This window comes from Vicia villosa, linkage group LG1, assembly GCF_029867415.1.
Source record: "Vicia villosa cultivar HV-30 ecotype Madison, WI linkage group LG1, Vvil1.0, whole genome shotgun sequence".
Classification (NCBI taxonomy): domain Eukaryota; kingdom Viridiplantae; phylum Streptophyta; class Magnoliopsida; order Fabales; family Fabaceae; genus Vicia; species Vicia villosa.
In genome coordinates, this window is record NC_081180.1 from 40,396,801 (window position 1) to 40,468,889 (window position 72,089).

At 32.3% G+C, this 72,089-nt stretch overlaps 4 protein-coding genes and 1 non-coding gene across 5 annotated transcripts; 1 reads left to right on the forward strand and 4 right to left on the reverse strand.

Moving 5' to 3' along the window:
* Positions 1 to 22,342: 22,342 nt before the first annotated feature.
* On the forward strand, positions 22,343 to 24,553 carry LOC131635066 (uncharacterized). Its single transcript, XM_058905670.1, has 3 exons — positions 22,343 to 23,026; positions 23,610 to 23,709; positions 23,816 to 24,553. Exons 1-2 carry the CDS (start codon positions 22,553 to 22,555, stop codon positions 23,694 to 23,696), a joined length of 561 nt encoding a protein of 186 aa, XP_058761653.1. The 5' UTR covers positions 22,343 to 22,552; the 3' UTR covers positions 23,697 to 23,709; positions 23,816 to 24,553.
* Positions 24,554 to 24,964: 411 nt separating this feature from the next.
* Positions 24,965 to 26,821, reverse strand: LOC131635056 (probable xyloglucan 6-xylosyltransferase 5). The gene has a single exon (XM_058905661.1). The coding sequence runs from the start codon at positions 26,561 to 26,563 to the stop codon at positions 25,226 to 25,228; it is 1,338 nt and encodes a 445-aa protein (XP_058761644.1). The 5' UTR covers positions 26,564 to 26,821; the 3' UTR covers positions 24,965 to 25,225.
* Positions 26,822 to 40,325: 13,504 nt separating this feature from the next.
* On the reverse strand, positions 40,326 to 40,432 carry LOC131645385 (small nucleolar RNA R71). Its single transcript, XR_009297010.1, has one exon. It is a non-coding gene; the product is annotated as a small nucleolar RNA R71 (small nucleolar RNA).
* Positions 40,433 to 45,956: 5,524 nt separating this feature from the next.
* On the reverse strand, positions 45,957 to 48,345 carry LOC131619423 (uncharacterized). Its single transcript, XM_058890541.1, has 3 exons — positions 48,093 to 48,345; positions 46,574 to 47,903; positions 45,957 to 46,362 (listed from the first exon to the last, which is right to left on the reverse strand). Exons 1-3 carry the CDS (start codon positions 48,343 to 48,345, stop codon positions 45,957 to 45,959), a joined length of 1,989 nt encoding a protein of 662 aa, XP_058746524.1.
* An 11,929-nt stretch (positions 48,346 to 60,274) lies between these two features.
* Positions 60,275 to 63,058, reverse strand: LOC131635076 (pentatricopeptide repeat-containing protein At5g61370, mitochondrial). The gene has a single exon (XM_058905678.1). It carries the CDS (start codon positions 62,717 to 62,719, stop codon positions 61,226 to 61,228), a length of 1,494 nt encoding a protein of 497 aa, XP_058761661.1. The 5' UTR covers positions 62,720 to 63,058; the 3' UTR covers positions 60,275 to 61,225.
* Between the last annotated feature and the right edge of the window lie 9,031 nt (positions 63,059 to 72,089).

The following is a 72,089-nucleotide window of genomic DNA, read 5'->3' on the forward strand; positions in this document are numbered from 1 at the left end:
ATGGCTACTCCATTAATAGGCATACGATTTCCACTAATAACTTTAACCCAGAGTTTCTCTGTTGGTGCTTTAGGCATTGTTGCTGTTAGGGTTTCTAGGGTTTGTGTTTTCTTCTTCTCTTCAACTTGTTATTCCGAACTATCCTCCTTGTCATTAGTAGATCCCTTTTCACCACCACCATCCACCTTCCTAGCACTCTGTTGCTTAATCATGTTTGGAAATCTTTTTCAAACATGTATTTTTTAGACAAAATCTTTTTTGGTCCCTTAAGTTTACCTTGGGGTCTATTCTGGTTCCTTATATTTAAAAAGATCTAAATTGGTCCTTTAATAGTTCAAAAATATCCACGTTAGTCCTTTCCGTCCAATTTTTACTAACGGCGTCAACTTTTTTATGCTGACATTTGACGTGTGACACATGGTTATACACGTGGAATTTGATATGGCATATGTTTATTAAGGTCATTAAAATTCTAAAAAAACATTCCAAAATTTTGGTTTTAGCCAAGATTCAAACCCAAGCCAACTTACCACTACACTACTTCACAATTAATGTTTATTATATCATTCAAGACAATATTAACATTTGATTTGCAGATCTTCTAAAAACATTTCACATATCTATAGTTGATTTTCTAAATTTTTCTCCTTGTAACTCCAAGACAATATCAGCAATGCATGTAGCATATAAACAAAAAGAAAATACAATGACCGTTACTCATATGATTAAAGAAGAAAAAAATATGTATTGAAAGTTTAGTAAAATTTTAATGACCTTGAATCATCATCAAAAATTTTAAATGAAATATTTACTAAAAAAAATATGTGACCCATTAATTTACTTAAAAAGACATTTTAATTTTATAAATAACATTAATTATTTATGCTTTGATCATGTGGATTTCCTTAATTCTTGTTGTAACCCGTCATAGTAAGCTTTTTTTTCACATACAATTTAATATTTTTTCTTTATCATATTTAAAAAATTTCACCTCTTTTAATGTTTATTTATACTTATTTACGTATAGGTTTTCTTCCTTGTGTAACTAATGAAGATGGTAGAGATGATATTTGTCGTTATCCTCTAAAGCCAATGTGCTACTTTGATATATGACATTGTGCACAACCAGTAGGCTACAATCCATGTGATAAGGGTTGTTGTATTACTTACTAACATGTGACATAATCCCATTGAGATTTTAAGGTGAAAATCCTATTTTATTTTCAATCTGGGTTCAGAACTTAAATCCTCCTTTTCCTTTCAAATTGCACAGCAGTAAAAGGAAGAAAGCGGTGCAATTTTTGGGGTTTCATTTGGATTGATTTTCCCAAATTTTAAGATTGAAAAAGAATCGTTGTTGTTGTTGATTTTTCTCAGGTTTTTAATTGAAGAAGGACAAGTACAGAATAATTTATTTATTAGACCCATTATTGAAACTTTTAGTGTGTACGTACTTCTAGTAGTTCAATTTGATTCCTATGAATAAATAGCGGATCCTCTCATAATATGACCGTTATCGCCTCTTTTCACCGGTAACGACTATTTTTCCACCGGTAACGGCCATCTTGCGGTGGATCCGGACCTGTGCTAATCTCCTCTCCTCTATCCTCTCCTATTCCCATGGATGTCTCCTTCCTTTTCCCTGAAGCTTTAGATGCTTTGAAGAACAAGGACAAAGTTGACAACACAGTGCCTGTTCCAAAAAACCCGATTGATCATCACCGTCCTAAATCCTTCGCTGATGTGGTTTCTAACAATGTCTGCGACATACCTTTAAGTCAATTTCCAACCCCCTGTCTTAAAGGGGACCGGCTTGCTATCACCATTCCGGAAGAGGAATATAAGTTAGGGGTTGATGCTTGTAAGCACAATCTCCATGGAAGAATCATATGGACCAAAGGATCTGCTCCTCTAACGGTCACAAATTTAAGAACCAAGCTTTTGGAAATTTGGCCTTCTATTGGAAAGTGGGGGATAACGTCTCTGGGGAAAGGATTCTTTGAATTCTCCTTCTCTTCTTTGGAAGATGTTCAGCGGGTTAGGTCTGTTGGAGCTTGGTCCATCCCAAATGGAGTGTTAAAACTTTTTCCATGGACCAAGGATTTCGTCCCCTCAACATTAAAGCAAACATCAGCACAAGTTTGGATCAGAATCCACGGGCTAGCTCAAGAGTATTGGAGACCAAGAATTGTCTTCGCCATTGCTAGCAGCATAGGCACGCCAATATGCATTGATTCTGCATCGAGCAAATCTGCTTTTGAACGACCGTTTGGCCACTTTGTCAGGGTCCTGGTAGATTTAGACTTAACAAAAGAGTTTGTCTATAAGCTGCTGGTTGAAAGGGTGGGTTTTGCTTTTTTCGTTGACATTGAATATGAAAAGGTTCCTGAATTTTGCTCCTTTTGTTCGTGCATTGGGCATAATGTCTCAACTTGTAAACGAAAGGAGGTGAATTTGAAAGGAATGGAAGGAGAAAGAAGACAACAGAAGAATACGGAACAAAAAGGAAAAAAAGTAGTTGATAGCGTAGTCTCTGATGCTGCTACTGAAGGAACTCAAGGACAAGACAAGGACATGGCACAGGCAAATGTTGAAACCATCATTGCGGGAGAACCGTCGAATACTAAAGCTGTTGTTAATTTTGTTACAAGACCTTCTCCTGAGGAAGAAGGGCACTCGGATAGTGAGTACATTGATGCTACTCAAGTGGATGAAATTATACCTGAAACGCCAATTGATCCAATTCTTCAAAAGCAGGTTACTACATTCCTAATGGACTCCTGGGCCAACATGGCGGAGAATGATAAGGATGATGATAACGGTGTGGATCTATTTCCTGAAAAGGACTTCAAGATGGTGACCTCCAAAAGAAGAAAAGGCAAAAAAGCCTTGACTAAAGTTCATACTAGGCAGGTGTCTAGTCAACCTAATCCTCATCAATGAACTGCATCTTTTGGAACATTAGAGGAATAGCAAATAATTCTTCTCGAGTTGCTCTCAAGAAGCTGATTTCTACCAATCACCCGGATTTTGTCTTCATAGCTGAACCGTGGATGAATTTTGATTCTTTCCCTAAAAGCTGGCTTTCCAGGTTTGATCTAAAATTATTTGCATGTAATAATAGAATTAATCAACTGCCAAATCTTTGGTGTTTTTGCAAAATGAACTTAGACCCCATTGTGCTTGACACTGATGACCAACAGGTTACGTTTAGCATATCTTTGAATAACATTGAGCTTGGTTTCTCTATAGTTTATGCTTCTACTAACTACATTAACAGAAGGAATCTTTGGACTAAGTTAAGTAACATAACGGATCCTAATGTTCCCTGGTCCTTCTTAGGGGATTTTAACTCTATTGTCTCTGCTGATGAGTATAGAGGGAGCCATACTCCTTCTAGGACTCCCATAACTGATTTTTTCAACTGGACTGATAATAATAATCTCATACATCTCCCAACCCTTGGAAATCCTTTTACTTGGTGCAATGGTAGACGTGGCAGGAATAGGACTGAGAAAAGATTGGATAGAGTTATAGGTAACTTAAGTCTCTTAGAGCATTGTAAGCATGCTGTCTGTCACACACTCCCTAAGCATAAATCAGATCACTACCCTTTGCTTTATTCTTTAAACTTTGAGAAGATAGCTTTCAAATCCCAATTTAAATTTATGTCTATGTGGACTCTTCACGAGGATTGTTCTAAAGTCATTGAGGATGTTTGGAAAACCAACGTGTATGGCTGCCCCATGTATGTTTTAGATAAGAAACTCAAGCTCCTAAAGATAAGACTTAAGGATTGGAATAAAAACTACTTTGGCAATATTGGCAAGAATGTTAATTGTGCTGAGGAAAAGTTAATCAATATTAAAAAAGACATTGGTAATAATGGCTACACTGATAGTTTACAGGATTTAGAATCCAAGGCTCAGCATGAGTTAGAGTTAGCTTTAAATATGGAAGAGGAATTCTGGAAAGAAAAATCCCGAATCAAGTGGCAGGTCAATGGTGATAGGAACACCTCTTTCTTCCACAATTATGCCAAAATTAGGAGGAAGACCAATATCATTTCTGCTTTGGTTATTGATGATGAGGTGGTTTATGACCATGTTAGGCTTGAAAACCACATTGTGACTCATTTTAAAAAGCTCTTTAACAGTGAAGCTACTCTCCAGGATAATAATCTGATTAGCTCTGTCATACCTAATCTTGTAACTGACCAAATTAACAACCTTCTAACTGTGACTCCGAGCCATGAAGAGATATACCAAGCTGTTAAAAATCTTAAGGCTGACTCTGCTCCAGGCCCTGATGGTTTTGGAGGAGTCTTTTACCATACTTATTGGAGTATTATTAAAACTGAGGTCATTAATGCGGTGTTACAATTCTTCAATCATGGTTGGATAATGCCTAATTTTAATGCTAATACTCTGGTATTAATTCCTAAAATTAAGGGTGCTAGCAGCATTGGTCACTACAGACCTATTGCATTAGCAAACTTTAAGTTTAAAATAATAACTAAAATTATTGCTGACAGACTTTCTACTATCCTCCCTAATCTTATCTCCCCTGAGCAGAAAGGTTTTGTTATTGGTAGAAATATTAGGGATGGTATATGCCTAACCTCTGAAGCTATTAACATTCTTAACAATAAGTGCTTTAGTGGGAATGTGGCTTTAAAAATTGATATTGCAAAGGCTTTTGATACTCTTAGTTGGAAATTTATCATAAATACTCTTAAGTGCTATGGTTTCAATGAAAAATTCTGTCAATGGATCAATGTCATTCTTTGTTCTGCTACTTTGTCCATCAGTTTTAATGGCAAGCAGGTGGGTTACTTCTCTTGCTCTAATGGTGTGAGACAAGGTGACCCCCTTTCTCCCTTACTTTTCTGCCTTGCAGAAGATGTTCTAAGCAGAGGGATTACTAACCTTGTAAACACTAATTGTATTAACCTTATCAAAGCTAACAAAAATAGTATGGTTCCTTCTCACACTCTTTTTGCAGATGATGTCATGATTTTTTGTAGAGGGGATGTCAAATCTCTAACTGCCATTGGTGATCTCCTAAAGGATTATGGTCAATGCTCGGGGCAGTTCTGTAATCTCACTAAATCCCTTATATATGCTGGAGGGATGTCTGCTGCTAGGCATAATAGTTTGGCCACCATCATTGGCTTCACTATTGCTCACCCTCCATTCATGTATTTAGGGGTTCCTATATTTGTTGGGAAACCTAAAGCTTGCTATTTTTTATGCATTGCAGATAACATAAGGCTTAGGCTGGCTGCTTGGAAAGCTAAAGTCCTTTCAATGGCTGGTAGAACTCAATTGGTCAAATCTGTTATCACCAGCATGTTGGTCCATAGCATGACAATCTACAATTGGCCTGGTAGTCTAATTAAAAGGATAGAAACTTGGACAAGAAACTTTATCTGGAGTGGCAGTTTGGAGAAAAAGAAATTGGTTACAGTTGCTTGGAAAACCTGCTGTACAAAGGTTCAAGAAGGAGGCCTTGGCATTCTCTCAATCAAAGATTTTAATAAGGCTACTAATCTCCATCTCTGCTGGAAGTTCCTTAATGAGAATCAAGCTTGGTCCATTCTGCTTAAAGGTAGAGTCAAAAGAAATGGTAGGATCATTAAGTATGCCATAAAATCCTCCATTTGGAATGGAATTAAAGAGGCTCACTCAACTGTGGTGGATAACTGTGTCTGGAGCATCGGCAATGGTAAAAGTATAAACTTTTGGTTAGACAATTGGACGGGAGAAATTCTGGCCAGCAAGCTAAAAATTCCCTATCCTTTTCATCCTAACCTTACTTCTAAAGTCAGTGATTGGTGGCAAGGTTCTTGGCAGATCCATAGAAACGTTCAGGCTGCTTTTCCTCTTCTTCTTGAAACGGTTTCTGAGTTTCATATTCCTGCAGCAGAGGCCCAGGACCTTTATGCTTGGAAAAATTCCAGAACTGGTAATCTTACTTTGAAAGAAGCTTATGCTTTGGTTACTCATTCTAGCTCTAGCACGGCTTGGAAACACTTTCCTTGGGATATAGACTCGCCTCCGTCTCATTCTATGACTGTTTGGCGTTTAATGCACAACAAGATCCCGACGGATGATAACTTGCATATTCGTGGATTTTCGTTTCCTTCAATGTGCTCCCTATGTTCCTCTTGCTGCGAATCGTCGAGTCACCTGTTCTTTACTTGCAGTTTTGCTTGTAGTATTTGGAATTGGTTTGTTGGTCACATAAATGTTAATTGCCGCATTATGAGTATGGAGGACTGTAAAAATATTCTTTCTTTCAGCTGGTCTCCTCAAGCTAAGGCGGTTATCCACTACTGCATTGTTGCCATTTTACATCAAATCTGGCAGGCTAGAAATCAAATCAGATTTGAAGATAAAAGAATGTTGTGGCAGTCTGTTTCTTCCCGGATTTTGGCTAGTGCTAAAGCTGTTGGCAATTTCACTAAGAGGGCCTCTACTGTTTCTATGGCTAGCTTCTCGGTTCTCAAAAATTTTGACATTACCATCAAGGCTGGGAACCAGGTTAGAATGGTAGACGTTTTTTGGTCTCCTCCTCTTTTAGGTTGGGTCAAAGGGAATGTGGATGGGGCTGCCAAAGGCTCTCCTAGTTTGGCTGCGTGCGGTGGGATATTTCGCGACCATAATGCTATTCATATCGTCAGCTTTAGCTCCTTCCTTGCTGAACAATCTTCAGATGTTGCTGAGTTCCTTGCTTTGATCATGAGTCTTGAATTGGCAAAGAATAGAAATTTTGATAAAGTTTGGATTGAAACGGACAGTAGTTTTGTTGTTAAGGCTTGTAATAACCATGCTCTTGTTCCTTGGCGGCTCCGATCTCGTTGGCTCTCGTGTTGGGATTATATTCTTAGCATAGAGTTTAGGATAACCCACAATTTTAGAGAGGCCAATTTTTGTGCGGACTCTTTGGCTAGCATTGGTTTTAAAACCAAAACTACTACCTATTATAATTTCGTTCATAATGATATCATTAGAGAATATTTGCTTGACAAGGTTGGTACCCCTAGGCTTAGGCTTTGTCATTAAGGGGTCTTGGTTTGGTCCCCCCTTGTGTTGTATGGTTCTCTTTTTATTCAATGATATCTTTTTCTTTTGATTAAAAAAAAAAAAAAATTGAAGAAGAATTGTAGCTGTTGTTGATTTTCCTAAATTTTCCCATATCTTGTAATTGTTGATCTTATAGTTTTTTATTGTTGTTGCTCTTCACAAATAATCATAGGATTAATTATAGATTACCACTATAAATTGCTCTGCCATTTTAAATTTACAAACCAATAATCAAATTGCAGAACCTAGTTGTTGAAACCCAAATTCAGAAATATGATGAGGAATTTTGAAGAAACTCAAAAAATAAAAAAGAATTAATAAATTTAGTTAGTATATTTAATCACAAAAAAAATGGCTATAGTGACCACCATGAACTTGGTTCAAATCAAAGTCTAAGACAAAAAATTTGACGTTTTATTGAATTTTAATTAATAGTTATAATTATCATACGCCACATCAGCGCCATGTCAGATGCCACACAAATAAAAGTTGACGTCGTTAGTAAAAATTGGACCGAAAAAACTAACATAATTTTTTTGAACACTTTAAAACTTTTAATCAGACCCTGAGGTAAATTAACCGATAATTTTCATGATTCAATAATATCTCATATTTGTTTTTTTTTTCTAGTTTTTTTTTTCTGTATGGGTATGGTCATTACATATGTTCTTCAACAAACATTGTGTTTTGCTTTTATATAATTAATCAATTAGATTAAAACGAATGGAAGATAACAAGTGGTTGTACTCAATTCATATTTTTTTCATTTGGAAATCTTTTTCAAACATGTATTTTTATATTTTTAGTAACTAATAGTGATTTTTATGATTCAATAATATTTGATGTTTGTTTTATTTCTTTTTCTAAAATTATTTATGTGTGAGTATGGTCATTATATATGTTCTTCAACAAACATTTGCTTTTGCTATTATATAAGAAGATTATGTTGTATAAGCCAATTTTTTTAATCAATTAGATAAAAACAAATGGAAGATAATAAGTGTGGTTGTACTCAATTCATATTTTTCGTTTGGAAATCTTTTTTAAACATGTATTTTTCATGATGTTTTAAGTACCAAACAGTGATTTTCATGATTCAATAATATCTCAAGTTTGTTTTATTTTATTTTCTAAAAACTATTTCAGTGTGAGTATCATCATTATATTTGTTCTTCAACAAACATTTGGTTTTGCTTTTATATAAGTTATATTTCAATGATGTTGGTTTCTCATCAACTACTTAACTTTTTGTTCCATCGAGTGATTTAATGTCTAGTTTTTTTTTTTTTTATTAACAACTATAATTTCAATCTTTTTTATATATACTTTACTTAATATTTCTAAAAATTGTACCTTTTTTAAAATAAAATCTCTATTTTAAATAACATTATTCTCAAAATATAATTTTATTATAAATTACCTGGTATATTTATTATAAATTTTATATTTTAAATTAATAATATGAAAAAATTTGAGAAATAAAAACAACATCTAAGGACTAATTTCTTGAATTTTATTAGACCTTTTAAATATTTTTTATCTTATAAAATCGATCCACATTCCTTCTAATAAACATATTGTATTTTTTAAAAATACGTTACTAGTATCTAATGGACTATCATTTATTTTATTATCAATTATATGTTATTTTAATTAAAAAGTTTTAAAAAAACTTAATTCGTATTGTTAATAAATTATAAAAATAATTTAAACAAAACTTATATTATTTTATTAAAATTTTATTCTTATAGAATTCAATTCATATTCATATTATATATATATATATATATATATATATATATATATATATATATATATATATATATATATATATATATATATATATATATATATATATATATATTCTTTCAAAAGAAATCTTTAAAGGTAGTGCCGGCCACAACAATAAATATGCTACTTTTATGTCAGAGTCGGACAATGTTTTTATTTATTTTATTTTATTTTTTAGTAAGATTTCAATAACAAATTTATTATGACCGCCTTAAAAAAGATATTTATGTGTGAGTGTGGTCATTACATATATTCTTCAACAAATAAATCAAAAACGTAAATATATTTTTAGATGATTATTTTCTTTTTCTAATAATAATTTACGTATTTAAAAAACGTGAATATATTTTTATTTTTCTCATTGGTTTTTCATTTCTTTATTTACAAAAATTTTTAAGGTTAAATATGTTTTCGTTCCCTATAAAATAATTAAATTTTATTTTTGATCTTATTACAAAATTATTATGCATGTAGTTTTAGTCTAGGTTGTTAAACTGATGTGTATTTTTAAATAATTATTTTACATACGTGTTTAGAATGTTATAAAACGTTGCTTGAAAAAAAATTAAAATTTGATTTCTAAGTCGAAATTTTCATTACTTTTATCATTATTTTTTGAAATTTAAAAAATTCATATTTAACTTTTATCATTTTAAAAAAATTCAAAACTTGATAAATAAACTTTTTACAAGTGTTTTAAATCATTTGTGAGAGAAAATTATCCAAAAATTTAAAAGTTAAAGACTAATTAAACAATTTTGAAATTCCAGCAAATAGAAACAATTTTATTTACTTCTCACCTCACAACCCTTTTTCTTGAAATTCGAGATAAAGTATAGAATTTCGTGGCTAATTCCAAACCAAAAAGTTATAGAATTCAAAACTAATCATGAAAATCAAACAGAGACATTGATCCTTATCTAAGAACAGAAGTAAAATAAGACCAAAAAAAACCATCTTTTGGAATACTTTAAAATACATAGAATATCTTAATAATTGGGTAAGTAAATTAAATATAGTTACGTATCATGATAGAAATCTTGAATACACAAGAAAATGAAAATACCGCTAATAGAGAATGTATAAAAATTATATAAAAATTGTCAAATATAAGAGAATGATAATTGCTATTTTTTATTTAAATTTTATTTTTCTTTGTTAAAATATATTCCTCTAAATATTTTTTTGAAAAATATTATTTACATATCTAATAACTTATTTCTATTTTGTTGTTTGGATTTTTTTTTAAACTATTATTTACCTATCTAATAACTTAATTGTTATGGCCAACAAATTAAGAATAAACTATAAGAAAACTATAAGAAATGGTGAAAGGATGAGTTATATTTTATATTACTCTCTCCGTTCCTTTTTAAGTGTCGTTTTAGCAAAAAGTTATTCAACCAAGATAGTGGATTATTAGAGTTATTTTTCTCGATATACTCTTATTTATTTTTCTCTTTCTAAATAAATTCAATCATAAACTCTCTTTTTTCAATAACTAATTGAAAAATTTGAGGTGGAGTTAATGAGAAAATAAGGATATAAATGATAAATTATAACATTAAATTATAAAACGACACTTAAATATCAATAAAAAAATTCTTCTAAAACGACACTTAAAAGGAAACGGAGGGAGTAACACTTATTAAAATTTTCATTATAACAAACTAAATGAAAGTTAAGGGAGCTGATTTTTTTCTGCTAAGGTAGTAAGCTAGCTTTCTACCTAGATAACTTTCTACATAGGTGGGAAACTCGAGAAGCATTGACAGATCTTACCGGATGCTTGCTTTACTAGAATGTGTTTGTAGGAGGGATATAAATTAGTTGATGGTCTGTAGTTTTTATATGTAATAATGATTTAAAGCCTAAAGTTGTTTATGCAGTAAATTGAGTTAATTAGTCTACATAAAGATAATTCAGTTTTAATTTTCAAACCCAGTTTCTGAAATTGAATTCAATCTAGAGGATAATAATCAATAGAGTGTAAGCGGATCAAAAAAATCCAATTAAATCGATAATCCAAACCAAATCAAACCGAAATTAAAACGATTATTATTGGTTTGATTTCAAAAATCGAACCAAACCAATAAAAATCGATGTGGTTTGGTTCGGTTCTCGATTTTAGTTTTTAGGAACCGTCAATCCGTTGAACCAAACCAATGGAAATAATGACGCTCTAAATATTTTATTCTACCCATCATTAAACTCACATTTTTTTATTGGTCCAACCATTATCCATCTTTGTAAGCAAAACATGCATCTAGAACCAAACTCTAAAGCATAGAAAATAGAAACCATAAGTCACAAAAAATATGCTTTCACAGAACTCCTGCTCTTGCTGCCCACAACTATTGTTCCTTTCACTACCGTCATTCTGATATGTTATGGTCGTCTTCTTCGTGTTCAAGTTCTCTTTGTTAATTTTCATATATTTTTTGTACTTTTTTTCTTCTTTTTCTTCATCAAAATTCATTCAGGTCTTGTTACAAAATAGTTTTGATGCGTGTTTGAGGTGTGAAACATGTTAATGAATGTGCGTTTTGTTATATTCTATATGTTAAGCTTTGAAATCCCTTTTCAACTTTTTGATGCTAAGTGTTAACTTTTATATTTGATAGTGAACTTATTTCATGATCAATGGAAATCATGTCACTATTTCGTATGAAATAAGAGCACCTTGTAATTTGTTTGAACAAATATAGCATGAAATAAATACCATGAAATGTATTATCTTAAAAAATAATAGTATAAAATACACCAAAAAACACGATAATGGAGAATATACGGATGAATATAATGTTTTTAAAAAATAGTATAAAATACACCAAAAAACACGATAATGGAGAATATATGGATGAATATAATGTTTTAAAAAATAAACATTGTAAACCGATCAACCAAACAAAACCGAATCAAACCGGTTAGTTTGGTTCGGTTCCATTTTTGAAAAATGTTGAAAATCAAACCAAACCGATGGAAATATCATTGGTTCGGACCTTTTTTTTAACCAAAAACCGATTCAAACCGATATGATTACACCCCTAATAATCAAAGCATCACTAGAACAAACCCACAAAAAGACTCAAAGTGAGTGCCCAATCGTACTTTGTGATAGCGATAGCCACAGTTTCCTACTAATTTATTTAGATCTTGCAGCACCAGCTACTATAAAGCAGGGGTGACCCCTGAGTACGGGCTCGCAAGACGGAAGCCCAGAATATCATAATTTAAGGGGTACCAAATTTTGTTTTATATATATATATATATATATATATATATATATATATATATATATATATATATATTAAAAGAGAATTTTCTATTATAAAATTATTTGTTATTTTTTTTTTGAAAAATACTTGCTAACAAATATATAGGGGAACTACAAAATCAAAATTAATAAAAGAATATAGAGAATTTGGATTTGTAAATGCTAAGGCTAGTGCTGAAAATATTGCGAATGAAATGAAAATTGAATGTGTGTTTATTCAAAAATGTTAAATTCGTAGAAAACAACACTATGATGAAAATTCATCTCAACCCACATAACTAAATCTTGAGTCTGTTGAAGAGTCTTTTCGAAATCACTATTTCTTATATATTGTAGATCAAACAATCGACTCGCTTGATAGAAGATTTGAGTAGTATAGCACATATGAAACTGTTTTTGGATTCTTGTTTAGTATTGAAAGGTTTAGATCATTATCTGATACGGACTTGAAAGCATGTTGTAAACATCTTAAAACTTGTTTAAAATATGACAATTCTATTGATCTTGATGGTGAAATTATGTTTGAAGAATTGAAAGTTATTAGAGAAGTTTTAATTGTTTAATCAAAATCAAGCTATATGATATTGAGTTTTTTAAAGATCTTTAATTGCTTTCTTAATCCATGCATAGCTTATAGAATAATATTGACTATTCTTATCAGTGTTGCATTTGCTGAGAGAAGTTTTTCTAAATTAAAATTATTAAAATCTTATTTGAGATCTACTATGTCACAAGATAGATTAAATAGTCTTACTTTGATTTCAATTGAAAATATTTTTTTTGAAGAACCTTGATTATGAATAAATTATTAATGATTTTTCATCTAAAAAGAAAAAGAAGAAGTCTCTTTTTAGTAATTTATGTTTTGATGTAGTATAAACATTGATTTAAAGATCCATATTTGTATTCTTTTTGCACAAATGTCAAATGAAAATATTTTTTTATCCAATTATTTCTTTTATCCTTATGTATTTATTGTTAAAAAAATTATAGGGGCACCACTCTTTTGATTCGCCCAAACTTCCAAATTCAAAAGACCGACCCTGACTATAAGAGAGTTGGGGAAGGAATTTTGTGAACATGCGGGGGTATATTAAGGGGACACCATAAATAAAACTATCTAATTTTTTAGAATTTATTTCGGAAGATCTTAATTTCAAGGTTCTTAAATATTGGTATCTGATTATACTAATTATTATATCCACTTGTTGTCGGGGCGAGAGCTATCTTATTTTATATATATATATATATATATATATATATATATATATATATATATATATATATATATATATATATATATATATATATATATATATATATATATATATATATATATATATATATATATATATATATATACACACTAGTAACATACCCGTGCGTCCGCACGGGTATACAAAAATTAGTGTAGCATTATTTGAATAATATGAATAACATGAATAAAAGTAAATAATAAAAATATTTGAAAGTATTAAGAAGGCAAAAATAAATTTTGACATACAAAAATTGAAGTGGAAGAACCTACAAGAAAATAAAATGGTGTTAGGATGAACAAATAATAAAAGAGATAATATTATGAAATTGAATTTAGATATTTAAGTAATGTATACCTTTTCGATATTTTGATATTATATATATAATTTATTGAAATATTTATAAATATTGAATGATAAATATAATTGTATAAAGAATACTGATATTCATATATTTGTATAGGTTAAAATAATTTTGTATGATGAATTTGAACTCAAATACATATTAAAAATAATATTTATCAATATTTTTTTGCATGAATTTAATTGATTGTGTCCCGTTACAAATTTTAAAATGTTATTTGGTAATTTTTATAATAATAGAAAGAATTGTTTAATACATGATAATAATAATAAAAGTATAATTGTATTCAAATATACATTAAAAATAATATTTATATATGATTTTTTTGCTTGAATCTAATTGGAACAAATATATATATATATATATATATATATATATATATATATATATATATATATATATATATATATATATATATATATATATATATATATATATATATATATATATGACTGAATTACTTGGGTCATTAGGAAAAATGGCACTCCCTCATTAAGATTGCACCCTCATTGTTGGCACCGATGTATTTCTTGGAATTATGGGTATAAAGTTGTTTCCGATAGCTCGAATTCTAATGGAAAGAAGTGAGAAATGAAAATTAAACAACTCCAAGTTCTCAAACGGATTATCAATGCCTAAAGCAATAGCTTCTTTCATTGTTGAACACCACAATGTGAAGCTTTGAAAGGTATATAATACAACATCCATCTACAATTATCACATCATATATATATATATATGTATTCTCAAATTCTACCTTTGCATCTGGCATTGGATAATTAGCCCTTTACACACCTTTAAATCTACTCAAACATTAATAGAAGGCCTAAATCAGTTAAAAACAAGAACACATCTATATTTCCTCAAAGAATTCCTGTTGTGCCTTGTGAAGGGCCTAACAAGGATCATGAGGCGGGTGTCTGAAGTATTTTCTGGTTCTGCCTCATCCACAAGGAAGGTGGGCAGAGGTGCCTGGGTGGCCATTGGATCAGGTGCGAGGTGCCTATGCCACATAGATGTCTCATTTTTCAAACCATATATAAGTTTTCATTTTCAATCTTTTGTTGTTAATCTTAAGAGAGTAAAAGAGAGAAGTCCCATGGAATAAGGCCAAGGGTTGAATGCTTTTAAGGAGAGATTAACTGGTTTGGGAAACATATTACATAGTCAGGAGTAGAAATTAGATATTGTTCTTGGAGAACATGAGAAACTTATTTTTTCTCTTACAATCTTCTTGTAGGTTGAGTTTAAATAGTCAGGAGTAGAAATTAGATATTGTTCTTGGAGAACATGAGAAACTTATTTTTTGTAACTCATTTGTAACTCTTGTAACATATTACTCATAATGGATTGAAACGATTAGCTCTCCTACAGACGTAGATCAATTTTTAGTCGAACATGGTAAATAAATATTTGTGTGCATGTTCCTCTTCTTCATTTATATTGTGCATTAGTTTATTGTGTGAATACTCTACATGAAGGTTGTTACTATTTCTTGAAATTGTTTATTTTTTTGGTTGCCTTTATTATTTGCTCTAGTGTTTTGTTTTTGTTGGTTTGAACAAGTTCCGTGAATCCCCCAACAAATGGTGCCCACAATGGGGAAATTGGAACAAGTGTTTCAAGTAAGAACCAAGAAAACTAAATGGTACATCGAGGATTTTTTTGGACACGACTGCTTCCGGTTGTGGAATGTAAAGACTCAAAAAGTTTTATTTCAACAAAAGTATGGATATGTTGAAGGGTGAGGCATTGATGTCGTCAAACCTAACACAAGTAGGGAAGACCAACACGATGGATAGGGCAGGATTTTCTTTAGTCAAGTGTTCTTAGAAATAAATTATCATTGAAAATCGTTAGGGAGAAGACTGTAGTGAAAATGTGGTTAAGCTCGGAGCAGCTTATATGACCAAGTTATTGACTCATTGATTATGCTTGAAATAAAAAATTTATTCATTTAATATGATATATTTAAATTCCATTGTGGAGCAACTAATTTCAATAAAATCATTGATGACTTGCAAAACATTAAGGTGAAGCTTGATGATGAGGACAATGTTATACTCTTGTTGAGTTCATTACCTATATCCTTTGAACATTTCAAAGATATTATTCTTAATAGTAAAGAAGACATTATTACTTGAAGGATGATGAGTGTGTTGAAGGCTTTAATGTTTCCAGGAGAAGAATGAGAGTGGAAGAAACCATAAGAAGAAGAAATATACCTCAAAGTTCAAGTCAGGTGATGTTAAAAGTCAAAGTATAAGTGATTTAATCATTACAAGAGTGCTCACTTCAAGAAGGGTTATCTAGACAAGTGTGGCGATGAGAGCTTTGTTCATATTGCAGTTTCTTCGTTTGAAGGTTATGAAAGTGCAGATGCACTACTAGGGACTAGTTGGAAAACTAAAAAAAAGTTAGCTTATGAACTTTTTATGCTTTTATCCCATGTCTAAAGAATGCATATTTTGTGACTCTGGAGTTGAAAGAAGGTGGAGTATTTGCCTTGAAAATGATATAGCTTGTAGTGCCTAAGTTATGAATTATATTTGTATCAATATGTTTGAAACTGTGATCTTCTTTTACACTATGTGAGGTATGTTCCTGAACTAATAAAAAAAATTCTTTATAAGCATGTTTTATGGATTATTGTATTGTGCTAGAATTAAACAATACGTGTTAAGAACTACACGTGGTGCGTTGATTATTGCTAAAGGGTCCAAAATGCATGGTTTGTAAATTTTGGATAGTTATACTATTATAGGTCATGCATCATTATCTAGTAAATAATTTTATAATAAAAACAAACTATGATATTTAACATTAAGATATGTTAGTGATATGGGTTTAGTTGAGCTAGATAAACAAAGTTTGCTATGAGGTGAACAAATGGATAGACTAGACTTTTGTGATAATTGCATACTTGGAAAATAATATATGGTCAATTTTAGAAGTGGCATGTAGAATTTTAGTAAATCTTTTGAGTACATTCAATTGAATATTTAGGGTTTGGTAAGAATGATTGCTCATGGGAATGAATAATATTTTCTTCCCATGATCGATGATTTCTAAAGAACAATATGTGTTTATATTTTGAAAAATAAAAGTGACATCTTTAAAAAGTTTAAGGAATTACACGCTCTTTAGAAAATCAACTAAGAACTAAATTGAAAGTTTTAAGGATTGGAAACGACCTAGAGTCTCTGTAAGAGAAGTTTATTGAATTTTGTAGAAAGAGAGATGTAGAGAGGCATTAGATCGTGGCTTATACACATAGAAAAATAGATTTGGTAGAAAGAGAGTTTAATGAATTATTGGGAGTTATGTTACACAAGAGTTTTTGGAGGGAAGTTTTGAGCACATCGTATTCGATCAACAATTATTTTTTTAGTTTGAATTAACCTCAAGACACCGATAAAGGTATCTATTAGGATATTGTCAACTTAATTGAATTTGAAGGCTTTATAACTTTAATGTTTGTCTAAATCAATCAAGACAAATTTGATGTTATAGTTATGAAATGTGTATTCATTGATTATCCAACGAGTGTGAAGAGTTACAAGTTATGAAAGATGGAATCTAAAATAAAATCAATACTCATGATAAGTATATGTGTTACTTTTGATGAGACCTATGTATGGGTGATCTGCAAAGACATGGGGAATCTATAATCAAAAATAAATGTGGAGAAGACACATATTAAGGTGGATGCTTCCACTAGTGTAACTAGAGATGATGAGGAAGAGCATACTCCAACTTTGAGTGCTAGAAGAAGAAAAAATACATTGCTTCTTTACTATCAATTGGATAGAGATAGGATGGAGAAGGATATTGCTCCATCCCAAAAAATATGGTCATGGTGACCTTATTTATTATTATCTGAATGCAACAGGAGAAATGAAAAACTCAGAATAAGAGAACTTCAAAAAGGTATTTGAGAGCAAAGAAAGGAAGAAATTGTTATAGGCACTAAAAGAGGAAATTCACTCATATGAGAAGAACAATACTTGTAAACTTGTGGAACTAAAATATTCATGTTCCAATTCGAGTCATACATCCAGTCATGATTCATCAAGTCATGAAAAATCTTAACTTGGATCACGTTAGCAGAATTGAAACAAAATATAAAAACTTCAGCCATGAATCGATTCATGACAAGCTCTAAATCAAATCACATTTTCCGAAAGTAATTGCAAATTGCAAAAACCTCATTTGAATCGATTCAAAAAAAAAACATGAATCAATTAAAGTTTCTAAAAATAACTGGTATCTTGAAAATAAATAAAATTAAGAATCTCACATTTATCTTGGAGTTCCTATGATACATATTGAAATTACAAAGAATCATTTTTTCTACATTTCTCATATAATGAAGAAAAAATAATCAACAGAAAAACTAACTAACTCTCTTTCTTTTGCATGTAGTATTATTTCTTTTTCTATAAAAGAAACAAATAATTGTGTTTCATTTACTTGCTCAATAAGAGCATGATGCTCCTTTTAATTTTTTTTAATGTAGATTAGGTTTCTCCTTATTTACATTATCTTGTAATGATAAATGTTTGAGTATTCTAACCCTCGTGTTTTTAGTTAATATTCTTTCAGTTCTAAATTATAAGATGTTTTAGACATTTCACATAAATTAATAAACATAATTAATTTTGTATTGAAAATAGAAATTATGTATAATTTTATAATATTATTATTCATTAATTGCAAATAAATGAGAAATTAATAGAATTAAAAGAAGGAAGATTAATAAATAATAGAGTATATTAGAAAAAATTCATTAATGTTGTATTGAAATTGTAAAAAAATGTATGACACTTTTTTTTTACGAAATGACTTATAATTTGAGACATATAGAGTGTTAAATAAATAAACAACATTATTTATAATTTTTTATTCAATAAATTAACTATTTCTTACTATGATTTTTTTGTTTTGCTTTTAATTACGTTGAGTAGAGGGCGACTCATGTGAGAAACATTTGGTTATTATCAAAAATAAGGATAATCAATTATAGTCATTAGATTAGATTGTTGTTAAGAGTTTCATATTGGACAATATATGACGTGAACATGTCTTTATAAGTGGGAACCAGGGCCGGTCCTTTGAATTTGGGTGTCTTGGGCGAATCAAAAGAGTGGTGCCCCTATAATTTTCTTAACAATAAATACACATATAAAAGAAATAGGATAAAAAACACATTTTCATTTGACTTTGTACAAAAAGAATACAGATATGGATCTTTGAATCAATGTATACTAACTACATCAAAACATAAACCACTATAAAGAGACTTCTTCTTCTTCTTCTTCTTCTTCTTCTTCTTCTTGATTCGATCTTTTTTCCTATAAAGAAAATGAACAAACCTTTAAAATTATTTAAATAACATCCTCTTAACATTTTTTATTGCAAAATCATTAATAATTCGTTCATAATCAAGGTACTTCAAAAAAATTATTTTTAATTGAAATCAACGCAAGACTATTTAATCTATCTTGTGACATAGTAGATCTCAAATAAGATTTTAATAATTTAAACTTAGAAAAATTTCTTTCAGCAGATGCAACACTGATACGAATAGTCAATATTATTCTATAAGTTATGCATGCATTAGGAAAACAATTAAAAGTCTTTAAAGAACTCAGTATCATATAGCTTGATTTTGATTCAACAATTAAAACTTCTCTGATAACATTCAATTCTTCAAACAAAATTTTACCATCAAGATCAAGAGAACCGTCGTGTTTTAAACAAGTTTTAAGATATTTACAACATGTTTTCAAGTAGGGGTGGCAAAAGGGGCCGCCAACCCCGCCCGCCGCCCGCCCCGCCTTATGTCCGCCAAAAAACGAACGGGGCGGGCATGCCCGCCAAGTAAAATGGGCATAAAAGTCATGCCCGCCCCGCCAAGATAGCGGGTTGGCGGGCGGCGGGCTTACTCGCCTATTTTTATTTATATTTTTTTAATAAATTAATAGGCTTTTTTTACTTTTTAATTAAACTTTTCACTTATTTTTTAAAACAATTTTTTATAAAAGCAACTTTTTAACAAATTTACTTAAAAAAATATTATATACATTTATAAATAAATGTATAAAATAAGCCATCAAGAATTGCAATTACTAGAATTAACTAAAAAAAGAGTGAGTTTTGGAGGAGGGGCGGACTTTGGCGGGCGGCGGGCTTTGGCGGGGCGGGTATGGCGGGCGGCGTGTTTTGACGGGGCGGGCTTTGGCGAGCGGCGGGCCTAAACTCCCAACCCAACCCGTCATATTTTGGCGGGTAAGCGGACCGGCCCGGCGGGCCACGGCCCGTTTTGCCACCCCTATTTTCAAGTTCCTTTCAGGTAATGATCTAAGCATTTTAATACTAAACAAGAATCCAAAAAAAATTTCATATGTGTTATACTGCTCAAATCTTCTATCAAGTGAGCCAATTGTTTGATCTACAATATATATGAAATAATGATTCTGAAAAAGACTTTTAAGAAGACTAAAGATTCAATTGTGTGGGTAAAGATGAATTTTCATCATAGTATTTTTCTACGAAATTGACATTTTTGACTAAACACACATTCAATCTCCATTTCATTCTCAATCTTTTCATCACTAGCCTTAACATTTACAAATCCAGATTCTCTATATTTTTTCAAATACTTGATTAAACCTTTTACTAGTTCTATAGTCACACCAATACACATGTCTTTTTTTACAAATTTTTGCTAATTTCATTAACAACAGTTATTAATTCAAACCAAATAATCATAGCTACTAAAAATTCTAAGTTTCTAATTTCATTAGTTGCTAAAGATTCGACTTCACTCTTAATTTTTGGATAATTATCTTGTTCAGCTAGTTGAATTAGTGCTTTTCTTACATCTGAAGTTTGAAATTTAATTGCATATACACTATTCACATGACTTTCCCAACGTATTTGCGACAATGATTTAGTAGTTAAACCTTTCACATTGTCTCTAAGAATTAGAAAGAACACAAATTCATAAATTAGGGTAACCTGATGTGACTTTTGAGTCTTAATAAAGAGTTAGAAATCTGTCTTTTCAATGATTCATATTCCCTATATCATTATTTTAATTTTATTGCCCCAATTAGACTCTTTAGTATATATTAATTTATTTTATTTTAGGGGAATTAATCAATTTTATTCTACTATATATTTTACATAAGGAAAATTACATTTATTTATTAATTTTTACTTTGTAGTGCCCCTATAATTTTGTTAGCCAGTATTTTTCAAAAAAAAAAAATTCTACCAAGTATTTTCATAATAGAAATTCTTTTTTAATATATGTATATAGGTAAGAAATTTTTTTTTGGTGCCTCTAAAATTATGGGGCTTGGGTTGCCGCCCTGTGAGCCCGTGCTTAAGGCCATTCCTGGTGGAGACAATCTTCACTATACTAGTGGGTTTTGTAAGGATGAGTTCCGCCCAACCACATTTCTTAACAATTGTATTAAGTGAAATGTGTGGTTTAAATTTTATCTTACTTAAAATAAAATACAACCAATAATTATACTCGATTCATTACTGTGAAATCTCAATAGTGAGAGAATCTCTCTCTAATAAAATTAAATAATTTTTTAATAAGACATTTAAACTGTTTATTTGTTAAATATTCTTTTTTAAAATTTTAATATAATAAAATCATATAAACTTCAAAAAAATATTTCTCAATAATAAGTTTACGAAAATATATTCTATATAACTTCAATTTTTTATAATAAGGCGTAACAAAAAATATTTTTTTTTTAAATTTTAATAGAATCTACTTAAACTATTTTTAAATAAATATTTTTTCCTTTATCAAACATAGATAATACCTGAAAAATTATATATTTCCACTTTCCTTTCTACTATAGTAGTGATACATGACAAATTTGGTATGTCAAACTTTAGATTTTGTCTTTCTTAAGAGAGCTTGGTAATGCACCGCTTTCTTACTTTTTATCCTTTCCTTTATAATTCCGTTTATCTCTTTTGATTAAAAATAGAATAAAAAGTGTTCTCACTTTAGTTACTATATATATATATATATATATATATATATATATATATATATATATATATATATATATATATATATATATATATATATATATATATATATATATATATATATATATATATATATATACACATATATATATATATATATATATATATTATTTATTCAAAATAATTGTTATAATTTAGATGTTGATTTAAATTATAATAGATTTATAAAACCAAACATTTTAATATAGTTCTAGAATACCACTATTAACTTTAAAGTTTATTTAGATTTTTAAATTCTAAATACTAACTTATAAGTCAAAAAATTTAAACATATACTAATTTTGCATCAAATATTCATATTCAATTTTACTTAAACAAAACTTTTATTGACTAAAATTTTATATTAACATTTTTATCTAGTGCACATGCTCATCCACTAACTGAATTAACTCATCCACTAACTGAATTAACCAAAAAATAAGTATATAGATAATAATAATCTTTGGGAGAAAAGAAACCATTAAAAGATAAACATTTATTAGGTGATTTGTTTGTTCCTGAAATTTTGGTGGACAATAAATAAGCATTTGAAAAACTGGGTTCAGAATCTAACCTAACCCAACCCTAATTTCAATTTGAAGTTGTTACTAATGGAGTAAAAATCGAAACTTGGAATGACAATTCTCTTCTCCGTGATTACACTTTTCCCAATTTCTTTCGTTTTTCAATTCTTCAACAATTAGAAACAACAATGGTGGATCATCACGATTTGCCAATGGTAGTTATCACCGATAACAAAGACGATTTTTCTGTATTTCCCCCTATCAATCACGAGAATCTCAATCTCATAACAAATCATCAAACCCCATCTTCACAATCGCAATCGCAATTGCTATCAACCCCTTCTTCTTCATCTCCATCTTTTTCCACTTCTGATTCTGACAAGTGGGGTGAATTTTCTTCTCTCTCGCCGCCGCTCGATTCTAGTGTCCGAAAAGGTGGTGACTTTATCGGGTGGATGAGCATTGGCTTCCAGATCTTGCGTTCTAAATTCCTTTCCGCAGTTTCCTCTTGCCGGAACCCTGGAGGGGCAATTCGGTCATATGGGTTACCGGCTGCCGTCGTGGTGATTATCGTCGTGATGATGATGAAGAGGAAGGAGAGTAGGAGGAACCTCACACCTAATGAGTCTCGTCTTCTGAAAATCATTATGGAGAAAGATGGGGTTCGTTCAAATTCTATTACTTTAATTTTTCAATTCGTTTACTTTTGAATTTTGATGACTTGTTAACAAATTGCATTTATGCTATGTTAGATATGTATATTATGCAGTTGGGTATATAGTTAAATACTTATATAGCTTTTCAATAAAGGTAAATTTACCCTATAGCGGCCCCTATAGTGTTCTGCACCGCTAAGGCTCTTCTCATAGCGGCCGGTCTCCGGTCATGATAGCGCCACCATTGGCTGTTATTGACTACTTGCTCATGCTAACCTAGCCTTGTTTAATATTTTGTTTTATTCTGCTCAGCTACATTCTTCTCAAGATTGGACCCATGGTTTGCATGTTTCGCGGTGTACACAAATAGAGGATCCAATATTTTGATCACGTTTTTAGTTTCTATTTATTCTCCATTCAAAAAAGTTTCTATTTATTCATTCACTTCTATACAATTACAATAATGTTTGCCTTTGTCTGTTCTGTAGTACATTCATTCACTTGCATGAAGCCCTTTTTTTTGGGAGTTTCCTGATATCCTCCATTCCTCTGGTGTTTTGTTTGCTGACTCTAATTGTTTTATTTACAGAAAATTGCCCAACTTTTGCACCAGATTGCACAAATGAATGAAATACTGATAGATAGTCACAAAGCTTTGACTGTAAAAAAAGGTTAAATGGTTGGCTAAGGTTTGTGAACATCGTAGCTATTGTAAAGCACATTCATGAAGAGCTTTTCTGTTTACTGATACTCTTTTCTTTACATTTGTACTTTGCAATTTGTGTGGTTCTGCAGGTGTTAGTTAGGATGTAAATTGACAAGAACTAAAAACAAATTTTGATTCTCAGTGCATATTCTCTGCAACAGAAAAGTGAATGAATTGTCAAAGATTGGGGATTTTATCATTAATACAGAAAAACGAACTGTCCTCAAGCTGGCATTATTTGTGAATGATCATCTGTTCAGCGGCAAACCATGGAATTTTGGTAGGGATGCTCGTAGAGCACACTCTAAGTCTAACTGTACTAATCGTTAGTTAGCTAGGTTCTTCTTGTTCCGATAATTAGCACAAGTTGCATTTGTACAAACTCTTGATTTCAAATTGATGACTATTTTTGTTTAGTTTTAAGAAAGTCTTAAACTTTGTTTTCTTGGACAAAAGTCTATTTTTGTTGCTGAGGCTCTATTTTTTTGATGAAATTTTGAGGCATATAATGTTAGGTTTGATTGATGTTCATGTGTATGAAAACAAATTATGCAGAAAGGTTTTTGTCTATGGTACCTAATAGTATAATGATGAAGCAATAGTGCGTAAAAATAATGAAATAATGACATTTTCAAAAATAAGTGTTTGGCAAATCATTTGATTTTAAAACTCTAACTAAATTATAAAGAAATTATGAAGCAATAGTGCGTAACAACTCATAATTGTGGACAAATGTTGTGTTGGTATTGACCCAAGAACAGATCATGTATTCAAATTAGTGAAAAATGGGTCAAATTGATCTAAAGTTGGTGGTAAAAATTCAAATTAGTGAAAAATGGGTGAAATTGATCTAAAGTTGGTGGTAAAAATAAAACCATTTGATTTTATCAATATTTCAATTTGCATGTTTGTTTTTATTTTGTTGTACTTTTTAAATTTGGATTAACAAGGCCACTATAGCAATTTGGATTTTCCTAACACACTTTTGGATACTTTTTCTCCAATTCTGCCTGTCTTACATAGATATTTATCCTCTCGTTACAACTTACATGTTAAAGCAACCTCTTTAGCATTCTAGACTATACCAAAAGTTGACTTCAAATGATAATTCGAGCTAACTGTTGAAAATGCCACCTTTTATCCCTTCAAATGATGATTTGAGCTAACTAGCCAAGTACACTATAACAGAAACCAGTTATTTCATGTTACAAATTTTAAAAAAAATTCAAGAGGAAATGTATATTAAGTTGAATTCATGCCCCAAATGAGAAAATTCAGTAGAAGTTCAGTATACAGCCGATCAGCAAATAATTTTGTTTTGCTGATATCTCAAAAACAGCATAAAGAAGATAACTTATGAAAGAATTACATCCTAACATTTCAAAAATTTCCCCAGACAACAAACAAACAGAAGTTACATGTGAACTGTCGCAAAATAAAATTCCACTTCTAATCAATCATTGTCTATAATAATCACCACTTAAACTAGTTACTTCTCACTAGCTTTTTGATTCAGTATTCTCTATAGGATGCCTTCGAATATCAAACTGGTCGACAAACTCCAAAGGAGTAACCGTCTCATTTCTGATTCTCTTAATCTTAGGACTCAACAGACCACGATGCCTGAACCCATACAGTTTTAGCACCTGATTATCAGCAAAATTGTAAGCCCTCTCCATACTACTAAGACACCTCTCAACCGGATAATCTCCATAGCTTCCACACGGCTTACAACCCACGAAATGCGTCACAAACGGCCATCTCTCATCTCCTAACCCCGGATGATACTTCTCAATCATCTCCTCGTACCTATCAACCAACCCAGCCCAGTAACCATGCAAATAGTAAGAATTCTCGAGAAACACCTTATCCATCCACTTTTTCTTCTTAGACAGCAACAAATATATCAACGCAGACTGATCATCCGCCTCAAAAGCCGGCCGTCCCTTAAGATTAGCAGTCAAAACCTTACCAGCCTCTTCACGAACCGGACCTTTCGGACCCATAGGAGCCCACTCATCAAGCAAATCCAAGGACCACTGACAGTTCCTAAACAGAAAACTCCCAGTATTGATAGCAATCCACGACTTTTGCTCGAACAACAAATCAGGGTAACCATGAATAACCATATTATAGTCATTATACTTCAACAAAGGAAGCTGAAAAACCATATCAGTGAAAAAAGCATCACTGTCCATCCACCAAATCCACTCAACCTCAGGATGCGACAACATCAACCTCCTAATCATAGGCAATTTAGCCCAATAACCAGCAAGCTCCATATCAAGATGAGCCATATTATAAACAATCTCAATCCCATGTAATCTACAATAATCAATCTTATTCTTAATAGACTTCAACAAATAATGATCACCAATAGGATTATCACAAGGCTTAGGAGGAGACCCAGTAAGAAGCAAGATTCGAGCTTTACCTCTAACGAAACTAGGGTATTCAGGGTTTTGATTAAGCCAACTCTTCCGCTGAGAATCCCAGTCGGAGATTTTGGGGCCAAGTGTGAAAGTGGCGTTTGGATTGAAAAAGGTTTCTTCTTTGTTGTCGGGATCAGAAGGGTCGGCGTCGGATCGGATCTCGGCGAGGATGCGGTTTGTTTCTTCGATAACGCTTTGATTGACGGCGTCGGAGTCGGTTGAACCGAAATTAACACCGATGGTGCCACGTAGGACGAGGATGGTGACAAAACCGCAGAGGATAGTGATTTTAACGTTGTTGAATGTTTTATAACGGTTACGGCGGTTTTTGTCGTTGGAGTAGGTTGTTGGTAGAGCTGCGCCACTGGTTCTCTTGTGAACTGATGAACCATTCTCTCTCCCCATTTTCTTGCTCTCAGTTTCTATTGGCTCAGTCTCTGTAAGAGACGAGTCTCATGAATTTGACGATGATAGCAAACAAAAACCAGTTTTCGATTAGGCAAAACAAAACACAAGACAACAAATCTGGTTTATTGGAGAAGATGAAGACAAGAGTTTTGTAGTAGTTCAAAGATGGTAGGTGGGTTTAGGAAGGAACTAAAAAACATGTTCTAATGGAAAACAAATCATGTTCTAAATATCATGTTTTTTTTCTTCTAATAATGTTGTTAATATTGCGATGTGAACATTAGTTTAGTTTTTTATACTTTTTTTTCCTTTTTTTTTTTTGACAGCTGTTAAGTTCATGTACTACTTGATACTATAGCACCTATTACGCGTGTCAAAACAAATTTTAATCGCTGACTTGTGCAAGTAGATTTATTTTTTTTATTTTTTTAATACGTGTTTTTAGAATTTTATTTAATTATTGTGTTTATATATTACCATTTCAGAATAATCTTTATAGATTTTGTTAACATATATGCTTAAAAACATATATTAAAAAATTTTAAAATTAGAAAAATTTATATTTAAAAATAAAATGTTAAATTTAAAGGAGTTTGTTATTTGACTTTTAAAATATGGGCAATCCTAACCATTGTCTCCGGGACGAAATATTATATGCTCAATGTATATTGATACACACAATATTCTTTTTAATTTTTAAAGAGTGTCCCGAGAAATTCGTTAGCATTTTTCTTAAAATATTACTCCACATTTTTTTATTGTTTTTTTTCTTATGGTTTATTTAGTGTGCCATATTAAGTAATGAAAATTTTGATTTTAAATGAATTAGTTATAAAAAATAGATTCTAATTAAAAATTCTTTGAAGATAAATTAATATATGTTTGAATAATTTTTTTAAAAAAATCACATTTAAATTAAAAAATTATAAATTTTAACTAAAACAATTGTAAAAAGCATAATAAATTGTGCTCGATAATAATCAAATATATCTAAATCAATTTTAGATATGGCAATAAATAAAACCCATAATATTTATTATAAATACAATAAATAAATTTATATTTTAAATATAATATATTTTTAAATAAAATATATGTTTAAATCATATAAAATAATACTCAAATATTTAACATAGGAGAAGTTAATAGAGTATGAGAAAATTGTGAAGTAAAATACTATAACTAAATATTAATTTGATTATGTTAAAGTATGGTGTTTTAAAGAGAAAGATTGATTAGAATCAAGATAAATTTAGTGAGGTGAACAAAGTAATATGTTATTTTGGAATGGGACAATATGAATATTAGTATTTTTTTTTAAAAAAATTATAGTAATACGAGTCTAATGAACTACCTACGACTCATACGGAATATCTCTAATAAGTAGCAAACTTTTTAAGGCCGGACTAAAAAAAAACTCTGAAAATTGTGACTCTAATTTTAAAACGCTACCCCTATAATTTTTGGGCTTGAATGATCGACTCATATGTACTAATGTAAATAATTCAACTCAACAGCTTTTAAAAAAAATATATAATATATATTATAGTATTTGTTTGAGAATCGAAATTAAAAGTAGTTTATATACAACATCCTAACACTTCAATCCAACAAGACATATTTTTTAGAAAGACAAAATCGTGAAAATTCTCACATTCAAAGTAGACAATATCTCATAATTGCAATAATGCGAACTTGAGAGTATCAATACATAAAGATATAAATATAGCAAAGGGACTTAAATTTTAAGAAAATTATTATTAAATCTATTTTTTAATAATTATTACATTTTTTTCGTAATAGTAGTGAATTATACCAAGCAATTGAACTTGAGTGGTAAACGAGCTTCTGCTAAAGACGAAGATTCGGAGAATACCGAGTTCGATTTTTGGTGGAAACAATATTTGATCAGTGTCATAACCTCTCCACACGACCTCTTAATTACTAAGACTTAGTTCCCCTAAACACCATAATAGAAATTTTATATTAAAATTAATTAATTTCATTATATTAAAATTATTTTTTTGAGGTCTCAAATTCGTGAATTTGTGGCTTGTGTGATTATCATAAATAAATAAATCAGCTGTTTTTAGTTTTTAATGTACATTATTTGATTATGTTTTCTTGATGATTTGAATTATTATTATTTATCAAAAATCCATTTTATTCACTAGACATAGTATTCGAATCACATTACAATATTATATGGTGAAAATCACAATCACAATAAGGAGAACTAAAGTCAATGCAGGGTGTGCTATAGCACTGGGTTTCAAATTTTAGTGGGCTAATTTTTTTTATATAATTAGATAAAAAATATTAAAAATAAATATAAATGTTAAAGACATAAAATTTATATAAAATATTTATAATTTAAATAGTATTTTGATTTTTTTTGTGTTTTATTTGTTTAATATACAATTGTAATTTTAAGGTGTTATTTTTAATTATTAAAATTAATTTATTTTTAAAAAAGTTTAGGCCTATTTCTTAAATTAAAACAGGGTTCCTGAATTGATTGGGTCGACCCTGCTCAAGACTTAATTGATTTGTTTTTGTAAAATTATTTTTTAATTCTTAAAATTTTAAAAATAATGTAACTTATTTGATAGTTTAATTCTACAAAATTATTTTTGAAAAATATTCTTTATTTAAGAGTTTTAAAAACAAAAAAAATAAATAAATTAGGTTTTAAAAATTCTGCTTTTTAGTTTTTAGTTTTGGAAATTAAGTAAAGGAAAAAACAATGAAAAATTGTCCACTTTTCTATTAATAGCCAAAATCAAGAATTCTAGGAACACCTTCACTTTCTTGAGAAATGGGGAGGACCTAATTCATGATCACGCTGAATTGGCAAATCATGTTGTTATTTATTTTATTAATATTTTTTGTCTTGTAAATTATACTCACGATCTGTCTTTGGTGAATGAAATTATTCCTTGTTTGGTTGACTATAACATGAACCCATTGCTCACCAAGATTCCATCTTTTGAAGAGATAACAAAGACGGTGTTTAACCTTAATAAAAACAGTGCACCATACCCTGGTGGTTTTAGAGGAGTGTTTTCTAAATTTATTGGCCTATCATAAAAAAAGATGCTTGCAATGCAATTCTACAATTCTTTTAAAGTGGGTGGATTCAATTCCAACACTATCATCATGTTACCTAAATTCAAAGAAGTTGATTACTTGGACAAGTTCATGCTTATAGCCTTGGCCAATTTCAAATTCAAGATTATTTCTATAATCCTTGCTGACATGTTAGCTCTTCTCATGCCAACTTTAGCCTCTAATGAGCAAAGGGACTTCATCCAAGATAAATGTATTAAAGACTACATTTGTTTAGCATCTGGAGTTATAAATCATCTGGATCACAAGGCTTTTGGAGGCAACCTTGCTCTTAATATGGATATGACTAAAGCTTTTGACACCATAAGTTAGAGATTTCTTCTCCATGTTCTTCACAAATTTGGATTTAACCAAATCTTCGGGTTAATGGATTCAAATCATCATATCTTTAACCTATCTTTCAGTTGTCATCAATGGTGCTCAACATGGTTTTTTCAACTACATCGGAGGAGTTTAGACAAGGAGATCCCTTATCTTCTCTTCTGTTTTGTCTTACAAAATAAGTTCTTAGTAGGAGTTGCAAAGCTTGCCATTGAAGATTCCATGAAGCTCATTAAAAGTAGCAAAGGTACTTACTTTCCTTAAGATGTTCTTTATGCAGATGCAATTCTCATTTTCTACAAGGGAAAGATCTCCAACATTCAGACCCTTGTTAATTTGTTCAACAAGTACTCACATGCTTCAGGCCAGGAGATCAACACAGCCAAATCATCCATTTTCTCTACTTCTATTCCTTCAGGTAGGCTTCTCCACCTTCTACACATGTTCCATATCATCAATTTTATCTACTTCTATATGTTCCAATCTTCAAGGAAAGGGCAAAGTCTTCATATGTGGAGTATATTGCAAACAATATCATCTCTAAGATAGCTACTTGGAAGCAGGGGCGGAGCCAAGGCCCAGCTAGCCCGGGCAGGCGCCCGGGCTCAACCCCTATTTTCTTTGTACTCCCCCTACTTAATAGTCGATTTTTAGACAAAATTAGGGGCAAAATTAGTAAAAGTATGGTGTGAAAATTATAACAGATGAATAATCAATAGTGTAAAGTTTTTGCCCAGGCTGCATAAAATTTCTGGCTCCGCCACTGCTTGGAAGCGTTACATTCTTTCGATGGATGACAAAGTTATGCTAGTGAAGTCCATAACCCAAAATATGCTCACTCATTTGGCAATGTTGGTTTGGTTGCATTACTTAAAGATATTGAAAGAGCTTCTAGAAACTTTATTTGAAATGGAGATGTGAACAAGAGAAAGCTTGTCATGGTGATTTGGAAGAAATTATGCACATCTCAATCTAATGATGGTTTAGGTTTTAGAAGATTGACCTCATCCAAGGATCATTAAAAAAAGTGTAGACAATTCTATACTTTTCTAGTCACACCCTCCTTAATCATTCGACTAAAGAAGTAGGATATTTTTCATTGAAATTTTTTTCACCAAGTAGAAGTCGATCTAAAACTAACCACTAAGAAAGGAGAAAAATAAACCACTGTATATTATTAAAATAATATCTTGCTAACTACCAAACTAAATTATTGAATTCATTCGTAGTTGTTGAACTAATTCATTAATATTAAATAATATAAAATTATGTTTAATCAATTTTATAATTTTTAAATTATAAAATATTTGAATTATTTTATTAAAAGATTATAATTTGAAAAAATAAACTATAAATTTCTGAAAAGACTATGATTAGCAAACAAAATCTTTTTAACACATTAGTGTATAAACTATACAAGTTATAAGATATAAATTTAAGATACAACATGGTGAGCCTGAGTTTTCTTAAAGAAAGAAGTTTATAAAATGATGTTTGATCAATTATTTTTGAAATCGAGATTTTATCCGGCTCCTACATAAATTTTGTTAGCTGAAAAGGATAACACAACAAAAAGACATTACCATATCCGACAAATTTAATGACACAGGCAAGTTTCAAACACACACATGGCTACACGACATTAGGCATGAAATTTATATAAATTTAACATACCATTGATTATTTTCGATTTTGATTTGAATAAGTTTAGCGTCACTCTCTAACATACATATATCATCCGTCGTCCTTGATTATAAGTATTATTTTGAGAGAAAAAAGGAAATGCACTGACAGTGTAAAGTATTTTTACACTGTCAACCAATGAGAGACATGCATCAAAATAAAGCCCATTTTTAATTTTAAAAAACTGTAATTACATGGCAAATTAAAGCATTTTGATTGGTTGTATGTGTAAAACTATTTACACTGACAGTGCACTATCTTTAAACTCTTAATTTGATGAAATATTTTATCACTAAATATAAATTTTGAAAATTTCTTTACCCACCTCCCTATGGGGGTCATCCCCCGCGAAAACCCCACTTTACTCCTGTTTCGGAAATGCATTTCCGAAATATTTTTTTTTCTAAATTTTTCCAGACTTCGGAAGTGCATTTCCGAAAAAATACCAAAAATTAGAAATTTGATTAATTCGAAGATGCATCTCCGAAAAAACAAAAAAAAATCTAAAAATCCCAAAAACTAATTTTAGGATATTAATTAATTCATATATCATAAATCTGATATAATTTATGAGTAATGAATAATAATAATTATATATTTTGATATAATTTATAAGTTATGAATAATAATTATTATATATTTCTATTCTGATTGATATTTTAAAAAGATTTTTTCTTAATTTTATTTAATGAATAAATTTTATATTTAATTCTATATAATTCAAAATTTACTTATGGAATTAAAATGTTTTTTATTTATATAAGTTAATAAAATAATTTTTAACTTTAAAATTGTCTAGAAAATTTTGATTCACCTTGATTTTATTGATTCACCTTGATTTTATACCTATGAATTGTATTGATTCACCTTGATTTTAAATTTTTTAATAATTATTGAATTCTTTCGGAAGTGTATATCCGAAACATTCCAAGACCAATTTGGTCTGGGAATATTTCGGATATGCATCTCCGAAGACTCCCCTCTCAAAAAAAAGGTGTTTTCGGAAATGCATCTCCGAAAACTCAAAAAAGGGGGTGTTTTCGGAAATGCATCTCCGAAAACATCTTTTTTTCGTGTTTTCGAAAGTGTATTTCCGAAATAAGACAAATTTTAAAAAAAAAAAAGCGTTTCGGAAGTGCATTTCCGAAGTGAGAGTATTTTGGGTTTTTCACCAGAGGTGACCAAGAAGATAGGGAGGTGGGTAAAGAAATTCTCTAAATTTTTATATAGTTTGTTAAATGCTTTCTTTTTCTTTCAAACAAACCTTCTATAAATATTATTAATTCATTTTAAAATATGAAAAATTAAAATTAGTGAAATATAAGGACACTTCTAGAGCATCTGCTAAGAGCATCTCCAATGGTGTAACCCATTTTTGGGTTCTTTATGGGTCCCACTAGCCACATCATCTTAAAATAATTTTTATAATTTTTATTTTAATTGTATAATTCTAAAAAGTTATTATTGGGCCCACAACTTTACCTCATAAACTAATTTGATTGGGTACCACAATTTTTTCATAGTTGCATTGCAATGCAATGGTACTATGATGTGGCATGTCTAGGTGGAGAACTTATTAGAAGGAACTACCATTGGAGATGGTCTAACAAAGTTAGTGAAATACAAGAGAGAGATTCATGGATAATCATAAAGTAGTCAAACATGGTACTCCAAATTAGCTAGAATGTAAGCACAATAATGTCCTTCTCAAAGAGTATGTAGAGCACAAGAGTATCTAGGGGTCAAAGGTTAAAGTCGTCTGTGAGAGTGTGCAAAGCGATTTATAACACAGGATTTCACACTTTTTCATGTTTAAGTAATGAAATAAAAGTTTCCGATTATATATTTCACTGCTAATTTACATTTAAATAGAGGTTCTTAAAAAAATTTCAACTAAAAATAATTTCAACTTCTTACACAGGATCTCTCAAAAGTTTGAAACAGTTCTACATAAGATAACCGGACAATCTTTTGTTGAATAATTTTGAATAGTCACCAAAAGGTTAACATAAGCATGATATATATTTGTTCCAGGGGTCACTAATTGAATTGCATGAATGGGGTATGAAAAACTTAAGAGTTTCTTAAAATATTCGTGCCAACAAAGTTGAATACTAATTGAAAGGGCTTTTTTTTAGTATAAAATACATAAATATTCCCTCATAAGCATAAGGTAAATTGGAATGATTTCTCATGGTTCCTAACCAAATTAAACGTCAAAATCATGTTTTTCCTAGGTTTGCAACAGCACTGTCATCTACATTAAATCTATGACAATTTTTTTTATAGACCCCTATTTACTTAGAAATTTGCGACGAAATTCCAAAAACGCTTTTATATTTCAAAAATACATCTCTAAATATATTTTAAAAAAAATTTTTTATTCGGAAGTGCATATCCGAAGACATTTTTTTTGGAAAAGTTTGGAGATTCATATCCGAAATATTCCAATTTTTGTCTTGAAAATTTTCAGATATGCAAATCCGAAAAAATTCAATATTTATTAAAAAATAAATTAAAATCAAGGTGTATCAATACAATTAATAGTATAATTACTTGTATTAATTAAAAAATATTATTAAATATATATTATTATAATTATAATTAAGATATAATAATATTAGTCTAATCAATATTTAAATCAACACCTTATATATATATATATATATATATATATATATATATATATATATAAAATTAATAATAATAATAATAATAATAATAATAAAGATATTTATTTACTATTTATTTATTATGATACATAAAAAAATCATTTCATAAACTAATTTTCAAAAATAATTTTATAGTTAAAAAAATTCATTTTATAAATAAAATTTCCAAAACAATTTTAAAGTTAAAAATTATTTTATATATAAATGATTTTTTATCATAATTAATTATTAAAATAATTTTTATATTTGTAATTTTTATTTATTATTTTAAAAAACTATGTAATTCAAAATTTATATTAAAATATGAATAAAGTAGTAAATAATTTTATTCTTATTTGCTCTTTTTATTTTAAATTTTTGATAAATAATTTTTAATGTATTTAGTTTTTATATAATCATAATTGTTTATAAAATTTATCAAAAATAATAAAATTTTCTATAATTTTTATATTTTAATTTATAATTAGAATTAGAATAGAAATATAAACAGAATAATTATCAATATTATTATTCATAACTTATAAATCATATCAATTTTAAGATATCCAAATTAATTAATTTTTCAATTTTTTGATATTTTTTCGGATATGCATACCCGAAAAAATATCTGACAATATTTTGGGTTTTCAGAGATGCATCAATGAATTAACTAAAATCCCAACTTTTTTTTAATGTTTTCGAAGATACATCTCCGAAAGGATATTTTAGAATTTTTAATAAAGTTTTCACCTGAAGGTCTATAAAGAAATTATTTAGAACTATAGTCTCATCGTCTCCATGTTAGTGGAGATTTCCAGAATTTCTTAAAATATTCATGCCAACAAAATATGATAATGAACAAATTATTGAAATTAATGTCAAATCATATTAGAAATGTTATTAAATAATAATAATTTTTTTAATAATAAAAAATAGTTTTTCTTTGGATCATGTTAGAATTTTTTGGGTCATGTAATAAATTAATGTGTTAGGACTATTATTTAATTAGCCAAATTAAAGTGATCTATTTAATGTAAGGTTTATGTCTAAGGATGTAATTGTCATGAAAAATATTGAAAAGTCTTATTTCTATTTTTGTGATGGGTAAAATTGGAATAAGAAAACTTGAATAATCATGACCCTTCATGGAAGGGCATGAGATTCTAAACTTAAATAAACATGACTCTTCATAAAAGGGCATGTGATTCTTATGGGTTATGGTCCCCAATTGTAGACACTAAAAAATATCATAGAATATTTATTCTCTTTATCTCATTGAAAGAGAAATTAGGAATTAAGGAATCTACAATTGAAAAATCATTATCCTATCAAGATTATTGTATTCTCATTAAAATTTCATGGATCATAAAGGTACGCTTCCGCTTCTATTTCATTATGAATTAAGTATGAGTTCATAAAGTTTTAATTAATTAAGAAAATTTGCAACAAGTGGTATTAGAGCCACTCATACTTGATTCATGTATGAATTTTAGTAATTATTGATATTAAAGTTTTAAAATTTTTTTTTTTGAATTATTGGAAATTATATACTATATATGCCATCATGAATTATGAATAAATATGGATGATCTTTATATATAATATATATATCATGAATGAATGCATGGATTCAGTTTCTTTTCTTTATGGATAACATGGCTTATTGCACTGTTATATGTGAACCATGTATTTGAATTTCTTTGCGGAACGGTACGATTCCATGGCCTTTTTTTTATGAACGTTTTATTTGCTTATAGTAGTTATTACTAAGAATTTCCTTTTAATTAACTTTTGAAAACAGTGACTTTAATTTATTGTCTCTGAAATAAAGAAATTGATGCATTACAGCATCATAGTTAATTAAGTGTTTTATTGGTTTATAAAATATATACGTTGCACTGTGACTTGATTATTATGTATATGCTACACTACACTCTTGACTCACGATGCAATATTGTTCCTTTTATTTAATCAATTTTTTCAATTGATGCGTATTACCATATTATATATGAATTATAAATTGAATTGTTTTGAAACAATTGAAATGCAATTGAAAATAGCATCACTTATGCATTTGGTTTACTGAGATAGCCCACAAATTGGCTGTACTGGTTGGCAAAACCATGCGTCCTTTCAATTTTTTTATGTTCAAATTTTGTCCATGATTTATATGTATGAGTGTTTAATATTTCTTATAAGTAATCCAAAGAATATTAATAAAATTATTAAAAGGTATACATATATTTTATTTTTTTGAAATTGATTTAATTCAATTTGTCATAATTTTAAATTAAAGTTATTTGACATTTTAAATGATTCTATTGAGACTAGAAATCACCAAAGTGACTCTTCTTTTATGGATTTGATCATGAGAAATATTGAATGTTAGTGTGCATATGTTTCTATGTGAGTATTTGTTGGCTCAAAGGAAAATTGATATTTGACATGATTATATACACACACTTGTAATGATAAACATGTGATAATTTTAAGGCTTCACATGTGAATGATAAATCAATCCAAAGAGGGGTTTATTATTTGACATGTTTTATTATCAATGTTGGATTGTTATGGCAAGAGTATCACTAGCAATTAATATTATTGTACAAAGACTTGATATTGATGATGCACTAGATATCTTGAGATGAGTTATGACAATATTTGAACATATATTATTTGAGTTTATTTATGATTGATTTTAAATCATTAGTTCCGGTTTTTAATGATGCAATTTTAAGGATTGGAAGGAGAACATTTTAATTGTTCTTGGTTGCATGGATCTTGACCTTTCATTAAGGATGGAGCAGTCCACTTCTCCTATAGACTTCAATACCTTTAATGAAAGGAAAATTATGAGAAGTGGGATCGCTCTAATCGCAAGAGTCTTATGATCATAAAGTGCGGCGTTCTAGAGGCATTCAAGGATACTATATCTAAAGAAATAATAAATGCTAAAGATTTCCTTGTTGAAATTGAAAAGCGCTTTGCTAAAAGCGATAAAGTGAAAACAAGCACACTTCTTCAAAACTTGATTTCTATAAAGTATAAACGCAAATGAAACATAATAAAGTATATTATGGAAAAGTCTAATATTGCTTCCAACAAATTTAAGGCACAAAAAAAAAGCTTGAGTTTTCGGATAATTTACTCGTGCATTTGGTGTTAATATCTCTTCCTGGACAATTTGATCAATTTAAGATAAATTATAATTGACAAAAGGAGAGAGTACAAAGTGGACAAATTTTTATAGAACATTTAAGGACAAACTCCATGATAGCGGACCCTATGATAAAGGGGCTTCTACCCAAGGTCTTTCATGAGCAAGCTGCTCACATGGATGTTATAGAATTAGAGGATTTTTTGGTTTAGTGGGAGTTAGTCATTGTTGTTATTTATGTTCTAAGTTTTGATAGTATATATACATACTCATATATTTTATTACGTTCTGATCAGAAATAAAGTTCGGTTATTCAGTTCATTGCACTTTGTATGATAATATTAATTTTATTAAAGTAAGGAGGACCGGTTGAAAATTGACATGTATTGATCACCTTCATGTGATTTTTATGCTGCACTGATAACACGATTTTATATCGTATATTTAGCTTGAAATTCATAGATATTTATAGCATTTTCCATTTATTATATTGATTTATTATGATATTACGCGAGTTTTTGCTTTGTTTCAGGTTTTACACTCTTATTATGACTAATTGCGAAAAAGAGAAGAAATGGAGCTAAAACGACCCATATCTATGCCTAAAAGACGAAGAATAGGTGCTGAAGTAAAAAGGGAGTGCAAATAAGGCCCAAGTGTGCTGAAAGAGACCCAAAGACCCAATGAAGCAATCCAGCCCACGAAGGAAAGCAACCCAATGCACACAAGTAAGAGGAGACGCACATCTCCAACGTCCCTATGCCACATCAGCAAAAGGGAGACGCACGTCTCCATTTCCCTAAAGACTCTCCACTTGAGACGCACGTCTCAAGTCACGCACCCATTCTCCCTGAAGAATCGGAGACGCACGTCTCCAAGCCAGTCTGCAGAATCTCCTCTTTTCACGCAAAGCAACTGCAAAGCTTCCCCTATAAATAGAAGCAGTCACTTCAGTCCAAAGTGTTCGATTTCCTGCTAACGAAGTGCTGCCGAAATTGTACCGCGAATCATAATTTTCATTCTGCTTTCATTCAAACACTTATTTTCTCACAACGATTTCTACACCGGAAATTGTTGTGAACTTTTTATAAATCTAGCCTTACGTTAGATTTATCATTTTATTTCCTTGTTTTATTTTCTGCCCGTTTAACTTCCGAAGAACGATCCAGCCAACTTGTGGTGGAGGTTCGATACTTGAAGATTTACTTGCCATTTATTTAATTCAGGTTTAATATTTACCGCCTTATTTATATTTTATTTGCATGATATATTGTATGCTTATTAACATGCCTATTATTATAAACCGAATCTATTTATGCATGCTTAACCATATTAATATGTCTGGCTAAATTACTAAGGTGTCGGTATGTAGAGTAAGTTAACCGAGGGATCCGAAATAAATTGGCTTAATTATGTTTTATTAAATATCACTTATTTTTGGTTTATATGTCTAATTTAATTAGTAAGTCTTAAAACCAACAGAGCGAAAGTTTGAGGGGTTAAGACGGTCAAAGGTTAATATCAATAGAGCGAAAGTTTGAGATCTTTAACCAGATAGTAGACATAGGACATTAGTTTTAAGGATGGCGAAAGCGTATTAAAACTAATTGGGAATTATTTATTTTCAAAAATTGTTTTTACACCCGAGCGGGATGGCGAAAGCGTACGTTAGGGATATTAGCATGTTCCGAGTCAATAGAGCGAAAGTTTGAGATTAGGAGATTTAAATAGATAACAACTTCATAAAATAGGCATTTTATTAATTACGTTGTTTCCAAAAAGCTCTTCTAAAATCTAATGGGATGGCGAAAGCGTACATTAGGATTAGGATAGTAATCTGAATCAACAGAGCGAAAGTTTGAGACGAGGATTTTTAATCAATTTAATTAGTAAAGATTTTTAGTTAAATTATGCAAAAGCCAATGGACCTTCGGATTACCTTAAGTTAAACGAAATACATACTGATACCTGTCTTTTATTATATTCTTTATTTCTCACTATCACTTTCCCTTAGGAACAATCAAAATTTTAGTAGCCCTAGCTTTACACAGTAACCTTAGATAACGGTAGATCGATTCATAGTCCCTGTGGATTCGATATCTTTTAAAACTACACGACACGACTGTGCACTTGCAGTCATCAGATTTATAGACACGTAAAGTCACGATCAAGTTTTTGGCGCCGTTGTCGGGGACTATTTAAGTCGATATCGTAACTCACTATTACACCGTAGAGACTAGGACAATTCTTCCTTTTCTTTCTGAACGATTGTATGCCAAATACTCGTTCACAAGGAGGAGATTTAATACAACGAATTAACGAGATCGAACGTTTCATTAACGTCAAACGTCGAGCTCGCAATCTTCCCGAAGTAGCACCAATTCCTATTAATCAGGAATTGACTTTTACTGATCAAATCAATCAAATTATCCCGAAGTTAGAGATGGATGCTATTCGTCCTCTTAGAGACTATGCCGCTCCTTCGCGCGCTGAACCGCATTCAAGTATCGCACCACCTGCGATTGAGGCAAACAATTTCGAACTGAAACCTTCGCTGGTCCAAGCTGTTCAACAGAATCAATTCTCTGGAAGCCCTGTAGACGACCCTAACCTCCATTTATCTGTGTTCGTGCAATATGCCGACACTGTCAAAGCTAACAACGTTAGTCCCGAAGCTATTCGATTACGTCTCTTTCCTTTCTCCTTAAGAGATAGAGCTAGAGCGTGGCTTCAATCCCTGCCTTCTAATTCCATAACTACATGGGACGAATTGAAGAGGGTATTCTTAGCGAGATACTTTCCGCCTAGCAAAACTGCTATGCTTAGAGGTCAAATCAACGGATTTACCCCGAAAGATAACGAATCACTCTTCGAAGCTTGGGAACGTTACAAGGACATGCTTAGAATATGCCCTCATCATGGACTCGAACCATGGCTGATCATCCATACTTTCTATGGTGGTCTCCTATATAACACTAAAATGACTATAGATGCCGCTGCTGGCGGAGCATTAATGGACAAACCCCATGATGAAGCATACAAACTCATAGAGAACATGGCACAAAACAAAAACCAATGGGGTGGAGAACGAGCCGCTCTAGAGAAAACCCAAACCAAAGGAGGAATGTACGAAGTAAGTGGTATAGACCGCGTTAACGCTAAAGTATACGCTTTAACTCAAAAGATCGAGAACTTAACCATCACTCCTTCAGCCACCGCTGCTGCTGTAACACCTAACTGCGAGATTTGTGGATTGACTGGACATGTAGTTGCCGAATGTCAACTCTTGACTGGAGTCCCATCTGATCAAGTAAACTATGCTCAAGGAAACCCTTATTCTAACATGTACAACCCTGGATGGAAAAACCACCCGAACTTTTCTTATAAGAACAACAATGCGTTGTACGCGCCTGGACAAGCACCTGCTGTACCACCTGGCTACCAAAAAGCGCCTGTAGCTTCTCAAAATACCCCTAGGAAGTTGAATCTAGAAATCATGATGGAGAACTTCATAGCTTCCCAACAACAAACCAATAAAGACTTCCTGAACCAAAACATCCACAACAGCGAGCAACTAAAACAACTATCGAACAAAGTAGATGCTTTAGCTACTCATAACAAAATGCTAGAAACTCAAATCTCACAAGTAGCCCAACAACAAGCACCTACTGCTGCCCCTGCTGGCACGTTTCCTGCTCAACCACAACCTAATCCTAAAGGACATGCGAACGCAATAACACTGCGAAGTGGAACGAATTACGATGGACCCATAGATCCTAGAACTCAAAACGTACCCATGTCACAACAAGAGCCAAAGGAAACCCAAAAGACATCAACTGATGACCAAACTGCTAAGACTAAAGAGAACAATAACGAAGTGGAACCTGAAAAAGAGAAACCTTATGTTCCACCACCGCCTTATAAGCCACCAATTCCTTACCCTCAGAGATTAGCTAAATCAAAAACCGAAGCGCAATTTAAAAGATTCGTAGAACTTCTGAAACAATTAAACATAACCATACCATTCACAGAAGCCATAACTGAAATGCCTTCATACGCTAAGTTCCTAAAAGAAATCTTATCAAACAAAAAGAAACTCGAGGATAACGAAACCGTAATGCTTACCGCTGAATGTAGCGCTATCATCCAAAATAACATGCCTCCAAAACTAAAAGACCCTGGTAGTTTCTCTATACCCTGCGTAATAGGTAAAACCATTATAGAGAAGGCCTTGTGCGATTTAGGAGCTAGTGTTAGTTTGATGCCTCTTTCAACCTGTAAGAAACTAAATCTAGGTGAGCTTAAAGCAACAAGAATGTCTCTTCAACTAGCTGACCGTTCAGTTAAATACCCCGTTGGAATGTTAGAGAATATCCCTGTTCGTGTAGGTCAATTCTACATCCCAACTGACTTCATCATAATGGATATCCAAGAAGATTCTAACATCCCGATCATATTAGGAAGACCATTCTTAGCAACCGCTGGTGCAATTATAGATGTAAAGCGAGGAAAGCTTACTTTCGAAGTAGGAGAAGAGAAAATAGAATTTATCCTTTCCCAATTCCTAAAAGCACCTTCTATAATTGACACATGCTGTTCTGCTGATATAATCGACGAGTGTGTCAAAGAAATAAAATCCGAACCAAATAAGGAAACTGAGATCCTAAGAATTCCTATGCCGCCAATTCTTGAAGATGACAACTGGCGTGAGGAATATCAAGATGACCACCTGAGTGAATGCTTAGCTTTAACTCCCGATCCTATACCTGGACCTAAGAAACCTGCTATAGAGCTAAAAACACTTCCTACCGATCTTAGATACGAATTTCTAGACGAAGAACTAAACCGACCAGTTATAGTGAACGCCAACTTAGGACGAACCGAGACTGAAAAATTACTTAATGTCCTAAGGAAATACCCGACCGCTTTAGGATATAACATATCAGATCTGAAAGGTATAAGCCCTTCTCTGTGTATGCACCGCATTATGCTCGAAGACGATAGTAAAACCTCTAGGGAACATCAAAGGCGGATAAATCCTATTATGAGCGATGTGGTTAAAAAGGAGATCCAAAAACTGCTAGAAGCCGGAATAATATATCATATATCCGATAGTAAATGGGTTAGCCCTGTTCACGTCGTACCAAAGAAAGGAGGAGTTACTGTAATCACTAACGCTAAAGGCGATTCTGTAGCACAACGTACCCAAACTGGATGGATAATGTGCATTGACTATAGGAAGCTAAACAAAGCCACCCGAAAAGACCATTTCCCTTTACCTTTCATAGATCAAATGCTCGAACGCCTAGCTAAACACTCGCATTTCTGTTATCTGGATGGATACTCCGGATTTTTCCAAATTCCTATCCACCCTGACGACCAAGAGAAGACCACGTTTACCTGTCCTTATGGTACATTCGCTTATAGACGAATGCCTTTTGGACTATGCAATGCACCCGCGACCTTCCAAAGATGCATGATGGAAATATTTGCCGACTTCTTAGATGGAATAATGGAGGTCTTTATGGACGACTTCTCTGTCTGTGGAAGAAGTTTCGAAACATGTTTAGAGAACCTTGAACTGGTACTTAAACGATGCGTAAGCGTTAACCTAGTCCTTAATTGGGAAAAATGCCATTTCATGGTTCGACAAGGAATTGTACTTGGACACATCGTATCCGATAGAGGGATCGAAGTAGATAAAGCTAAAATTGAAATTATCGAAAACCTTCAACCTCCCAAAACCGTTAGAGAAATAAGAAGTTTTCTGGGACACGCTGGTTTTAACCGACGTTTCATTAAGGATTTCTCTAAAATTACAAAACCCTTAACTGAACTACTAATGAAAGACGCCGAATTCATTTTTACCGATAAATGCACTGAAGCATACCATACGCTTAAACAAGCATTAATCTCTGCGCCAATTATGCAACCTCCCGACTGGAATGAACCTTTCGAAATAATGTGTGACGCGAGTGATTATGCTGTAGGAGCCGTTCTAGGGCAAAGAAAAGATAAGAAACTACATGTCATATACTATGCGAGTAGAACCCTAGACGAAGCTCAAATGAATTATGCCACGACAGAAAAAGAGTTATTAGCCGTGGTATTTGCACTAGACAAGTTCCGTTCTTACCTGGTAGGAGCCAAAATAATCATATACACTGACCATGCCGCCATTAGGTACCTCCTAACCAAAAAGGACGCCAAACCAAGACTTTTGAGATGGATCTTGTTACTACAAGAGTTCGACCTGGAAATTCAAGATAAAAAAGGTACTGAAAATGTCGTAGCAGATCACCTCTCTCGATTGGAAAATCTAAAACCCGAACAAGTACCAATTGACGATGATTTCCCTTATGAAAGACTCATCGCTCAATTAGAAGCAAATGAATTCGAACCATACCATCCGAACGCTGAAACCAACAACTTAGCTGAAATAGCTTTAGCCCGCTCTGTCACACCTTGGTATGCAGACTTCGTAAACTACCTAGCTGCTGGTGTGCTTCCTCCTGATCTAAGTTACCAACAGAAGAAGAAATTCTTCCATGACCTAAAACATTACTATTGGGACGACCCACTCCTGTTCAAAAGAGGCCCTGATGGAATCTTTAGACGTTGTGTACCCGAGGAAGAAATAAGAAGCATAATAACACACTGCCATTCTGCACCGTGTGGAGTACACCATAGCACATCTAGAACCTGCGCCAAAATCCTTCAATCTGGTCTTTTCTGGCCCAACCTGTGGAAAGACGTTTATTTTGCTGTAAGAAACTGTGATAGATGCCAACGAACCGGAAACATTTCAAGACGTGATGAAATGCCTCAAAAAGGCATTCTTGAAGTAGAAATATTTGACGTCTAGGGAATAGACGTGATAAACCTGTTAACACTCAGTACCGGTTTAATTTTAAATGCAATATTCTATTTATTACTGCTACTGTGTTCTTACTGCATTACTATTAACTGCCATATATTCCTGGTTATCACTATTTTTTGCTGTTTATAGTATGATACAATGACACTGTTCTGAACTATTATTCCATACTTAATGACATCTGTCAGAACCTGTCTTGACCATTGCATGCGTGGAAAACCACTTACTTGAGCTAGGAGACGCACGTCTCCATTCATGTGGGACCAGACCTCAGCATGCAAAGGACAGGAGACGCACGTCTCCATGCCCTGTCCCCCAGCAGACTGACTGCCTGAGACGCGCGTCTCCCAAGGCCAGCAGTCTGCACCATTTGACCACGCATAAAGACCATATTGATTCCCTTTTGAATTTTGAATTTGAATTTCAAAATTCATTCTTCCTCATTCTTCCCCTATTTATTCCATTTAAACACCATAAACATCATTCATCCTCCATCATTCACCTCTTAATTCTTCATCATTTCCTAACCTTCCATTCCATTCAAACTTCAAACACCACCATTAATCCATTTTAATTCTCCATTAACCACACCATTCTCAAACCTCACTATAAAACCACACCACCACCACTCTTACTTTTCACAACCTTCATACCATTTTCTACCATTTTACTCTCATTTCTATTTTCCATTTTCAAAACTCACCATGCCTCCACGTTCAATCATCCGTAGTGTTCGTCCTGAGCGACCACCTCCTGACCTTTCAAATATTATTTTCCGAGAAGACGACAATGATGCTCAACGAACAAAATACCTCGCTTTCTATGAACGTTCGGTCGTTCCCACAAAATTTGTGAACACCGAATGTCTAGAAACTCTAGGCCTCATTGATGGTGTCACCCGTTTACTCACTAAATCTAGCCTCCACCATCTTTGTACCGAACCCGTACCAACTTATGAGCCGCTCGTCTTAGAGTTCTTGAGTTCTTTCAACTACGACACTCCTTCTAATCAACCGCTCTCAACCGGTAGCATCCAATTTCAGATGTTCAACCGTGAATATACTTTGGATCAAGAGGTAGTGGCTACGTACTTGCACTTTAATACGTCACCAAATGCTCTCCGCACTATCTTTCAAGAACTCAATGGTCGTTCATGGGAGCAACATGCTTTCGACCTGTGGTTTAATCTCACTGGCGAAGTTCCTACTGGTTGGAGGGCTCTACATGCTTCTCACATTCAAAACCCCGCTATACGTTATTTTCAGCGTGTTTTGGGGCATACTATTTTTGCGAGATCCAACAACCATAAGGTAAATCAGCATGAATTATTTTTCCTTTATTATGCGCTTAACAATATCCGCTTCAATGTCGCACCTTTCATGCTCCAACATATCCAAGGCTGTGTCAACGCCCCCGCTACAAGGGCGGAGCCAGGATCAAAATCCAGGGGATTCCCATAATGAAAATAAAATATACAAAAAGTATGAAAAAAATGAATGACATAAAATATGATAATATTACTTAATAAAAATGTATTAGTATTTCAATTACAACTCAAAAATAGAAAACATTCTAGTCTAATCGTAAATACATTCTTCTCTTGTTCATTCCTTGGAAACGTTTGATGATATCCATATCATCGATTGTATTAAACACCTCTTTCTCCACAAATGTCACTAAGCAATCATTTAGCCATGGATTAGCCATTCTACTTCTCAACTCATTCTTAACATATTTCATCCCCGAGAATACCCGCTCAACACTTGTAGTGGCCACAGGTAAGGACAAAGCTAGTTTGACAAGTGTGTACACAAACCTAAATGTCTTATGCTTCTTTGTTCGAACAAGAGTCCTACAAAGTTCCGAGATGCGAGTCAAATTGGAAAAGTGATCGTCCATCTTGACACTCTCAATATAAGTCTCCAATTCACTAGACAATTCCTTATCAGTGAGATCCTCAAAGTCATTTGGGTACAATCTGGCCAATCTCACAAGTGATTTAACATCAAATGATTCAAATGAATAACAAGGACTCAAGCAAGCAACACAATTAATCAACTCAATATTTTTCAGGTGTAAACCGATCATTCAACTCTTTCAATAGGAGCAAGTCATTTGGATTTCTTATCTTTTAGTGAAAATTTGTAACAAAAGGAGCAAGTCGTTTGGATGTCTTATCTTTTACATACCGGGACTCCATGTCAGGCATATCAATTTCAACATTTCCACAAAAAGCCACAACTTGCTCATAAAGTGTTTCCCATCCATCATCTCTAAATTCTTGCAACTTTTTCTTGCATATTTGGACAAGTTCCATGGCATGCACAATATCTTGATCCCCCTTTTGCAATGATTGTGACAAATTATTTGTCAAAGATAAAATCTCAACCATTAAGTGCAACATAAACACAAAACTAAAAGTTTGCATAACAAGTAACAAACTTTTTGGTTCACCCTTACAATGACTATCACTTTTCAAATCTTCGAACACTTCAATAATAGGAGTAACCAAATCAACCAACCTATTAAGAGTTCGAAAGTGAGATTCCCAAGGTGTATCACCCGCTCTTGCAATGGACAACTCTTGATTTAAACCAGTACCAGTTTCCACCAATTCTTTTTCAATTAGATTTGCAAAATGAGCAACTTGTTTATTCCGAAGTAGAGCTCGTCTTTTGTTAGATGATCGTAAGAAAGTGACAATACGAGACACTTCACAAAAAAACCAATCAACATCTTCATGCTTTCTCGCCATTGAAACAAGAGTCAATTGAAGTTGATGAGCAAAACAATGAACATAATAGGCTTGCGGATTTTGCTTTTGAATCAAAGTCTTCAAACCTCCAAATTTACCACGCATATTACTTGCTCCATCATACCCTTGACCTCGAATTTTAGATATACACAACCCAAACCCCGACAACAAACATTCAAGAGCCCCTTTAAGCGATATCGCACTTGTATCTTCAACATGAACAATGCCGATAAATCTTTCTACAACAAACCCTCTAACATCAACAAACCGCACTACAACAGCCATTTGTTCTTTACCAGAGCAATCACCAGATTCATCAACAAGAACACAAAAGAATCCATCTCCAATTTCTCCAACTATATTCTTAATAGTTTCAACCGCACATGCATTTGCAAGTTCTTTTTGAATAATAGGAGAAGTCATCTTACAATTTCCCCCACCACTTGTTATTGTTGCAGATATTTTCTCACTATTTCTTCCTAAGGCTTCTACAAATTCTAGGAAATGACCCTTATAAATAGAATTTTCACCCTCATTATGTGCCCTAAATGCCAATCCGCCTCTAACAAGATATTTGACAGCCTCAAGTGATGCTTTTAAACGAACAAGATAATCTACTTCTTCTTGTGAGCTATATTTTGCATACGAAAACTCAATACTCTGCTTTTTCTTCATAAGATCTTCACATGCTTTCACACACTTTTTATGATGACTATTTGGTTTCTCACCAACATGTTTATCCAACTTATGCTTTAGATTCCAACCTTTAAAACCAGTCACCACAAATGCAGAATTACTAGTACCATTGTAACACACATAACAAGGCAAACAAAAAACAACATCTTTTTCTACACTATATTCCAACCAGTCATACTCTTCATGCCAACTATATTAAAAAGAACGTTCCCTTCCCCCAATATTTGTGGATTCATATTCAGTTAATTTAATTTTACATGGCCCATTCACAAGGTAAGCTCTTCTTACCTCATCTTGATCATTTGGATGATACTCAAGAATTTGACTTCTTTTTCCAGGATCCGTCTCCAAATAAGCACCTTTTTTAAACACCTTATATGAAGAATGAGGTTCTAGTTGTACGTCATTTGAAGAGGGGACCGGAGAAGGTTCTTCGGGATGCCCATTTGAAGGAGCAAGCTTCTTTGGCTCTAGAAATCTCGGTTCGGGTGTAAAGTATTTGAGCAACATTCTACAATCACAATCAAAATCCAATTAATTTTACAATACAAAATTTCAAATCAAAATTATAATTAGAAGTTACAAGGTTTGGACTTTGGATTCAATAAATTCCCATAGGAGATAAAAAGAATAAAAAATGGAAGTTATTATTAAGATAATAGAGAAACTTGAAAAGCTTGTTATTTACATAATAGAGAATCAAGTCGAATTATGGAAGTTGTTATTTACCTAAGCTAAATTGAAAATTTGAAAAAAAAAAAAAGAACTTACTGTGTGAAAGAGAAAGCTGCGCGGCTGGTGTTAGGAAATAAGAAGTGAGTTTGGTGTTGCTTTTACTAAACCTAATTCTAATCTAAAAAAAGGGTTAAAAGGGAGGGTAAATGGGTAAAATAATTTTAAAATGAAGGGTATTCCAGGGAATACCCTATACCCCTCTACATCCGCCCCTGTCGGGATGCCCATTTGAAGGAGCAAGCTTCTTTGGCTCTAGAAATCTCGGTTCGGGTGTAAAGTATTTGAGCAACATTCTACAATCACAATCAAAATCCAATTAATTTTACAATACAAAATTTCAAATCAAAATTATAATTATAAGTTACAAGGTTTGGACTTTGGATTCAATAAATTCCCATAGGAGATAAAAAGAATAAAAAATGGAAGTTATTATTAAGATAATAGAGAATCAAGTAGAATTATGGAAGTTGTTATTTACCTAAGCTAAATTGAAAATTTGAAAAAAAAAAAAAAAAAGAACTTACTGTGTGAAAGAGAAAGCTGCGCGGTTGGTGTTAGGAAATAAGAAGTGAGTTTGGTGTTGCTTTTACTAAACCTAATTCTAATCTAAAAAAAGGGTTAAAAGGGAGGGTAAATGGGTAAAATAATTTGAAAATGAAGGGTATTCCAGGGAATACCCTATACCCCTCTACATCCGCCCCTGCCCCGCTACAAACCCCTTTTTGTTTGGCGGACTTATTACCACCTTGGCATGTGCTCTAGGTCTGGGTGATGATCTCCTCTCACTCTCTCATCTCATGCTACCTGCTCAATCACTCGACCTCACTTATTGCCGTGACTCCCACTTGGTTTCACCCCGCCATGATGGCCGATACACTTTGGTCGTCAACAAAGTTCTGATTCCTTATGTCATCCTTCTGTGCCCCGAAAGAATCAACATCCGTTATGTTCAGCGTTGGAGGCTTATTGAAGACAATCCTCACGATAACCAACCTGAACATCCTAATGAACATGTGGATGCAAATGAAGAAGAACTCAACCAAGGACAAGCTGATGTCAACCAACCTCCTCAAAACAACCCTCCGCCTATCACTCTTGAAGCCATGTATGCTGCAATTCAACGACAAGACCACCTATTTCAAGCTATGCAGACAAATCAAAATGAAACACTGAGGCTTATTCGAGAGATGCAATAGGAACACCGTGACTATGCTATTAGGAACGAAGGCCAATACACTGAAATCGCTACACAATTGCATGATCTTAACATTCGTGTGAATGGCTCTCCTACTGATAGACGTCACCATGTTCGTACAAGAGGCGCAAGCAGTTCACGCAACCGCAACACTGAGGAGTAGTTCTCATGCACTGAGGACATTGCATCATCTAAGTCTGGGGGAGTCGTATTACTTGCTTTAGTTTTATTTCCTTTTAGTTTATTTCCTTTCTTTCTAGTTTATTTCCCTTCCTTGTAATATTTTTTCTAATTCAATAAAGAATATTTATGGAATTTCAAGTCTTATCTTTATAATTCCGTAGTTATTTCAATTTCTTCCATTTTCTTGAGCCATAACAAAAATTTTGCTCTTTAATGATAAACGCAAACCCCACACGTTTGAGAAATACGAAGCTACTCAAACACTCAACGCATAGAAATTGATTCAAGTCAATACCCTTATTGTCCCAACACTCTAAAACCCCCAAGTATGCGTAACCGATTTGAATACCCGTTATACCGAAACCATCGACTTTAATTTTTGAAGTAACCCTTAGTAGTTTATTCTAGCAGTCGGCACCGTCTTAGATACAAACTATGCAGAGAGTCGATGAATATAAGTGTATGATCCTCATAATAATAATTATGTGCTTAACCATAATAAGAAATGTGCCTACTAAGTAAGGTGATCCTCACAAGATCATTTAACCTAACGGTCGCAAATCTCAAATACAAAGAATTTAAAAACTCATTGTTGATTGGTTCAGAAGTCATCTGGTACTGAGCTTGGTAGGAAGGACTATTGTCCGATTCCCCACAATCTACAAGTGAATGCTAAGGAGTATACCACATATTGTGCCAGAACTCCATGAGAAGGATCATAGTCACTAACCGACTACTCTGCTATGTGTGTGTCAAGATAATGGGCTTAATGTGATTGCGCGCGAATGAAAAGGATAAAACATGATGACGAGTCAAAAAGGTCGAGCTATAATGGCATGATTCGGATTGGTATGCATACTGGGAGTTGTCTAGTGTCGCTACTATAAGTTTATTATTTGAATCTGCAACATTATTTTCAAACAAGAACACAATGTAGCTGAGTACGACCGAACGATGTGGTGGAAGCGTGTTTCATTTCGCTGTCCTCCCATTTCTATCTTGTTATTTTGCTTGAGGACAAGCAAAGGTTCAAGTCTGGGGGAATTTGATAACACGATTTTATATCGTATATTTAGCTTGAAATTCATAGATATTTATAGCATTTTCCATTTATTATATTGATTTATTATGATATTATGCGAGTTTTTGCTTTGTTTCAGGTTTTACACTCTTATTATGACTAATTGCGAAAAAGAGAAGAAATGGAGCTAAAACGACCCATATCTATGCCTAAAAGACGAAGAATAGGTGCTGAAGTAAAAAGGGAGTGCAAATAAGGCCCAAGTGTGCTGAAAGAGACCCAAAGACCCAATGAAGCAATCCAGCCCACGAAGGAAAGCAGCCCAATGCACACAAGTAAGAGGAGACGCACGTCTCCAACGTCCCTATGCCACATCAGCAAAAGGGAGACGCACGTCTCCATTTCCCTGAAGACTCTCCACTTGAGACGCACGTCTCACGTCACGCACCCATTCTCCCTGAAGAATCGGAGACGCACGTCTCCAAGCCAGTCTGCATAATCTCCTCTTTTCACGCAAAGCAACTGCAAAGCTTCCCCTATAAATAGAAGCAGTCACTTCAGTCCAAAGTGTCCGATTTCCTGCTAACGAAGTGCTGCCGAAATTGTACCGCGAATCATAATTTTCATTCTGCTTTCATTCAAACACTTATTTTCTCACAACGATTTCTACACCGGAAATTGTTGTGAACTTTTTATAAATCTAGCCTTACGTTAGATTTATCATTTTATTTCCTTGTTTTATTTTCTGCCCGTTTAACTTCCGAAGAACGATCCAGCCAACTTGTGGTGGAGGTTCGATACTTGAAGATTTACTTGCCATTTATTTAATTCAGGTTTAATATTTACCGCCTTATTTATATTTTATTTGCATGATATATTGTATGCTTATTAACATGCCTATTATTATAAACCGAATCTATTTATGCATGCTTAACCATATTAATATGTCTGGCTAAATTACTAAGGTGTCGGTATGTAGAGTAAGTTAACCGAGGGATCCAAAATAAATTGGCTTAATTATGTTTTATTAAATATCACTTATTTTTGGTTTATATGTCTAATTTAATTAGTAAGTCTTAAAATCAACAGAGCGAAAGTTTGAGGGGTTAAGACGGTCAAAGGTTAATATCAATAGAGCGAAAGTTTGAGATCTTTAACCAGATAGTAGACATAGGACATTAGTTTTAAGGATGGCGAAAGCGTATTAAAACTAATTGGGACTTATTTATTTTCAAAAATTGTTTTTACACCCGAGCGGGATGGCGAAAGCGTACGTTAGGGATATTAGCATGTTCCGAGTCAATAGAGCGAAAGTTTGAGATTAGGAGATTTAAATAGATAACAACTTCATAAAATAGGCATTTTATTAATTACGTTGTTTCCAAAAAGCTCTTCTAAAATCTAATGGGATGGCGAAAGCGTACATTAGGATTAGGATAGTAATCTGAATCAACAGAGCGAAAGTTTGAGACGAGGATTTTTAATCAATTTAATTAGTAAAGATTTTTAGTTAAATTATGCAAAAGCCAATGGACCTTCGGATTACCTTAAGTTAAACGAAATACATACTGATACCTGTCTTTTATTATATTCTTTATTTCTCACTATCACTTTCCCTTAGGAACAATCAAAATTTTAGTAGCCCTAGCTTTACACAGTAACCTTAGATAACGGTAGATCAATTCATAGTCCCCGTGGATTCGATATCTTTTAAAACTACACGACACGACTGTGCACTTGCAGTCATCAGATTTATAGACACGTAAAGTCGCGATCATGCACATTTCATGATTAATCTATGTCATTTAGTTGTGTTTATATTTGTGATCATTGATTGGTTTAATTATGACTAATATAATGAAAACCGCTTTGGTCCTATATATGGATATAATTAATGGACGAGATGAGGATATGTCCAATGTTTATAATGGAAATTTTGAGCTCATAAAGTTTAACACATTTATAAGGATACATATATGACCAGTGGGAGATTGTTAGAATTTTTTGGGTCATACTGTCATACCCTAATTTTTGACCCCCCTGAGATGACATATCTTCAGGATTTTCATCAGGTCAAAGTAAGTACCCAGAGCAGTCACTTCTTCATTTGGCATTTAATCAAGGATGTTCAAAGACAAGAAAACTCAGGCAAAGGATCAATCAGTAGAAGGATTAGTCTCTAACATAATCATAGGACTCAAGAGCTTCATTTTTTCACCTATGATTGATTAGACACCCAGTCCTCTGAGTACAGATTTACTCAGGTCACCAGACTAGGGTTTTTGAGCCTATCAAGGACTGAAATCAGGGATCACCTTTGGGAAACCCTAAAAAGCTCCAGGACATCTATTAAAAACTTCAATCATCTCCAAATTATCCATACAATAAGATCCACCGGACATCACACCTCAATTCAAGATCCACAGTCATCATTTTCATCTGGTCGACAATTAGGGTTTTTAACCTAATTCATCTGGATAGTTGACTTTTAATCAGGGTATGGATCCAAAACTCAAGACATGATTCAAGGACCTCTACTACCTCAATATAACCCATTTACATCACTCATTTGAGGAGAAGATCTTAATTCCACACAAAAGTCCAAAATCTCACCTTATCTGGAAAAAGTCAACTGTATGGGATCACCTTTGACTTTTAAGATTTTTGGTCAAACCATGACTTTCAAGGATCAATATCATCAATATATGGATATTAAAGTCATTTGACCAAAGAAATTCAAAGAGAATCATCAAGGAACAAAAAGTCGGGAATTAGGGTTTTTGAGGGCATTATGGGAACTCAAAATTTCACCTACACAACTCAAAAAACTTCCAACATGAAAGTTGTAGATTTTTCAAAATAAAACAACATCTTACATAGGAACTTTTTTCAAAAGATCAACCATTTAAGAGTTTTGGAATTTTGAAGCTTTAGGTTATAAAAACTTAGAAATTTTTTCTAAGTGTTTTAACCTAGTTTTCTTCCAACTTTGGCCTCATTTTTAACAAATTTGCCAAAGGATTCTGAAGAAACTCCAAACTAATGATTTGAAGTAGATGTTTAGGGATTTCCAAATTGTGTTCAACCTTCTCCAAATTCATTTTGAGCTAAGAGTTATGCTTGTTCAAAGTTGGCCTCATGAAGTAAAAATTATAGGTCATGTACAATTTGAAACTTTGTAATTTTGTGCAAATGACCTCTCTTATGGATGCTACATGACCCATAACACATCTCCAAACATGCCATGCATTCATTTTTACCATGACATGAGAATTGAAGAAGATTCTAAAAACAAGAACATGTGATTATGTAATGATTACATTTGTGAATTTATGGCAAATTGATGAATCACCCAAGGAATCTTCTCACCAACCAATTGGAACACTCCTCTGCATCAGAAATGTTCCCCAAGACCAGATAAGATCAATAGATAGGGAGCTAGCTCGATTTGGCCATCATTGCATTTTGAAGATTCTTTGAATTTCTTCATGGCCAAGAAATCAAAACTCCCTCATTAAGCAAGCTCACTCTCTCAATCAGTACTGAATCAATTGCCTATAAATAGAGGACTCTTTCTCATTCAAAAAACACACCAAAGCAACTATAATCCTTGCTTTCTCTTTCTCTTCTCATGCTTATGGTTTTTCAAAGTTCTTTGGCAAGAAGGATCGTTTTCTTCAAACCAAAGCTCTTCTTTGGAAAGTAAGCATTCTAACATCTCAAGGGGGTTCATTTGAGGTGATCCAAGCACCTGGATCACTTCTGTAAGTGGAGGAACGCCATTGTTGCTTTCACTTTGGAGCATTTGCAGTTGGAGGTCCACAGAGTAATTCAGGAGGTTTCAAGCAAAGCCAGTCATCCAGACACGTTCCATAGGAGGTAGTGAAGCTATCCAGATGGTCGCAGCTCATCTGTAACTGCAGATTCATCATCCTCCATGTTCACTTGAAGCTGAAATCGAAGGAGTCGAGTAGAGAAATTTAGAAGGATTCAGGCCACAATAAACATCCAGTTAGCATCACTGAGTCTCAAGGAAGCTTTTAGGATCATTCACACAAGCCCAGAAGTTCTCCATCACTCGTACGACCTTCAGTTTCAGAGGTAAGTTTTTGAACTCCATCTCTTTAATTTAAGTACTCTTTGTGATAAAGCTCGATTCTATCTTGTCCAGCATCATCAGAGGATTGAAAACCCTCTATCATCATTCATTTATTCATCTTGCTTGTCATTTAATTTCAAATTTAGGGTTCATGTGTTCTTAGAGTTCTCTGAGAAATTAGATAGTTATAGCTAATATAAATAAATGTTAGTTACATATTTGAATTCGTGAGGGAATTTGGCACAATATTGATGTTTACATCATGCCATTTGGTTGAGAAACCAGAGAGTTAGAAATTTGAAAATCTTTAAGCTCGAGGAAGAAGATGAACATGGCGCGCGCAAAATTTGAATCTTCTGGCTTGTTTTAAAATATATTATGTTGGATGCGTGTGAATAACAAACTGCGCGCGTAGCCCAGATGGTGGGAGTTTTGGCCAATGACTTGGAGGGCGCGAGTTCAAGCCCTCTAGGTGACAAAACCATTTTTTTTATCACCTTTTCCACTTAATTTCTTCACAACTTTAACCAATTAGTTAACCTATCAAATTAACTCCTTTTTAATTCATTTTTTATGCACTTATTGATTAATATATATATTTTATAAATAATCAAAAAAATCATAAAAATATTATTTATTTTATATATTTTTATTAGGTTAAAAATGGTGTTGTTTTAAGTATTTTAAAATATATTTCAATATATGTTTTCATTAAAATCTCAAAACCTAATATTTCATAAGTGTTTTAGTGTTAAAAATCCTAATCATTTAGGTCTTAATTAGGTATAGATTTTGTCTGTACTTCAATTAAGTTGACTTTTGCCAAAATTCAAATTATGTTCAAACTTCAAAGTAAACAGACGATCGAGGTTTTCAAACAACAGAACCTCGTATCTTTTCAACTGTTTTCATAAACAGTAAATCATTTTCAAGTGGGCCTCTATTAGAGTGTAAGACCCAACACCTTCTTTCTTTTCATAGTTTGTTTTACAAAACTGTATTTACAAAATCTCCTTTCTGTTTTCAAAACATTCTTCTGGTATTTGAAGGGCATTATTCCCGGTGAAACTCTTCAGATACCTATGTGACCTATGTCCATCTTCACTTCTTCTGTTTTCAAAAACCATTAACTGTTTATCATATATATATTCAACTGTTATCCACCAATTACTGTTGAGGCTCTGTACATACTTCTTCAATGGCCTCCACTCCATCCAGGTTAGGCTTTACAAGCTTTCCATTTACAGTCTTTATTTAAATTACTGTCAAATATAAACTGTGCATATATATTAGTTTAGAACTACGTTTGAGTATAAACCCTAGGACAGTTAAACTATATATATATTATAGGAATATGACCTAGGATTGAGAATGTCTTCCCGGTGAAGGCTCTTTCCTAATTAGAGATCTGTAGTTCAAAACCCCCAAGATGAATTATTCCCGGTGAAACATCTTGGTAAAAACCTTAGAATCCAAAAAATAGGACACATCCACCCAAAGAGGAATTATTCCCGGTGAAACCTCTTACCCATTTGCTTAGAGCCAAAATAAGTTCAAAACTACATAGCTTTCTCTTGTGCTATAACAAGGACCCTCGATTAGCCTCCTCTTGGGCTTTGTACAAGGACCCACAGGCTTCTTAAAAGCATTTCCAGCTTCCTCTTGAGCTTGTATACAAGGACCCATCAGGTTTCTTACAAACATAGGAACAGGTCTTTAGTCACCTTTTAACATACCCTGGTGAGTTTCTTCCAATTTAAACCAGACTTTAAACAAGCTGAGTTTGTCTCAATTTTACATTGAGTACACCTTTTGGAATGAGAGACATGGACAGTCTCTGTCACCCTTATCTTCATCAATCTTCCTTAGCAGAGTCTAGGATCCATGTTTGCTTATCCTCAGTCAGAGTCAGCCTTCATCTTGGGCTTTAAACAAGAAGTCTCCATTAGATAATCTTTCTGCGAATCATCTTAATAAAAACCCCTGGAAAGGGTTAGCCTCCAAATCATTTCTTTCATCTTAATAAAAACCCCTGGAAAGGGTTAGCCTCCAAATCATTTCTTTCATCTTAATAAAAACCCCTGGAAAGGGTTAGCCTCCAAATCATTTCTTTCATCTTAATAAAAACCCCTGGAAAGGGTTAGCCTCCAAATCATTTCTTTCATCTTAATAAAAACCCCTGGAAAGGGTTAGCCTCCAAATCATTTCTTTCATCTTAATAAAAACCCCTGGAAAGGGTTAGCCTCCAAAATCACTTCTTCAAAAACAAAGATTCATTTCTCTTAGGAGATAATTTCCCCAAAAGAGTCAAAACCCCTGGAAAGGGTCAGCCTCCAAAAAACATGACAAAAATCAGTCTTTTAACAGACAATTTTACCAGCTGAGTCAAAATCCCTGGAAAGGGTTAGCTTCCAAAAACAATCAGTCTTTTAATAAATAAATCCTTCAATAGAGTCAAAATCCAACAAAAACAGTTAGCCTCAACCTTGGGCTTCATACAAGGCACCAAAACAATAAAACTCCCCTGTTAATAGTTAGCCTCAACCTCGGGCATTGTACAAGGCAGATAATAGAGTCTCCCCTAGTGAGTCCTTCATTGTTCAGTAGCCACAACCTTGGGCTTTGTACAAGGCAGATAAACCATATGTCGTGTGTCAAAGATTCCTAACATCTAGGATCTTTTCCCATAGAGTCATCCATACTCAGTTTATTTAAAAGTCCGCCACAACCTTGGGCTTCATACAAGGCAGAAAATAATATTTCCCCTAGTTAGAGTCAGCCTCAATTCTGGGCTTTGTACAGAACACCAAATAAAACCCATCAAAATAGATTTTCCCTAAGTAGAGTCAGCCTCAATTCTGGGCTTTGTACAGAACATAAAAATCCCTTGTAAATTAATCCCCAGTGGAGTTTTCTCCCAGAATCATAATAATAATCAATCAATAAAAAAGCCTCAAGCTTGGGCCTCATACAAGCCAGCTAAAAATAAAATCTTTTATACAGTAGATAGACATAGCTTATCTCTATAGAGAGATCTTTCCTCTATCTCACCACATTCAAACAAACAAACATTACATTTCATTTTAATCAAGTCTCCCATTTAGGATTTTGAAAGGCATGAGCTGGCAGTAAAACCCAGACATGTGGTAACTTTCCCTAATTTGGATGAGCATCTTTCTTTCATTTAAGAGGCATTTGACTGGTATACTTGCACATACACAAGTAAGGTCCCCCTCTTGAATGAAATGAATTCAGTTATTCTGTCACTCTTTTAATGTTTGTGGTGGAATAGTAGAAATACCTCTCTATAAAGATGACTTCATGTCTCTTTACTGTAAACAGAGATTTAATTCAAGCTTCAACCTTGAGCTTCAAGCAAGGCACCCAAAAATAATTAATCCCTAATTAGTTCCCCGAACTACATTAAGCTCTGACTTCCATTAGGGATATGTAGGCATGAGGTTCACAAGGAATCTCAGCGAGCTAATAAAATACCAAAAATAGTCAGTCTGTCTGTCTTTCTTTTATTCAATTCAATTCCTTCTCCTAATACAAAGGAGAAACTTTCCCAATAATCATTAGCAGCACAAACACATTTTAGACACAGAGAAGGTTCTTGTAGAGTACTACAGATATGTAGGGTGTTTAAACACTTCCCTATGTATAACCGACCTCCCGGACTCCAGAATTTCTAGTCTAGGTGAATCCCCACACTTAGCAAACTCCTAGGGTTTAGTTGAGATCTTTTTTCCCCTTTCCTACTCGTAGGACAAATAAGAAAGTTCGTGTGATATCGTAGGAAGAACTGAAATAAAATTCATCCCACCACGGGCGCATTCTCCTTCCAAATTTCGCGTGAAGGGTCTAGCGTGCCGTCCTCCCAAGTGAAACGGGGAGGTAAAAAAACGACAACCACACATACATGTAATAAATTAATGTGTTAGGACCATTATTTAATTAGCCAAATTAAAGTGATCTATTTAATGTAAGGTTTATGGCTAAGGATGTAATTGTCATGAAAAATATTGTGTAGATACCAAAAGTCTTATTTCTATTTTTGTGATGGGTAAAATTGGAATAAGAAAACTTGAATAATCATGACCCTTCATGGAAGGGCATGAGATTCTAAACTTGAATAAACATGACTCTTCATGAAAGGGCATGTGATTCTTATAAATAAGGGGTTATGGTCCCCAATTGTAGACACTAGAAAAATATCATAGAATATTTATTCTCTTTATCCCATTGAAAGAGAAACTAAGGAAGGTCATTATCCTATCAAGATTATTGTCTTCTCATTAAAATTTCATGGATCATGAAGGTACGTTTCCGCTTCTATTTCATCATGAATTAAGTATGGGTTCATAAAGTCTTGATTAATTAGAAAATTTCCAACAGATCATTCTAAAATTTTGATAAATATTTGTGAATTTTATAAAAAAATGAGTTATTTTTTGAATTTAGCTCAATAAATATTAAATCGACCAAACTCACAAGATTTATCCGCAAAACCGATTTAATCGAGTCCATCAAAAATCATAGTTTCATCGCTCGAAATTGAGAAATAAAACCGTACTTTATGTGGAATTTATGTTTTGGACTCGATATCGACTCGATCAATTGTTGAATTCTAAATAACATTATATAAGGTGTGTCCGATTGCTGAATCCTAAAAAACATTATATAAGGTGTGCCCAAAGGATAACTATGTGACATAAGTATTTTTAAATTTTTATAGTGCCTATGAGAAACTTGATTATATTTAAAATATGGTCCAATTCTAGAAAATATGTGATCTATAATTGTTCTATGTTTTTTTTCAAGTAAAATTTTAATTTATTTTTGAAAACATACATATTTGCTTAAATAATATTTAAAATACTAATTTTAATCTAGTAATTTTTAATTATTATAATTTATGTAGAATTTCTGAGTTTAGTTACCATTTTTACAGTAAGTAAATAAAAAAAAAATGATGAATATGTACAAAAGGAGAAAAACTTGCATGGATACAAACATAAATCATGAGTGTTAGGAACAACCAATAAGAAAAGAGAAAATTTTAAATTTATTTAAAATTTAATTTCTTTTTTAATTGGATTCATGGGGTGGTTGTGATTGAGTAGGAGAGAGAAAAAATATTTTTATTTTTTAAAATTAATAAAAAATTGTGATTGGTTGTTTGTATAACCACCTGTTAGGAAAAAACTTGCATGAACACAAACATAACAACTGGTTTTACAAACAACCAATCACAAATTTTTATTAATTAAAAAGCAAAAATATTTTTTTCTCTCTCCTACTCAATCACAACCACCCCATGAATCTAATTAAAAAAGAAGTTAAATTTTAAATAAATTTAAAAATCTCTCTTTTCTTATTGGTTGTTCCTAACACTTGTGATTTATGTGCGTATCCATGCAAGTTTTTCTCATGTTTGTGCTCATGCAAGTATTTTTCGTACAGAAGATATATTTAGTGTTATTTTAATTTATCTTTAGTTTTCTTTTAAAAAAAAAAAACTAAAAGTCATTTGTTTTCGAGACCTTAAACAGGCATCTAAAGTAAAATCCAAATCCAGCTTTTGGCGTTCTGTCAAATGGACCCTTTGTTGTCAGTGATCTGTTGTGCACTCTCCAACAACAGCGTGTTATTCATTTCTTCTTCTATGGAGTACATAGCATCTTCTAAGAAGAAACACAACACATTACATAACATGCATGTCATCAGGAAGCATCGTGTGTGAAAAATATCCTGCCGCCAAAAGGATCCCACAATACATTAACCTTATACTTGTCTGAGTTGTCTCTTTCCTTAACTTGCATGTGCCAATCAATGACAATGACCCATGTGTCAGATTTCAAAATCTTGCACTTGCTTTCTCAGAATCTCGATTTGGAGTTGATGGTTGGTGGCACCACCAAATCGTGAAAGTGATAGAGAGTTGTCTAAGATCCAAACAAGCAGTGATGACATTAATAAAATACAGTATGGCTATAATTACAGTAGAGTACAATATGAACTTAAGCCAACAAAAGATAGAGCATATGGTTGATAAGCAGTTAAGCACAACCCTGCAGTAATATAATGTTAATTTATTATTATTATAAACAAGCACTGGTAATAAATTGTTCTCAAAGACTACATAAATAACAGATTAAGAGTCTTCAGATTTCTTTTTCATTTTCATTTTCTTCTTCCTCGCTGCAGATTTTCGCATATTCATTCTCTCAAGATAATTTGAAACTTTCTTCTGAGACTTGACTTTTGAGCTATCCACAACATTGATTTTTTCTGGTCTTTTAGGTTTATATACTTCTGTTATTGAAGGATCTAAAACATCTCTAGAGCACTGAAGAGTTATGCCCATACATGCGGCTTCATCCCAAAGTTGTTTTCCTTTTTCAAAATCCCCTCCTCTACAAAGCTTTGGAATGAGCACATCATAAACTGGTCCATAACCTCCCATTGAGCTTACCTTCATTTTCTCAAACAACTCAAGAGCATGATTTACCCTTTCAACGCCACAGAGAATACCAATCAAACTGTAGTAAAACTTATGGTTTGGTACTAAGCCTTTTTCAATCATTTGATCCACTATCTCTTTCCCTTTACCAAATCTACCACTCAGAAACAAAACCCTTGCCACCAGATAATAGGAGACCCAATCCGGACCAACGCCCGATTTGTCCATTGCTTCAAGTATTTGACAAGATTCCTTAACTCTTCTAGTCTTCCCCAAACAAGAAAGCAAGATGTTGTAACTGATAGTAGTCGGCAAAACCTTATAAGACCTCATCTCCATCATCACATTTAAAGCTTCAGGCACAAGTCCAGAAGGATTATGTCTAAGATTCCTCTCACAAAGGCACCTGAGGAATGTGTTGTAGCAAACTAAATCCGGGACAACCCCGTTTGATTTCATCTCTTGAATAACTCTCCTAGATTCCTTCACATTCCTCTGCACAGACCAACCATAAAGAATACTTCTATAAACGCAAGGTAGCACCCCTTTAATCTTGTCTTTGTGATGCCAAACTACACCTTCAGCCCTCTTAGCATGCCCTTTAGAGCAAAGGGCATTAATAATAGCAGTAACCGTGAATTTGTCAATAAGACACTTATACTTGTCTAAGTTCTTGAAAATACCCAATGCTTCATCTTCTTTTCCGAGTTTAACAAAACTCTCAGCTACAGGACCAAAAGTTTGAGCGTCCAAGACTCTACCCTCCTTCTTAAAATCTCCAAGCAAGATGTCCATTGCTGTATAGTCCTTCTTTTCGGCAAAAACTCTAAGAGCATAATTATAATCTTTATCTTCTAAATCATATCTCAAATTCTTATTGGACCATAAGAAGAACCTAAGCAGTCTTCTAGTGTGTGCCTCGTGTTTAATGGAATCAATAACTTGAGCTACAAGAGGGGAAGTTAAAGAACCCTTAAAGTTATTTAGACTTAACTCTAGATCATCTAGTCCACCAACAGTGCTGGTGACAACGTTGCAGAGGTCTTGCAATTCGGGTGGTGTAGATAGTGGCTGCAATATGGAATAGTTGGACACTGAAAGTAATTGGAACTTGAGGGTAGTCGTAGTTTGAAGGTAACAGCGTCTCAAAGCTGAGTTGAGCAAGACATGCATGTTGAATTTCATTTGGGAAATTCATCAAACATGTTATGTGCATCAACTGTAATTCAAAACTTTGATAATATGGTACAGAGGCAGTCCATGGTAGACTACTAACGGCAGTGGCAGCGACAGCTGCATGGAGGGCGCGTCTGTGTTGCAGAGTGGCGGGGAATTGGTGACGAACCCTCCAATTTTTTTTCTTCAAATTTTCAAGTTTTGGATTTGTAGCGCAGTGATAGAAATTCGGTGACTAAAGCTCGTTTTGGTTGCACTGTGTTAAAAGCAATTTTATTCTAAATTCACATATTGGATTTGGGTTCAAATCCAAATGACTATTTGATAGATTTAATATTAAAATGGTTTAAATGCATTTTTGTTCTTCTTATTTTGATATGTTTTTAAAAAGTTTTTTTTATCCCTAAACTTTATATTATTTCAAATTTGATATGTTTTTAAAAAATTACTTTTTTATCCTAAACTTTATATTATTTCTGATATGTTTTTAAAAAGTTTTTTTTATCCCTAAACTTTATATTATTTCAAATTTGATATGTTTTTAAAAAATTACTTTTTTATCCTAAACTTTATATTATTTTGAATTTGGTTGTCACATCAATTTTGTATATGTGGTATTGATGATTGAGATAAAAAATTATTTTTAGTGACGTGATATTGGTGATATATTAATTAATAATTTTAATAATATTTTTATTTTAAGTTAATTAGTCAAAATATTTAATGAAACTTAATAAACCATTTGCATTCGGTAGCATTATAAACACTAATTTTTTTTTCTAAAGAAAACGATGTGGGACAGGTTTGTTTGTTTTTTTTTAAAATCAAACCTGCAGCCACCACTCATTGTTGGAAACGTATGTTTCTGCAATGTGGACATGATTGTGCTTTTATTTGCAAGCTTCACAATGTCAGCAATATAGTTTCAAGTTATACATTTGCCTATAACATTTCACCAATATAGTTTCAAGTTATATAATGAATAGTAATGTATACCATGACTCTCAATTTTATTATTGAGAATTGATATTTGTACACTTAAACTAATACTTACACCGTATTCCAATACGGCTTTGTTTCATTAGATTTATAAAAGCAATGTTTTTTCTTTATTTTAATTCAAAATATTCACCAAATCATTGTTTAGTTGAGAGAGTGTATATATGGTGTAACAATTATGGGTATACAGATAGCATTCCTCTTTATTATTAGGGACTTTTTAAGGAATAAGGTGTCTCTCCCAATTTTATACCAATAGTAATGTATACCATGACTCTCAATTTTTATTAACGAAATAAATTAAACTAATTAATAAAAATATAATAATGAGACCTAAAAAGTAATAAATACTATTTATGAGTAATATAAAACAAACAATTTAGTTAAAAGACAAAAACTCTAATTAAGTCTTAAAAAAATTGAAATCAAGAAAAAATAGCTATTTTTAAGATGATAGGATAAAACTTTATTTTCTTTAAAATTAGAAGAATCAAAATGTTGAACATAAGAAAATGTTTGAGATCCTCTCTAAAAGAAGATAATGTTAAAAATTTTGAGTCACAAGTATAATAAATATAATATTATATATGTTAAGGTCATTATTTAATTTGTTAAAATTATAGTAGTCTAATTACTATTAAATTTGTTAAAAATATAAATGTCATAAAAGATAAATTTATTGTGTATATATCATAAGTCAATGTGTAATTTGATCACAAGGCAAATTAGAATATTGAAAACTAATAAATAACCCTAAGGTTATTTATATGGATTACAGTTCTCATTTTAAGAGCGATCGAAATACACAGTTTATCAGTATTTTTTTTCATCCTTATTAGAAGAGATTTAAGGAACCCTAATGAATTCTACAAATCAAAAGATCACAACCGGTAAACCTTCAATGATTTCAATGACAAATTCAAAAACCTGCTTTTATTTTCAGATTAAATTCTAGTATGAATTTGAGAGATATGGGTTGATGACAAATTTAACTCATAAAGATTTGTCTAGAATTTTGTCCTTAATTTTTATATTAATAGAAATAATAAGATTATGAACAAATTTAACAAGTGATATCAGAGTTATTCATATAAATTTTAATTTTAATTTTAATTTTTTTTAATTTTATATTAAGGTTTCAAAATTAGGATCCCTTAGGGTCCGTTTGGTTGGGAGAGAATATTTATAAATATATAAGTTTGGTTCATTTTTTATCAGGGGAGGAGAGGGGAGCAAAATCCCTCATAACTCACTTTTTGCCCCCTTCAAATTGGAGGGATTTGGAGGGGAGGAAAGATTCATTAATCATAATTTTATTATTTTCCCTATTTTATCCTCAATTATTTTTTAATTCCAAAATTATCCTTATTGAATTATTAAAGATTAGATTTTTCTTTGTGTTATTTCACGTTTCATTTTTTTTTATTGTGCGGTTGCTATTTAAGTTGAAGATCTATAATTCAACTAATGTATGCTATTGTTTACTGTTATAATATAATTTATGAATGAACAAGTTTTTATATAGTGAAATTTACTCAATACTATTGTTATTTAGAATTCTTTTTACTAAGTACAAATAATAATATTTATAAGGATAAAAAGGTAAATTGATTTTAAAATCCCTCCCCCTGTAAACCAAACTAGTCAGAGACCCGTGCTGACGCACAGGTGCATTATTTGTGGTGTAGTATTTTTTAAATGATACGAAATAACGTGAAGTATAAAAGTTTGACCAAATTGTATATATAAAATGGAAATAAACCATTAGAAAAAAGTTTTATTAATAAGATTTTCATAGGCAATTTCATAACGCTTTGCAATTCCAATAGCGTGGATTTTGAAAATGAGTAATTTATTTATGATATTGTGTAAATAACTAAAAAAAAATATAGTAATTTAGAATTTTCAAATAATAATCATGAAATAACAAAATATTTGTTAATGTGATAACACATGAATGAGTTTTAATGTCATAACACTTAGATATTATCAAATACAAATGTAAAATTTAGATATAAATGCAAAATTTGATATGATTTTTTTTTTTTTAAATGAACAGTAATCATATAGATTTAATTATATTAATTAATCATGCACAAAGAAGAAAAATATATAATTATGAGATGGAGAAAAAAATTAATATTTAAAAATAAAGATTTTGTCTCTTAAATTAAAATAATGATTGATTAAAATAAAATAAATATTGTCTTGTTAGTGGCCCGTGAGATAAAAAGGTGAATAGTTATTTTGTCAGTTACCAAAATGTCCATTTTGTAGTGTAAATTATTTTTTAGGGAAGGAGAATAAAAAGAATTTTAATATTTTAAAAAAGAAATAAAATATGTAGGAAATTCATATTTGATGTGACCGAATCCTCCACATTCATGACATTGTACCCCTTTCATTTGAATGACCTGTTCTTCAGACTTCCTCTTTCCAACATCATGTGAATCTTGAATGTCAGATGAGTTGTTCTGGATATTTAATCTTGAATTATTTCCCATCTTCTTTATCACTCGGTTGAATTGTCTCCCAAGCAAAACTATTGCATTGGATATACCTTCATTTGAATCCAGGTCACAATCTTCCAAACCAACTTCAGTGTTGGCAGCAAAAGCTATGCTTTTGTTCTTCTTTTCGTCTCTACCATTGATACTTAATTCAAAGGTATGAAGCGGTCCTACTAGATCATCCAACCTCATATGATTAATGTCTCGAGCTTCTTCAATAGCAGTCACCTTCATGTCAAATCTTTTGGGTAGAGACATAAGCATCTTTCTCACCAGTTTTTCTTTAGGAATCTTCTCTCCGAATGCACTAGATGCATTTGATATCTCCAGGACATTCATGTGAAAGTCATGAATACTTTCATCCTCCTTCATCCTTAGATTCTTAAATTGAGTGGTTAACAGCTAAATTTTTGACATCTTTACTTTAGAGGTGCCTTCATGTGCTTTTCTAAGGATCTCCCATGCATCTTTGGCCACTTCACAAGTGTTCACCAGACTAAAGATGTTCTTGTCAATTCCATTGGATATGGAATTCAGAGCCTTAAAATTGTCAGACGCAAGTTCATCGTCTTCTTTGTCCTAGTCTACCTCGGGCTTTAGCACATCCGAGTGTTGTTTGTCTGCTCCCACCATAACAAGATGTTTCCATCCTTTTAAGAATACCTTTCAAACCTTGATATCTATGGATTTCAAGAACGCCACCATGTAAGGTTTCCTATAATCATAATTGCTTCCATCCAAAATAGGCAGTCTGTTCAGAAATCCAACTTCCTTGTCCATCGTACCAGAAAGTAACCTCCCTAGATCTCACTCAGGTGCAGAGCAAACTGCCTGCTCTGATACCAATTGAAATTCTTATATCATATATGTGATGTCGAATGAGATGTCACGACTCAATATCTGAGCACTTTAACAGTTATGAACAAGTATGATAACAATAGTTATAATAATCGTGTATAAAGTAAAGATCAGAGCGATATGTTTACCCAGTTCGGAACAATCCTTCCTACTCTGGGGGCTACCAAGCCAGGGATGAAATCAATATACGATAGTATCAATTCGAAACTAAACAGTCCTAGTTTACACTTCTCACTTAATCACTACTCTTCCTATGACTTCTACCTAAGACTCACCTAGGTATGAGGCCTTCCTCAAATCCCCTGTGACAAAATAAAAGAACAAAGAAAACTGGAAGACACTCTTCCAAGACAGCCACTCCTAGATGCTTAAAAGCTTACGAGGATGAAATACTCTCCTTGCTTAAAAGCTTCGGAGATCAAACAACATTTAACACCTACAGGTTTGTGACTGTACACATATGGAACACACAGAAAAATAAGGATTCCTAAAAACCTAAAACATATAATATTAGTTCTACCTAAAACTAGGTTACAACTCTTCTATTTATAGATATATCTTTGTCTAGACTAGGTTTCCAATCGCAGCAATGAGGCTGCCAAAAATCTGCTACTTGATCTCCAAAAAAATAGGTCTTCAATTCAATCTTTCCTATATTGTCTCCAATAATAGAAAGCGTGGAAATCGTCTGATTGAAGAAATCTTGGAAAAAATATACGCTAATTGATTTTCCCGAATATTCTGAGCTGAAACTTGAGATTCTTGTGACAAATAAAACCGCCTGATTCACTTGCCAGATCAGCTTCTGCAGTCAGGATGTCATGCCAGAATGTCATGACATCTTGTTTGACATGTTGAAGTATGAATGCTAAGTCCTCTTGCATCTCGTCCAACATGATCTTCCTCAGTATGTTTTAGCAAAATGCATGCCAACCATCAGAGAACCTTCACCCTTAATTATATTTTATACAATAGTTTAACCTCTTAAATTAGTTAATTGAAATGAAAAATCACCAAAGTGACCTCTTTTACGGAGATTACTAATGTGCAATGTTAAATATTTTTATTTATTTTTGTATATGTTTATTCATGTAAGTGTCAACTGACTCGAAGGACAATTGATGTTTGGTCGAATTTCAAGCATACCTGTGATGGTAAACGTGTGATAATTATAAGGTTTGACATGTGAATGATAAATCAATCCAAAGAGGGGTTTATTATTTGACATGTTTTATTATTAATGTTAGATTATTACAACAAGAGTACCACTAGTAGTCAATATTATTGTCCAAAGACTTATATTGATGGTGCACTAGGTATCTTGAGATGGACTATATCATTATTTGAAAAGTTAAATATATGATACCCCGTGCAATGTAGGCGAGATTTGCTTTATCCCTGTAATATATATTTTTTGGATTCTCCCCCTGTAATGTAAAGATTCTTTTATTTTTCTCCCTAAGCGTACCATTTGAACACAAAATCTGGGGGGTAAAACAAAACTCGCTTACATTACAGGGGGTAAGTTGTGCACTTAGGAGGCAAAAGACATAGAATCTAAACATTTAAGGGGCAACCCAATTTTTTTACAAGGGGTAAAGCGAGTCTCGCCTACATTACAGGGGGCATCGTTTATTTAACCCTTATTTGAACAAATTAATGATCCAGTTTAATTTTTTATTGTAGTATATTTATGATATTTATTTTTGTTAAGTTTTCAGCTATAATTGCTTCGATATCTGTAAATATGGATAAGGGTTAGGCCCTTTATGAGACAAATTTTAAGGAATGGAATGAGAAATGGACATTGTTCTTCGTTGCACGGATCTTGACCTTGCATTAAGAATGGAGCAATCACTTTCTCCTACAAAATCTAGTACCTCTGAGCAGAGAAAAAATTATGAGAAGGGGGATTGCTCCAATCGCATAAATCATGCTTTGGTGTGTTATGAGGTTAATTTAACTTCAATGCCTATAAATACTTGGTGGTTAGACTCTGGTACAACTACTTACATTAGTGTTTCAATGAGGGGTTGTCCAAAATACCGGAAGCCAAATGATATTAAAAGATACATCTATGTTGGAGATAGCAAGTCAGTGGAGATGGAAGTTGTAGGCATTTTAAATTATTACTGTGTACTTTAAATTATTTGGATTTGAAAGATACTTTTGTGGTACCTTCATTTAGATGGAATTTAATTTCAGTTTCATATTTGGATAAATCAGGTTATTTGTGTTCATTTGGAAATAATATGTTCAAGTTGTCTTTTAATTTAGATCTTCTTAAAACTGATTCACTTATGGGCCAAGATAATCTATATTTGCTTGAAACAGTAGCTACCTATAGAAAATCCTTAAAGGTGGAATCACGTGGTACTAAGCATAAAATTGATAATAATGATTTAGAAGCATTATGGCACAAGTGCCTAGGTCACATCTTTTAAAATATGATTAATCAACTAGTGTCTGATGGAATTTTAGATTCCATTTACTTAACAAACTTTGATGTTTTTGTTGAATGCGTTAAAAGCAAACACACGGAAACAAAGAAATTTTATGCATATAGAGCTACGAATGTCTTAGAATTGATACATACGAACATTTGTGGACCATTTCCCACACCTTATTGGAATGATTAATAGTACTTTATATCATTCATAGACAATTATTTTAGATATGCATACATATTTCTTATACATAAAATGTCTTAATTGTTGGATGTGTTCAAATGATTTAACAGTTAAGTTGAGAATCAACTCAACAAAAGAATTAAGAAAGTGAAATCTGACCCCAACGGTGAATATTACGGAAGATATGATGATTCAAGTAAACAACGTCCAGGGCCTTTGGCCAAATACCTAAAGGAATATGGAATCATCCCACAATACACCATTCTAGAGTCACCTAACATGAACAGTGTTTCTAAAAGACGAAACCATACTCTTAAGGTTATGGTAAGAAGTATGATTTGTCATTCTACCTTACCAAAGTTACTTTGGGGAGAGACACTAAAGACAAAAACTTACATTCTAAATAGATTACCAACAAAGGAAGCTTCTGAAACACCTAATGAGCTTTGGACTTAACGCAAATATAATCTGATACATTTTCACATATGGGCATGTCCAGCTGAGGCAATACCCTATAGGCCAAATGAACATAAATTAGACTCCCGAACAGTGAACAACTACTTTATTGGTTATTCTGAAAGATCTAGGGGCTACAAATTTAACGATCCCAAATTAAACTTAATTTTTGAGATGAGAACAACAACATTATTTGAGGATATTGAGTTTAGGGAGAAGAATAAGGTTAGAGACTTTGATTTAGAGGAAGAATCAGTAACAATTCCAAAAATGATTCATATAGTTGCTTTTGATCCTAAACCAAGACATTGTTAAATTTCCTCCTACTCAAGATAATTTGGTAATTCATGAAGAAAAAACTCAAAATCCTCAAGAACAAATGTTATAGAACCAATACCTTTGCATAGATCCACTAGATACAGGATAAATGTTATTATGGGTGATGTCATATCCCAAAATATGCCCTCTCATTTTTAAAGACAAAAATCTTCAAATGCGAAAATAATTGAAGAGGACACCCTAAGCTTTCCAACAAATTCAAAATTCTTTCCAAATAATGAGAATTGAGAAAATTATGGCTGGTGAAAGTTGGGAAATTTTGAGTCAGTGCATAAAATCCAAATTGAGCAAATTCATTATTGGGCCACAGTTTTAATCCAATCACACCTTAAACTGTTTTATTTTAATTGTTTTGATTTATTCATTTAAATAATTCAAAATAAGCAAAATAAAATAAATTAAGCTCTTAGAGAGGTCCAAGCCCATTTTCCTTTTAACCTAATGTTTTCTTATAAATAACTAACAACCCTTATTTTTAACCATTCACCTCTTCCAAATTCTCTGTTCCCATACCTCATATTTTACACCCATCCACAAAAAACTATTTACCATCGTTTCAGACAATTACGAATAATCTTTCGTCACTCTAATTCCGGTTGCAGCAGAGTGATAAATTTTCCACCCTATCAGTCGAATTCTGAAACTACTGTTTCGATTTGCTTCGAATTTTTTTCAGAAGTTCAAAAGAAATCGAGGAACAATACTCCCTTAGAATAAAATTCTAAAGGATTTCGACGCTCAAAATCACAAATTCCTCGTTGTTCTATTTTATTTGATTTAATTTCTATTTTTATATTTTCAAAAAAATCTCAAAAAATTTGTAGCTTCGTTATCTTATTTTATTTGATTTATATATAGATTTTTATATATTTTTGATTTTATTTTGATCACTTTTCTATTTTTCCATTTGTTTTCTTAACCGTAACATTGTAGTGGTTTATGAACAGGTTTCCTATGGATTGACCAAATGGAAGAAGCTTTATACCTTGACCTCAAGGGGTACCCCAAGTGTTTTTTTTTGGCCAAAAATCAAAAGGTTTTTGGCCAAATCAAGGTTATTCGTATTTGACCAAAACCTTTTAATTTTTGGCCAAATCAAGATTATTCGTAATTTTGGCCACAATTTAATTTTCTAAACCCCAATTCTTTTTATTTTTATTATACTATTATTATTATTATTATTATTATTATTAACATTATTATTATCTTTTTTTTACAGGTACTTTCTTTAGCCATTAACCCTGTTTTGGCCAAAGACTTTGTTGGCCACTTCCTTATGATGCACCCTCAAGGATTACAACATCAAATCTTAGCCTCTTCCTTTTGGTTCTATTTTCTTTTCTTTTCCCTTTAATTAACCCTCTTTTATTATTAATATCTAATTAAAAACCATAGAAAACCTAAAGATACACATTAGGTAGGTGTTGTCTATTAATTGTAGTCTAGGTTAACCATTAGGTTTATTTTACAGGTTTTTTATTTTACAAGTTTTTTACCCTTTAGCTTTATTTTACCCATTGGTTAATCATTAGGTTTATTTTACAGGTTTTTTACCCTTTAGATTTATTTTACAGGTTTCTTACCCTT

What these genes read in the sequence shown, in the direction of transcription:
- LOC131635066 (XM_058905670.1), top strand. Translation starts at nt 22,553, where the DNA reads ATGGTGGATCATCACGATTTGCCAATGGTAGTTATCACCGATAACAAA. An exon ending in TCATTATGGAGAAAGATGGG is followed by an intron (nt 23,027 to 23,609) that starts GTTCGTTCAAAT and finishes TTTTATTTACAG; the next exon opens with AAAATTGCCCAACTTTTGCA.
- LOC131635056 (XM_058905661.1), bottom strand. Translation starts at nt 26,563, where the DNA reads ATGGGGAGAGAGAATGGTTCATCAGTTCACAAGAGAACCAGTGGCGCA.
- LOC131619423 (XM_058890541.1), bottom strand. Translation starts at nt 48,345, where the DNA reads ATGTTGCTCAAATACTTTACACCCGAACCGAGATTTCTAGAGCCAAAG. An exon ending in TTACCTTGTGAATGGGCCAT is followed by an intron (nt 47,904 to 48,092) that starts GTAAAATTAAAT and finishes CTGGTTTTAAAG; the next exon opens with GTTGGAATCTAAAGCATAAG. An exon ending in ATGCCTGACATGGAGTCCCG is followed by an intron (nt 46,363 to 46,573) that starts GTATGTAAAAGA and finishes GAGATTGGCCAG; the next exon opens with ATTGTACCCAAATGACTTTG.
- LOC131635076 (XM_058905678.1), bottom strand. Translation starts at nt 62,719, where the DNA reads ATGAAATTCAACATGCATGTCTTGCTCAACTCAGCTTTGAGACGCTGT.